General features: G+C 38.0%; 1 protein-coding gene and 1 pseudogene across 2 annotated transcripts; one reads left to right on the forward strand and one right to left on the reverse strand.

The window, feature by feature from the left end:
* Positions 1-36,684: 36,684 nt before the first annotated feature.
* LOC147913436 (uncharacterized) lies at positions 36,685-39,758 on the reverse strand (annotated as a pseudogene). The gene is made up of 4 exons (XR_015548696.1): positions 39,648-39,758; positions 39,254-39,497; positions 37,994-38,836; positions 36,685-37,088 (listed from the first exon to the last, which is right to left on the reverse strand). The product of XR_015548696.1 is annotated as an uncharacterized LOC147913436 (transcript).
* On the forward strand, positions 39,165-48,552 carry ADAMTS1 (ADAM metallopeptidase with thrombospondin type 1 motif 1). The gene is made up of 9 exons (XM_004429526.3): positions 39,165-40,429; positions 42,033-42,379; positions 43,011-43,143; positions 43,530-43,697; positions 44,343-44,629; positions 44,886-45,072; positions 45,163-45,338; positions 46,263-46,438; positions 46,574-48,552. Exons 1-9 carry the CDS (start codon positions 39,757-39,759, stop codon positions 47,271-47,273), a joined length of 2,847 nt encoding a protein of 948 aa, XP_004429583.2. The 5' UTR covers positions 39,165-39,756; the 3' UTR covers positions 47,274-48,552.
* The last annotated feature ends 12,396 nt before the right edge of the window (positions 48,553-60,948 follow it).

A 60,948-nucleotide genomic window follows, 5' to 3' on the forward strand; every position in this document is an offset into this window, starting at 1 on the left:
CTTCCTCCACTTTATACGTGGGACACCTGCCACAGCATGGCTTGATAAGCAGTGTGTAGGTCCGCACCCGGGATCTGAACTTGCGAACCCTGGGCTGCCGAAGTGGAGCCCACGAACCTAACCACTATGCCACAGGGCTGACCCCTACATGTGTCCTTTTATCCCTTTTGCCCTCCCCTCTCCCTGCTTCCTCTCTGGTAGTCACCAATCTATTCTCCGTGTCTACGTGTTTGTTCATTGCTGTTGTTCTTATCTTCCACATATGAGTGAAATCATACAGTATTTGGCTTTCTTCATCTGACTTATTTCACTTCGCATAATACCCTCAAAGTCCAACCATGTTGTTGCAAATGACAAGATATCATCTTTTTTATGGCTGAGTAATATTATATATATATATATATATATATATATATATATATATATATACCACATCTTCTTTATCAATTCATCCATTGATGGGTACTTAGGTTGTTTCCATGTTTTGGCTATTGTGAATGATGCTGCAATGAACATAATAATGAGATATTTTATATTTAGTTTTTAAATTTAGAGGAATTAAAATTAAATTAAATTGAAAATTCGGTTCCTTTATCTCATTAGCTACATTTCAAGTACTCAACGGTCACATATGGCTACTGGCTACTATACTGGACAATGTAGTGCTAGAACCAAAGAACAATGACAGTGTAAGATTTTCTGGAAAACACTCTGAATTTAATGAATACCTACATCTAATGCTTACAGTTAATGAAATTCTTACCCCTCTTTCAGAAGGGGAAATTTTTAAAACATTTACTTGTTGAAAGCTTCTTAATGGCAGATCATCAACGAGGCTACTGCAGAAGCCAAAACAATCATCACTTACTGAAGAGGATTCTGAGTTAAACTGCTTTTATTTAGAATTTTGGCCCTTCTGGAATGTTCCATGACTTCAACTTGACCTTGACACTCAGTTTCCAGATGGGCTGTCATATATTAATGATGGTCTCATTGTGGCATGAATAAATGATGAATCTATGAGAAGAATTTAAAGAGTTCTAAATAGTTTTGATGTAAGTATCAGAGTGAAAAATCTGGAGTAAACTTCTCAGACTCGAAATAAGAACCATTGGCATTATCCCACCCAAATCAACACATAGCAACATAGGAAACATAAATTCTGAAAATAAGGCAAGATTTTAAAACTTGCTTTTGGTAACATATTATAATTCCTTCTGCCACTCCCCCTACTACCCCTGACAAAAAAAAAAAAGAAAGAGAATCATACAAAGTCAACTTATTTCATACTAGAGTAAAATTGGATTTGACAAACTTTGTTGTAGTTGGGAATTTATTCTTCTATTATAAGCTCAAGGACATCTACTATGCATGAAAAATTATCTGGAAATATAATCATGAGGGCAATGCAATTTTGTAGGCATTTCTCAAGGAATAAAATTTTTGATTTTGGTAGATAGTTCAAAATGGCCTCAGGTCCAGTAACTTCCACTTCAAACCCCTCCTGAAGCAATCCCAGAAATGCACAGAAAGCCATACAATTCTGCTTCCAATAGTAGTCTGAATGAATGCAGTTCTAGGAATTTCTCCAATTATCACACATGTTTCATTGTCCTCAATAAATGACAGCCTGAAAGGAAAGTAGAGATGGCTAAGGAAATACTAAAATAAATCCTTGTAAAAATTTGACCAAGAGGATTTACCAGGTTTCATCATCAACATGCCATTTTATATTTCACATCAGAAGGTACCTTGATTGCCATTTATGAGACAATATTTCAACATTCACCTCAATCATACCCTCCCTCCCAGAGTGAAATGAGAGTTCATCAGACAAATAGGGATCTATCTTGAAATCCGTTCCACCTCCTTCTACCTTCTCATCTCATCTGTTCTACAAAAAATAGTCCATGCTAGACAAGACCTAGTCCAAAGTGGTTTAACCCTGCTATAACTGTATTCCCCATGGAATCGGTTGGAATAGCAGCATTATGAAAATCAATGAAAGTTTCTTCTTAGGATAGCTTGGTGGTATCAAGACCATTAAATCAGTGTTCATTAGACCCGTCAGCTCTTTGTTAGTGATATATACATAAAATACAGACATATGTACATATACAGGCATATTTTGTTTTACTGCACTTCGCAGACATTGTGTTTTTCTGCAAGACCCTCCACCAGCAGAAAAGATTACAATTCGCTGAAGGCTCAGATGAGGGTTGGCATTTTTTAGCAATAAAAATTTTAGCAATAGTATTTTTTAATTAAGATATATACATTGTTTTTTTAGACAGAATGCTATTGCATATTTAATAGACTACAGTCTAATGTAAACAAAACTTTTATATGCACTACGAAATGAAAAAATTTGTATGACTCACTTCATTGTAATATTAGCTTTATTGTGGTGGTCTGGGATCAAACCAGCAATATCTCTGAAGTATGCCTGTATGCATATACGTATACATCATATATCATCATACATATATATATCTATGCACACACTCATAACTCTCTCCAGAGGATCAAATGGAAAAGCAACTGATAAAGTGAAATTTCCAGATTCTTCTACATCAGCTAGTATATATAGTTATAGCTCTGCAAAAGGCCACTTGTTTGCAACTTGTAGATAGGAGCTGATTCTATGGTTGAGAGCTGGCATTCCAATCCAGGTGGTCTGGCACATATCCTTGACCACATCCTTGACTACAATAGTAACACAAAAATTCATCTTTGAAAAGAATTTAAGAGGTTGTCTAGTCCAACTCACAAACCAATATTTAATGTCTTCAATATCACCCCAGACAGTGTATTAATTCTCCTAGCAGTAAGGATAAGAAAACATTTCTGAAGCAAAAGGAATATGTGACGTCTTTTTCTCATGTGACAAATTAAAATAGTTTCAAGTTACTCCTTAGGCAGCTTTGCCATCTGATTTCCAAATTTTGAAGAATCATCCCTTCCCATCTGCTGTCCATATCATCTTTTCTACCTAGAGAAAGAAAAAATCACACCCACAAGAAGTAAAATAATCAATGTAAATAAATGAACTATAATTCATTATTTATTTTCTAGGACATCTCTCTAGCTTGGGAAAAGAAATGAAAAACTGAAAAGTCCTAGAGTAAGTTACAACTTCAACTGTATAGATTTACTAAGCCAGTCTATCACACGTTTAATACTCACAATAACAGAAGTACATTTCTCACAGAAAATGCTAATTAGGTTTTCAAAAAGCACTTTTCACCCATCATTTGTAATGTTTCATCTCTATTTGACCCACCAAAGGAATGTGGGCTTTCTCAAGGCTGAGCTCTTCTTTGTTTGCAGAAAAAGAGAAATTGTTGTTATCTAAAAAGAAACGTATTAGAAATGAAAGAAAATAGAAACATCATCAAAATTGTAGTTTCAAAAACAGACCAGCTTTAAATCCTTCCATAGTTTTCAGAATCAATCATAAAAGCAGCTCCTTTAATTTGTTTTCTCAAAAAAGATGGGGTAGGAAGTCTTCACAGTGATCTCTAAGCAAAACTTCTTCCCACATTTACGTCAACATGCTCCTCAGTGATTTGACTGTGTAGCACTAGGACCGTCTGGCATACTAAACAAAGCCATATTGGCACAGGTATCTCCCCAGCTCTGGAGTGATTAGACGTGGAAGAAATATCAACATCTACCAAGCCCAATGGAAGTAAATTTAAACTCTCTTCTACCACCAAACAAACAACCACAGCCACATCTTAAAAGCCACCGTCAAGATGACTGATTTGGGCCCCACAGCCCTGAAGTGGCTTCTTCCATATCTTAGTCCTGTAATTAGTGGCGGGTGTTCCCTCTGGACACTCAAGAGTTAGAGATTTAGCTTGAATGTTGTTCTGAAGTTGATCCAAATAAGGCTGAATTTTTCTTCTGTGTGTGTTCCTCCCTTTTCTCACATGTTTTCTTTCCCACCCTGCATTCAGATTTCTCCTGCAAAATCTATATAATATTTCCTTCCAAGTCTAGAATTTCTTATCGTGTCTCGTTAGTTAAGTGCTTACATCCTACTATTTTTAAAATGTCTGTTTTACGTTCCAGAAGCTAAATAATAGATTAGATTTTTTTGTCAAAGAGAGTAGCTAAATTGAGGAAGATCTAAGTTTCTTTTATCCAGAAAATGAATTTCTCAAGCCCATAATTGATAAAGCTTCATTTTTGTTTTTAAGAGTTTTGCTAAACAGAAAACAATAAAAGCTAAAATCGCCTCGAGGTGGACATTTGTAATTATTTGGCTGGCTAGCATCATCTTTTTTCTCTTCCTAAGAGCATCATGATTTCCAAATGTTTGAGGAATTACTCTCTTCCCTTCTTGTGGGACTATAATAAGGGGTCCAACCGTCTCCTAGCTAAGCAGTGGAGAGGTGACTCAAGATAGGCAATAATTCAGAACTCTCTGGAATTTGAATCTTGAGCAGAAAGACAAAGGGACTGAAAGTTGTTGTGGTTTATCCATTTTTACGTGGCTTCCTAACCTGATCTTTCATGTTATGGGACACTTCCTGTGGTTCTTGCTCAGTTCTCTGCATGTGCTTTTCTTCCTGACTATTTCAAAGCCTGTTTCTCCAGACTTTCTGTCAAGTCTGAGAACTTTCAACAACTCGCCACAATTCTCTTTGGTTCACGTTAGTCAGAGTCAGTTTCTGTTGCATGCAATCAAAGAATCCGAACTGATAGCCAATTGATTTTTTTTTTAATTTTTTGTTTATTGCAGTAACATTGGTTTATAACATTGTAAAAATTTCAGGTGTACATCATTACACTTCTATTTCTGCATAGATTACATCATGTTCACCACCAAAATACTAATTACAACCCATCACCACACACATGTGCTGAATTATCTCTTTCGCCCTCCTCCCTCCCCCCTTCCCCTCTGGTAACCACCAATCCAATCTCTGTCCCTAAGTGTTTGTTTATTGTTGTTATTATCTACTACTTAATGAAGGAAATCATATAGTATTTGACCTTCTCCCTCTGACTTATTTCACTTTGCATTATACCCTCAATGCCCATGCATGTTGTCACAAATGGCCAATTGAGACCTGTCAGTTATTCTTAGATGGATAACACCATATCCTGGTTGATTACAATTCAATGACGATAATGGATCACATTTTGTGTCATCAGCACTGTTCTTGGTGCTGGAAAAATTATTTTAAAAAAGGAAGACATGGACTTACTCTCAAAGGGTTTACTGTATAATTAAGATTAATCCACACGGGACAATTACTGTTCCCAGGCATACAAAGAACTCAGAAGGAATGCATTCACAATCCAAGCAATGACTTTTCTTGTCACCCACCTAGTTTCCCAAGCCTGAACCTGTAATTCATCTTTCACTGCTCTCTCTTCCTCATCCCACACATCTAATTAGTCACAATTCATTCACTGAGAAAATATTTATTAGCAAACCATATTGATTGTACTTATTTTACACCTCTTACTTCTTTCCTTCGACAAAGCTTCTCCTTTAATTCAGCCCCCATGATGCATGTCTCACCTAACTGCAGCGACTTACTAACTGGCCGCTCTGCCCCCGTCTTTATTCCTTTTGACCTATTCTCCTCTAAGAAGACAGAATCTTCTTCCTAACGTACAAATCTGATCATATTGTTCACCTCCTGAGGCTTGCCAACATCCTAGGAAGAGCTCTAAATGCCTTAGCGTGGTATTCACAGTCCTTCAAGGCACTTGAAAACTCTTCTAGAACAAAGCGAGCTGTAACTAAACAAACAATTGAAAAGGCTCGGTCTATCTTGATCTGGCTCTTGCTTATCTCTCCAGCTTCATCTCTCATCACTCTGTGCTACAAGCGTATTGAGCTACTCACAGGTCCTCCCAGCGCCATCATTTCATCTCCTGGCCTGTGCACCAGCTGCTCCTCTGCCAGAATGCACTTTCTGCTCCCGGCCCTCATTTCACTTGACAAACTCCTACTCTCCCACCCTCCAGGCCGAAGGCAGCTACTCCTCCTTCACATGGCCACAGTAGTCACTCTGTGCATACCTCCTACACAAAATGCATCGCTCTAATATAATTTTCTCCTCCTTTGTATGCCTTCCTTTCTAGAAGGCAGGTTCTGTACTTTGAGTTTGAAACTCTGATTCATCTTTGTATTCTCGTGCTTAGTAGCACACCTAGCACATGAAAACATTCAATACATGCTCTACTGACTGACTGAATACACGTAAAATATTTTCATAAATAATGCGTACAGTATCTTTTATACAGACCTAAATAACAGAGAAGACCTGGCTAGAATACATGTTAAGGCATTCTATTTGTAAACACAGGAAACACCTTTATACCAAGACATTGTAGAGTTTCAGGGCTCTCTAAAGATGCCAACCCTGAATTGTAACAAATTTATTACAACAGCAAACAAATAAACTTTCTAGATTTATGTAAAGTTTCTACTGACTCAATCGATCTATAAACTCTTATAGAAATATGGAAAAAACTATAGATGTCCATAAAGCTCTGAATTTTGTGGGACAATTCATATATTAATGCATCAAGCATACTTGGAAGTATAAGCCAGTCCAACAGAACTGGTTTTATAGAAGAATAAGAATGAATTAAGCCAGTCCATTACAGCCAGAGAAGAAACTTGCAACATTTTTTTGACAATACTCTCTGAATAAATGAATTCAGACAAGAATAATGGAAAGCTGTATAAGAAACCAGAGGATGACTGGGCTATTATGGAAGATATTCTCCCAAGATGGAGTCAAATGGAATAAAAGTTGTAAACACGTGAACATGATTTCATAGGCATTTGTTACCAAAAACAGGCAACATGCATATGGTAAAGAGCATGATATGCTGGTCACAAAAGACACTTAATATAGTCCTTTAAGAACTTGTCTTCTGTCTTCTACCATCAACAGGTCTCAGCCATCAGCCCTTTGCCTATCCCTCTCTATATATTGTCCCTCAGCAAGGTGATTTTCTCTTTCTGTAATTAGAATCTTAGGGCATTAATTACCACCACTTAGCATTAATCCCAAATCTGTAACTCTTGTTCTCACTGCTAATTAAGTTTCAGTTCTTTATATACAGTCCAGTGAGCTTGCCCTTATCTCAAACAAAATTTATTTGAGTGAATCAATTATCTTCAACCTAATATTAGTCCTGTTTTCATTATCTGTTTCTGCAGAGATACTGCCAATTTTCCAATACCATGTCATCCTCAACTCCTTTTTTATCCTTTATATCTAGTCTGTCTGTCTGCCTCTCTCTCTCTGCCATCACTGAATGCTCCAGGATGTCAATCAGTATAGTTATAAAATATTCATCACATGCCAAATTTTTCTGATACTAGCTAATAAGGTGGAACATTATCTTATCTAGATATTGTGAGCATCACTGCCAACATCATGTTCCTGACCTATTGCCTACTGCTTCCAATTTGGCATTCCACTCCCCATCTTCTTCAAAGACATCACAGATTCTCAGTTTTCTCAATGCTTCCAATTTGGCATTCCACTCCCCATCTTCTTCAAAGACATCACAGATTCTCAGTTTTCTCACTCTGGATTCATCATACCTAGATAAATTCATCTTGTCTAACTCTATAACCCAAACTCTGTTCTTTCCAAGCCATTTTTACTGTACCACAAACATTCTCCTTCCCACACCTCTGCTCAGGAGTCCCTGCTTAATATGCCTTAATACCTTTCTCAACTTATCCCAAACTCCATCTTCTAAAGGCTTGCTCTAATCTCACATCCATGAAGATCTGCACAATTCCACCATTAAATTCTTCCTGCTAATATAATAGTATTTCCAGTGAAATATGCAAACCAACTTGGATTCTTTCTACATACAAAAGCTCTGGGTAAACGTATTGGTCAAAATAGGCTAATTTTTGTTGTACTAACAAATGATCCCTGAATGTCAATGACTTAGCAAAAGTTTATTTCTCACTTATGCTATATGTCCCATGTGCATCATCAGGTAGCTGTAATAGACACTCACTCAGGGATCCCAGCAAACAGAGGCTCTAATATTTGGTACTGCATTGTCCTCAGTTGCCATGGCAGGGGACGAGAGAAACTAGAGAACTGTGCAGGGGATTTTCATGACCTGTGATCAGAAGTGACACAATTCATTTCAGCTCACAGGGTCTCATCTAACTGCAAGTGAGCCATAAAATGTAGAGAAACAACAGAATATTTAGCGAGCTTTACTGTTTCCATCACAATAAATTTGAATTGATAATCTCAGCTTAGCTCGTATAACAGGAGAAGGTCTCAACTCAAGCGTTGCAACGTTTCATATTGGAACATTACTACCTGTAGGAAAAAAATTGAAAACTATGACTGCCTCTCCCAGCAGACCCAGCTATGTCTCCTGCTGTCAGAGACCAGATGGAAAGCAGCATGGATAGGAGCATGATCTTAGAGTCTTGAGACCAAGAGCCCAGGCACATTAGGAGCGCCCTGCTCATCACGGATGACAGGCAGCCATTTACTGATTTTTTTTTTTAAATTTTATTTATTTATTTATTTTCCCCCCAAAGCCCCAGTGGACAGTTGTATGTCATAGCTGCACATGCTTCTAGTTGCTGTATGTGGGACGCGGCCTCAGCATGGCCGGAGAAGCAGTGCCTCGGTGCGCACCCGGGATCCGAACCCGGGCCGCCAGCAGTGGAGCGCACGCACTTAACCGCACGGGGCCGGCCCTGCCATTTACTGATGTTAAGCTAAGCTGATCAATAAAGATGGCCTAGAATGTGTTGATGTAATACAGCCAAATTTACCTTGAGCTTCCAGAAAAACACTGAAAGATGGCAAATGTCTTGTTTTGCTATTTCACTGCTTCAAGTGTCTATGTGTTCTCCATAATTACAGGGAATTCTACAATAATAGGCATTGTGTAAGACAAATTTCCCCTGTACTCCTGCACCATATTATCAGGGAATATTCAAGGCTGTTTCATAGTGGGCAAGAACCTCATCATTAGGAAGACCATTTGTGGATGGGTAGGAAATACTTTTCTTTACTCCTGGTCTTTCCTACCATATGAAGAGTATTCCATTGATGGAGACTCTGAGCTTCTCCCGCCCTCTCACTCAGTCCCACACAGCTTATCTAACTGGGTGTGGCCTATCTAACTGGTGAGTTTGGAAAGAGGACCTGGGCAAGAGAATCCAGCATCTTCCTTCTCTTTTTCTCTTGAGAAACAGCTGCCCATAGGTTCTGCTTTACTTCTCTGTGGGCAAGCTCTGTTTTTGTAGGCAGAACCTGCCCAGTCAAGCTCTCCTGTGACAAGGTGAGTAAGGCGATATAAATCCGGGCTTCAGTATTCAGAAGCCCACATGTTCCCAGATGCAAAACACATTCTCCAATTTCAGTTTTAACTGTAACAAGGGTAATTATTTTGTTCTTCATATGTTGACTCATTTATTATATTTCTTAGTTGATAAAAGAATCTGAGTGGGTAGGTGGAGCACAACATATTACATCCCCCAAATAACCTCAAAAGGTAGCATATTGTTTTATACTATTTATTTAAATATATTTGTCAACATTATTTATAATAGGCTTTATTTTGCTATTATTATACTACAGCTATTACTTTAGTATTCAGTAATACTAATACATTTTTGTCAGTTATCAGAATATGTGGCTACTGCTAATTTTTTCATAGAAAATTTTATGAGCAATTTGAAATAAATGTGTCAACATACATGCATTATATTCTTAATCTTCTTGTATCATGGCTTTAATTTACACAAAGATAAAAAAACAGCAAAAAGCAAAAAGTAAAAATCAGATTTAACATAACATTTTCTACTAGCATTTTCTATAACCCATAGACGGGTAATAATGTATTCATTTGGATTCAGATAAGAGCATCTATTCTTTTGAAGATTATGGTAGAAGCACAACTCTAAAGAAAATCAAATTAGCCTACAAATGCCAAAATTTTCTGATGACCAAAAAAAAAATGTCTCTAGTCTTAAAAGCTGGAAGATATTGAATTAAACATTTATGGCTACAATACAAATCAATTTCAAATGCTTTATGTTGGACTGAAAATAGAAGTCGTTCTTCAGCACCTCTACTCCTTAATATTTACAAGTTGCTGAGAAGACAACTTACTCATTTAAACATAAAAGAGACTGAAGTTTATCTACCATAAGTTACATTTACTTGGAGGTCACTAAAAAACTGTCTGTTTTTTAGTGCCACCTTTTGGGTGGTCTTGTTATTACATAACATCAAAATTGAAAAACTCTGGAAATTAAGTGTGTCTGTGTGTGTGTGTGCATGCGTGCATTTTAATTGAATGCTAGTGTATTAAGTTTATGCCCTCAGTTTTTCACATTAAATGTACAGCTTATTGCATAGGAACTTTGTCCACTTATGTTCTGTAATGAAATAGGAGTTGTAAAGTTTCCTTATTAGAGTTTTTGAATGATGAGATTCAGCCCCTGTCCATCTCATCTGTCATATCCTTGTCCCCCAACACAAACCCAGCACTCACATTCATATAAAGTTTGACCTAAATTATGTCTACTCTATGCCTTTTAGGAAAGCTATTTAGAGGAACTGTATCATAAATCGACACGGCCAGAGAGAGCAACTTTTCTGATGCTTCATGGTTTGTGAGTATGGAACTAAAATCAAACTCAGGTCTCATAATTCTAATTCCACGAATTACATGTACCCACTTCAAAGAAAATATTGGCTCTAACAAACATCCTCTGATACTCATATCTTGATGAAGTGGGTTGAACTCCAGGTGAAATGAGAAATCCGCTCTCAAAATTCACAACAAAATAACAGAATTGCCCACTCACATGTGGTATTTTTTAAATTACAGTTCTGAATTTGACCAATAGCAAACATCTCTCTGCTTTAGGTTAGAAATGGAAAACATCATTTACTGTGACCCAGTACCTGCCATTGACTCAGATAAGTCATTCATTAAATAGTTTATTTGGCATATTACCTACCCATTCATCTAGATTCCCAAAGTCCTATTTCTGTAACTAATTAGACTATTGAAAAAATAAGAAACTTAAAAAAATATTAACTTCGTTGACATAGAAAATATTTCACACATTTATAATGTAATTTTCAGCCTTCAGATCAGTAAATACATTATCTCTTTAAGCATGATTTTAGAGATTTTTGTAAAACCATAGTAGTGCACCACTGAAATTTAATGTTCCTTATGCAAGTACCTCTAGCCTAAATCAGATCGTCTCAGGTACTTGGTCAAGTTTACTCTTTCTCTTCTTTGCTGTTGACCCGTTCTGTTTTGTTTTCATTCCAAATTGTGCTACCTTATGTTTTCTTTTACAAATTGTCTTAAATCTTGTTGAGTGTAGTGCCAAAATGTAAGGAGTGAGTTCAATAGAAAATGGATGTAATAGAAGATCTAGTTGATACTTAGGGACCTTTACCCTAGATATATAACTGGACTCTTCTAAAAAAATATATATTTCCCATCAAAGGTGAGTTTATATCTTCTATAAGCAGTTATATGTTCTATATTGCTCAAATAAGAAACATTTATGGGGGCTGGTCTGGTGGCACAAGCAGTTAAGTGCGCGCGCTCTGCTTTGGCAGCCCCAGGTTCGCCAGTTCGGATCCCGGGTGCGCACCGACGCACTGCTTGTCAAGCCGTGCTGTGGCAGCATCCCATATAAAGTAGAGGGAGATGGGCATGGATGTTAGCCCAGGGCCAGTCTTCCTCAGCAAAAAAAGAGGAGGATTGGCAGATGTTAGCTCAGGGCCGATCTTCCTCATGAAAAAAGAAAAAGAAACATTTATGTTATATGACTTCTAATTACAAAATTACATTAAATGTCACCCAATTTTCAGGAAATACAGTTTTTTGTTTGTTTATAGAGAACAACTTGGTGGTTACCAGAGGGAATGAGGGGTGGAGGAGAGGACAAAAGGAGTAAAGGGGACATTTATATGGTGATGCATGGAAACTAGACTTTTGATGGTGAACAGGATGAAGTCTATACAGAAGTCGAAATACAATAGCGTAAACCTGAAATTTATATAATGTTATAAACCAATGTTATCTAAATAAAAAAGTGAAAAAAAAGGAAATACAGTTTTAAATCGTTAGTTCAAAACTATAAATGCATATTCATTATCTTATACTATATAAGTTTAATGATTAAAAAACTCTAGATGAAGACTAGCATTAATCTATAAAATCTATAATATTAAATAATTCACCTAGAAACTACATTTCTGGGTTCTTATGCAATTTCTTCTTGTAAATAAAACATATATTTTAAGAAAATTTAGTATATACATTAATTAAATAGAATAAAATTTTTACTTAAAAATAACACATTATTTTAAAATAAACATTTTATTTTGAATAATTCTAGATTTATAGAAAAGTTGCAAAGAAAATACAAAGTCCCATATACCCTTGCCTCAGATTTCCCCAGTGTTAACCTCCTACATAACCACAGTTTAATTTTCAAAACTAATGAATTAACATTAATACATGGATTAATTAAACTATAAACTTCATTCAGATTTCACCATTTTTTCCAACAATCCTTTTTCTGTTTCAGGATCCAATCCAGGATAACACATTAAATTTTGTTACATTATTTTTAATAAAAACATGTTTACATTTATTTTGGATGAATAAAATAAATATCAGTAATACTATAAATATTATTTGAATTATTATTAAAATATGTAGTATAAGTAAAAATCTATACACTTACTTACCCAGAGGTTTTATAAAACTTACAGAAAAATTAAAAATATGCATGATTTGGGCCCAGCCCAGTGGTGTAGTGGTTAGGTTCGTGTGCTCCACTTCAGCTGCCCAGGGTTTGCAGGTTCAAATCCTGGGCACGGACCTACACACTGCTCATCAAGCCATGCTGTGGCAGCGTCCCACATACAAAAAATAATCTTCCTCACATACACACAGACAAAATGTATGATTTTAGTAACTTTAGTATCTCTAGTGTAATTCTTATTTTCATTTTGCTCTCAGTATTAATGTACATTTAGTTTATTGAATAAGCATAAAATTATATGAAAATATGGAAGTAATGAATTCATATGTGCTCTGAAAATGTGGAATTTTTTTCCATATATTTATTATAGTATTATTTGTGCAGTTTATAAAAAGATATGTTTCCATGACTACAAACTATCTGGGTTAGAAAAAAAGGACTATCTACATTGACAAAGATGATACTCTGAAATATCTGAGAAAGCAGAGAGAGAGAGAGAGAGAGAAAGAGAGAGAGAGAAACTTCAACCATACAAAGCTTGGGTACGTCTGAGGAATTGTGGAGTAGGGTGCTACCTTCCTAAAGATTTTTTGGAAATTGAATTTGGAACCAACTTATACGGGTTTGCTTATTGATGTCACAGAGGGTCTAGCATGCAGGAATTAAGAAGTCATCAATTCATTATACTCAGGAGTAGTCAACTTCACAGCATTATACTGAACAAGGTTTTCAAACCAAAAGATAAGGAAAACTCAGAGGAGACCAAAGGAACAATGCAAATATGGTTAAATAATTAGAGAACATGCTCTTTAAGACATTTACTCTAGAGAAAGAGAGCTAAAATCAATCTTCAATTTTAAGCTTGGCTACTACCCAGAGGATGCAATCACTAGATCTACTGAACCCCAAACAGATGGAATTAATTGTAACAATAGAAAGATGTATGTGAGATAAAGAAAGAAAAAGTCTTCCTGATTTTGGAAGCTATTAAGCTGTTGAAAGTTCAACAGTGTTTTTGTTTTAAGCAAATAAGAAAAATAGTATACGGTATTGCAAGTTTATCATATTCTTGATTTTCTTTAGATTATCACCACATATGCTTGCATCTTTTAATAATATGTCCACTTATGGATGTTTCTAGACTTCATGTAAATAGAATGATACTGCATGTATTCTGCAATATACTTTCATTTGCTCAAAATTATATTTATATAATTAATCCATATTAGATTTTTGCTGTTTTGACAAGACCTTATTTTCTGGTACCACAAGATATTCCAAGCACATCTTATATTTTCCCTGCCTAATCAACCACTTCACCAAGGAGCTCTGGTTCGTTTTATTGCAGAACGGTATTTAGAAATCAAGATCTGGGCTCCAAGTGTGCTCATTGCTTCTGGGTTGTCATTGCTTTTAGATCTTCTCAGCATATATAGTATGAAAATATGTGTAGGTATAGTAACCCATGCACCCACACACATTATATTACATTATATTTATTTCTGTGTCCATTTATCTGTGTGTGTATATATATATTGAAAACATAAGTAAATATGTTGTACAATATAAGAGCTATATATATATATATATGTATACATTATATATATGTATATCACAAGTTCATATGGATATCTCCAATTCCAATCCAATACCACAAGATTCACTTGTCTGTAACTTTTTTCTCAGACAATGAGAAAGAAACTTGTCTCTCATTTTCTACAATATATTTTCTTATTTTTTCAATCATAGTACATACATAAAGTAGTTTCAGAATTACTAACCCATACCTCTATGAGAAACAGACTTACTAATTACAATGCAGTATTTGTGAAAAGCTCTTTTTGCATTTGGCTTTATATTATCCACCCATTCTTTGGGTACAGTTCTATGGGTTTTGAAAAATGCATAAAGTCATGTATCCACCATTATAGTTGTGATACAAAACAGTTTCATCACTCCCAAAATTCTCCCATGCTGCGCCTTTGTTGTCACATCTCCCCTCACTCCTTACTCCTAGTAACTACGGATCTGTTTTCCATCCCTATAATTTTGCTTTTTCCATAATACCATATAAATGGAATCAAGCAATATGTAGTGTTTTGAGTTTAGCTTCTTCTACTCAGCAAAATGTATTTATGATTTATCCATGTTCTGTAAATCAATAGTTCTTTCCTTTGTATTCTAAATAAATATTCCACTTTATGGTTGTACTACAGTCTATCCATTCACTGGTTAAAGGACATCTGAGTTGTTTCTAGGTTTGGACAATTATGAAAAAAGTTGCTATAAACATTCATAGAAAGGCTTTTATGTTAATACAGTTTTTCATTAATCTTGTGAAAATACTGAGGAGTAGGATAGCTAGATCATATGGGAAGTCTATGTTTAACTTTATAAGAATAGAACAGAGGGTTCAGAAATAAATTCACATATAAATGTTCATTTAAATTATGATAACTGTGTTAATGCAATTCAATGGGGAAAGAATGATCTTTTCAATATAATACTGTAGTGGATTAAAGATGGCCACAAATTTATTGACACTTCTTCCATAAAGATGTGGTCAGTATCCCTTCCCTTGAATCTGGGCTTTCTTGTAACTGCTTTTGCCAATGGAGTATGAGGGAAATGACATTATGCCAGTTCTAGACCTGGCCATAAGTGGCCTGGCAGTGGCCTTCCATCTTGGTCTCTTGAAACCATGCGCTGCTATGTAAGAAGTCCAACTACTCTGAGGTCACTATTCTATGAGAATCCCAAGCCACATTAAGAAGCACTAGAAGATGAGACACCATGTGGAGATAAAGACACAGAGGGTGGAGGAGAAGTCAAGGAGCCTGAGCACCAGACATATGAGCGAAGAAGCCATTTTGGAAGTAGATGTTTCAGTCCCAGATGTCCCAGCTGATAACGCAGATGAGAAATGAGCCACATTGCCAAACCCTTCCATAACTTCTTACCAAATAGTTATGATGGGAAAATATAAAATTTGGCCTCTACTTCACCTCACATATCCAAACGTTAATTTGAAATGGATTATGGCTCTAAACGTAAAAGGCAAAATTATAAAATATCTAGAAAAACACTGGAGAAAATCTTTATAACCTAGGATTATGCAAAGTTCCTTAAACCAGATTCAGAAAACTACTAAACATAAAAGAAAAACCTGACAAATTGTACTTCATTAAATTAAAAACTTCTGGTTTCCTAAAGACATTATTTAGAATTTCAAAAGGTTTGCCACAGATTGGGACAAGATATTCACCATACATATATTTGGTTAGAGTTTTTATTGTATATCTTTTTCCAATCTTTATTTTCAACCTATATATATTTTCTGCTTCTTAATTAAGGCATGTCTCATGTAAAGATTATGTAGGTAGTTCTTCTCTATTATTATTTTAATCTGACAATCTTTGTCTTTTAACTGGAATATTTAGTACACTTGCATTTAATGTACCTACTCATATAGTTACTTGCTTTGATTTCTGTTTGTCCCATCCTGCTATTCATTTCTTTATCTGTCCTATCTGCAATTACAATTATAAAGAGAAATGCACATTTCTTAAAAGTAATGCATCTTTTCTCTTTGGCTTTTAAGATTTTCTTTATGTAGTTTTATGACATGTGTAAGTGTGGGTTCATTATATTTATCTTGTTTTGATTTCTCTGATTTTCATGAATATCTGGGTGGATATCTTACATTAGATATTAGAAAACACTGTTTTACTGGGTATCACATGTTTTTCATATTTTGTTTTTCTTTTTCTCATTCTTTCTTATTTTAGTATTTAAGTCTACATAACTTACACTGCTTTGGTTTATAGTTCTCTAACCCTCTCTTCTATGCCTAGGCTTCTGCTAAACTTAATATGTTTCTAATTTCAGATATATTATTTTTCAGTTCTATAATATACATTTTGTTCTTTTGATAGATTCTTTTCCTCTTGTAGAAACTTCTCATTTTTTTCTTTAATTTTTCATATATTTTACTCTATTTACTTAAACATTTTTATTACTGTGATTTTGAAATCTTTCTCTAGCAATCCCAATATCTAGATCATCTGTGGGTCCGATTCTGTTGGTTGTTTATTTTTTTCTCCTGACTCAAAAGCATTTCTTGCTTTTTCGCACATAGTGCAATATATTTTTGTCTGCTAGACATTATATTTAAAAGCAAGTGGCTATTGAAATCAATGCCCCTCAGTGGGGGCATTTCCTTTCCTCTCTAAGGCAGATAGAATGAGGGATTGACTACTTCAATCAAAAATTGATTTTGGTCAGGGCAGGGTTGCAGTTTTTATTTATACTCAGTTCACCTCTAGCTTTACGTATCTCTCCAGAAAGACGTCTGTCACAGGTTTATTGCAAGCTCTCTTTCTAAAAAGTTTTTGGCTTCTAAGCACTTCCATCTCAACCTTCCAGAACTTAAGAATAAGTACCATTCCTAAATTATAACAAAGTTATAACAAAATATTCAAGTTATAACAAAAACTTGTTATACTTTCTTATGAATCCTAATTTTCTAGAAATTACTTTAGGTTTTCTACAATGACAATTATATAATTCCCATATACTTATATTTTTTTATACTCTCCAAAAATAATGTTTATTAAAAATGATGATGGCAGGTACCCTTGATTAGTTCCTATATGGAATATTTCCAACATTTCTCTATTAAGTATAATTTTTGCTGTAGAATTTTTATAGAAACCTTTGACCAGGTCACAAAAGTTCCTTCTACTCTTGGTTTCCTAAGAATTTATTTACAATGAATGGATGCCAAATTTGACTTACTATTTTTCTATATCTTTTGACACAATTGCCAAATTTTCTCCTTCAGATTATTAATGTAGTAAATTACATCATTTGTTTTCTTGTATTAAAACTCTGTTGCATCTCTGAGTTAAACCACCTGTCCAAAAGGTATTTATCTTATTTTTTATACATTGCTCAGTTAGGTTCACTAATGTTTGGCTAAACATTTTGCATCAATGTCACCAGTGAGATGGCCTGAAATTTTCTTCCTCATCCACTCTTTTTGGGGACTTTTGCTATCAAGTTTATGCTGTTCCCACATAATGAGCTGGGATGTTCTCTCTTTTTATATACTCTGAAATCATTTATGTTAACATTGAAGTTGTTGATTGATGCCCTAGAAAAAACTTCCATCTGAGATGATATTCCTTCTTCCTGATATTTTAGGTTTTCCTTAGTGAGAGTCTATTGTAGGCAAATCCTTTCAGGTTTTATCTTAAAATGTCATTATTTTGCTCTCATTCTTGTCATTTTTCTAGTATGCGATTCTGCACTTATAGTTATTTTCTCTTAGTATACTAAATACATCATTTCACTTTCTCCAAGCTTTTATTGTTGCTGTTAAGAAATCATCTCTCAGAATAGCTGTCATTCTTCTGAATGTCTATACTGCTGTCTGGGGGTTTAAATCTTCTATTTAGCTTTTGTCATCTGAATTTTTACTGTTATGTGTAAGTATGAATTTCTTTTATTTTTAAGCTTACTTTGTCTTCCAATTTTTAGCCTGTCTCCTCTATCTTCCATCCTATGGACTCTGTTAATTCTTGGAAATTTCTCCATTATCTCTCTCCAGTTCACAAATTTGCTCTTCGTCTTTGTCTAAGCTACTAGTAAACCCATTTTACTCAGATTTTATGCTCGGTTATTTTTATAGACTCTACTTTTGAAATTTATTTTCAAAGCATTATTTTATATTTCCCCTCCAATAACTCCAATATCTAAGTTTTTGCAGGTTTTGTTCCGGATGTGTTTTTTCTGCTGGCTCTCACTCACCATGGCTTGCTTATTTTGTTTTGTTTTGTTTTGCTTTTGTTTTTACTGTGACCTTATTTTACTGTAGATATTATTTGAGCCCTAAGCTGTGGTGATTTTTGTGAGAGAGGGCTTTTGTCTGGTCCTGCCAGGTCCCAAGGGCACCACTAACCAGGGACTACTTTACACTGAATACTTGTATGTTGAGTATTGAGACCACCCATGAAGTATGAATTCAGTCAGTAAAACTGAAATCAGATGGCTGGTGGTTACAAAGCCTAAAAGAAATTTTTCCATTCCCCTCCATACACTATCAAAGTTGAAGACAGACTATTTTTCTTGTCCTCTCTTGAGAGGTGAATGTGTGGGGTGTGGCGAGATGATTCCCTGGGAAAATGCCATTTTGTATAGACCTGGGGTTTATCTGTGTTCTCCGCTTCCAAACAGTCCGTGAAAACAAACTTTATCCATCCAGAAAATTCCCTCAAGGGGAACTGACTTCTGAGTTTTGTTTCCTTCTGTTGAGTCTTTGACCTCTAAGAATTTCTTACTTTCTTGTCTCTTCAGAGTTGCATTCATAAGGATTTTATTTTTAATAATTCCTCCAACTTTTTTAGTTGTTTTCAGCAGGAGGGGGTCTTGAGGCAACCTAGTTCATAGTACTGCCCGAAACAGAAATAAAAGCTTACTCATTTTTAAATCCTATATTATGAATTAAAATGCCAGCTGTCAGTACCAGTCTTATATTAAAGAGCTCTCCTCTATAAAAATTAAATAGTAACTTAACAATTGTTATTTTAAACTATGAAACATAAAAGAAAACATTAAAAAAATCTGTTTCCAAATAATTCTTCTTTATATAAAAATGCCTTTAAAGAATTATGCTTTCCTGTGAATCCCATCATGGGAAAGCATCCCTTTCATATTAGCGTTAATAATTTTCAGTTCAATTAGACTTGAAATAAACATTTGTTGATTATCTAGAATTTTTAAAAAGTTGAGAGGAGAGATGACAACCCCAATCGTCACTGGGCAACCCTCCAGTGGGAAAATTATATAAGAAACCAAACAATTACCACAACTTGATATAAACGGGCCTAAAAAGAACTATGGATACAGCAACAAAAATAGAAGAAAGGCGCTTGGTATTACCTCAGCCTGTCTCTCTGTATGTGGGGGAGGAACTGGCATCATCTGGCATTCTTTCACCCTGGAGTCTTCATAGCAGCGAATTGAAAGTAAACAAAGTTTTCTCCGGCACGCAAGAGAGTGAAGGATGTTCTAGGATTCAGGAGGGGAAAATAGAATAGGTAAAGGTACAGAGATATAAAGCAGCATTGTGTGTGCAGGAAACAACAAACGTTTTGGTACCATGAGGATTTAAATGGCAAGAAGGGCCTGTGAAAGTTGAGATTGCACATTGTCATGGCCATGGGAAGGAGTGTGAATTTATCTGCTCCATGACTAGGAAGCATTGTTTTAAGTAGCGCAGGGGCGAAACAAATTTGTACAACAGATACGTCATTGATGAAACTTGTAGAGGATGGAATACGTGGAACATGCATATGTATTTTTTCTTTATTCTTTATTGTATTTATTTTTGCATTTCCTAGCATTTTCTAGAGATTTTTTTAATGTATTTCTATAATATTTATTTATCATTTTAATGGAAATATATCACTCTATCACCAGGAAAATTGATTTGTTTTATATATGTATATATCTTCTTTTATGCATGTTTATATAGTTTTATAAAGCATAGAATACAAAATGTTTTGTAGCATTTTTATTAACTTAAAGAGACATCATAAAAACTTACCACGCCTTTAAGTGTTCTTTTCACAGTATTTTTATGCCACGTAGCATTAAATCATATACCTCTATTCTAATTTATTTAAAATTGCTTATACTAGAATTTATTTTTGGTTTTTCACTATTAGTAAAAAAAAAGAAATCACACAGAGAATATCATTATACTAAATGCTTAAGCATACCCTTAAGTATCTCCTTAAATTATATTACTAAAAATGGAATATTTCCAGGTTAAAGGTTAGAAACATGTGGAAAACATTTGCGGCACATTCCCAAATTGACCTCCAAAATGTTCTCCTCATTTTCTCTACTCCAAAGGGTGCAAGAGAGCGCCAATTTCCTGATACTCTCTTCAACATGGGAATGTGATATGAATTTATTTGTTTATTAATGAAGTGGTTTTTTTTACATTTGTTTAGAAGCCAACTATGTTCCTTCTTTGGTGAACTGACTGTTTATATTACTTGAATTTTTCCATCGTGATGTGCAAATTTTAATAATTGTTAAGTGAGCTTTGTACACATGTTAAAGAAAAAATATTGTTCAAACTGGTAAAGAGCAGTAAGGCAGACTTTATTCAGGGGGACCATAGTCATAGCTGGAGGAACCCCAGGGTTTTGCAGTGGAGAGAGAGATCAGGCTCAACTCTGCATACAACAAGGAAAAGTGGGAATTTATAGCCAAGGAGCAGGGTAGGGGGTCAGTGGGTGGAAAATTATTGAGAGGAAATATCAAGGGTAAGGGGAAATTCTGGCTAAACTGACCAACAGGATTCTCTTTGAAGGCTGGCCAGGGTGACCAGACATCACCCCGGGGCTGGTGGAGGTTGAGAAAGCTGATCAGATATTGATGGTGATCAGATATCCAGGATGGGGGATTCTGGCTAAACTGACTTAGCAGGAATCTTGCTAAAATTGGATATTGTAGAGATGAACATGGAAGCCCAAAAGTCAGGGACTAATAAGAAAAGAGTTCAGAGGAGCCTGAGTGAAGTTTGGTCAAGGAGAGAATCTTTGTCACATGTTTTATATATTGTCTCAATTTTGATCAATTTAATTTTTTCATATTTTCTTGACATATGACAATTTTTAATGTTAAATCTTACAGTGGTTTCCTTTTAATAATTTGCTTGCCATTATGCTTAAAAAGACTTTACTTTCCCAGTGATAAAACAGATATACTCAGCTATATGTTTTTCTTCTTTTATTATTTCAGTTTTTAACTTTGTTAAAATTCAACTAGGATCTGTTTGGTATGTAGTAAGAATTAGAGAACTAACTTATTTTTTAAGAATTTAGCAAATGCACTGAAGCAAAATAGTAATCGTTACTACATTGAATCAAAATGTCACTTTTATCATAGACTGATTTTGCAAATAATCCTAAATTGCTCATAGACTTCTGTTTTGTGGCGTGTTTTACTATTCATAAACTAGTTGTTTTAACAATAGTAGCTTTATGACATTTAATGTCTGCCCATTCTCCTTCATTGTTCTTTGTCAAAGATTACTTGTCTATTCTTACCTATTAATTCTTATATAAGAAATCAAAACAATTCTATTATATTACAAAAGGAACATCATTTAACTTCTTCCAAGGGTCAAAGTTTTATTAATTAGTTTTTGTTTATCCACATAGTTAAAAAATAAAAGGGAGCAAAATGCTATAGAGTGGAAATGTGTCTCCCATACATTCTCCCAAATACCGAATTCTCCTCTGCAGAGACAACAAATATTATCTAATTATTGTATATCTTTAAGGTATATTTCATGCATGTACATGAAAACTATAATTTATTTACCTTTCTATCATCTAGGTTTTTTCTCCTCTCTTAAAAAAATATAGATTTCTGGGTGGAAAGGTTTATTTCTTCTTTCAGAGCAGTAAAGTCACTGCTCTATTATCTTCTAGCTTGCATAGTTGCTGATAAGTCTGCTGTCACTTTTATCTTCATTCCTCTCTACATAACATTTCTTTTTCACTACACCCCTGCAAGATTTTCTCTTTATCTTGGTTTGTTTTTTAGCAGTTTAACTGTGATGTGTCTAGGTATTTATTCTTATTTTTATTCTTATTATTTATCACTCAGGATTTTATGACTTTTTTATATCTTTGATTTGTTGTCTTTTATTAATTTGGGGAAATTACTGGCCATTATTTCCTGGTATCTATCTTCTGTTTCCTTCTCTCTTTTCTCTAACTGCAAGTCCAATTACATGTATGTCAACAATTTGAATATTGTCCTACAGATCTTGGATGTTCTGGGGATTTTTGTTTATTTGTTATTTTAAATATTTTCCTCATATTTAAGTTTGAATAATTTCTATTGACCTATCTTCAAGTATATTGACTCTTTCCTCAGCTGTGCCCAGTCTACCAGTAAGTCCATCAAAGGGATTCTTGATATCTGATAACATGTTTTTATTTTAAGCATTTTCATTTTACTCTTTTTGAAAGTTTCCATCTCTCTTCTGATATTACCCATCTGTTCATGCACCATCCACGTTTATTCATAGTTATTTTCAAGTCCTAGATAGTTTTAATAACTATCATTTCTGGGTCTGGTTCTGTTGACTGCTTTACCTCTTGATGATGTTTTTTTCCCTTGCTTTTTGGGGGTGAATTTTAACTTTTCATTGAACAATGGCCATTGTGTGTAAGAGTGGAAACTGAGGTAACTAGGATTTATTCCCAGAAATGGGTACACCTCATCTTTTGTCCAGTCCATTCTATGGGAGATTGAGTCAAGCTAGTTGGTAGTGAAACTGGGTTAGCTTTTCTTACCTTCAGTGCACCACAGATGGCTACCTTGTGCTCACTGTGGTGCCTGGTGTGCCAAAGGGTTTTTCTCAGGTCCTGCTCTATCTTTGAATTTCAGTAGTCCCAGCATGTCTACACCGTAGACGGAGATCTCTCTCCATGCTCTTATTCCTTCTTAAGCAGTGTTCTGTTGTTGCTTGTTATTCACCACGTGCATTCTATTTGGTGTTTCTGTTGTCCAGGCTCAGCCTTTGTCTTAAGCAGTCCCTGTTAGCCTGGGTCTTGGAGATGGAGCTTTCTTAGGGTTCTTGTCCCTCCTTCCACGGCAACAGAAATCTGAGTTGTGTCTGTGTGGGCTGTAGATTGGAGACAGTTTCCTTCTCCTCCTCTACTAGTAACTGAATTCTACTTTGTATAAGTACAGAATCCTGGGTCCCAGGCATTTCCTGCTCCTTCTCAACAGACAGGTAGCTTTTCCTTCTACTCTATCCTCAGTGGCAATCTACCCTTGCCTGGGACCAGGGGTGGAAGGTTTTGTTTCCTTCCCTTCTCAAGGAAAATAGATTTCATTTAATTCCACTCCCAGAATTAGAACATTATTCTTCTCTCCCTCTGGCTTCATATGAGAGATGAGTCCAGGAGATGGTTAGGTTTTGTCCCTGTGAGCCATTAAGGAGGAATGCTCCTAACTTGTGAGTGAGTGCAGAGTCCCCTAGTGCTTGGGCTCCTAGAAATGCTGTTCAACACTTGTCCTTTAAGAATTTATAAAATTTTCAACTGTTTTCTTCTTACTCAATTTTACAGTAGCTAACTCTTCTCTCAGTGTTCTATCAATGGCGAAAACAATGTGTTTTCTCTCTTCTGAGGGGCTTCTTAGACTTTGGAACTCTTAGTCCAAAGTACACTTGTTCCCTTGTGACTGTAGCTCTTTGAACAGTTCAAGGAAAGTTATGCTTTGTTGATTATCCAGATTTTTCTGAGAGTGATGTTGTCTTGCAGCTTTATAGATTCTAAACAAAAGCCAAACTCCTAAGCAAATGTCAAACACTCCTTTGAATTAGTTTTGTCTCTTTGGTTTTCTATACAAGTTTTAAAATCACTTTTCCAGGTTCTCTCTGAAAAATTCTATTAATATTTTATTGTGATATATTCAAGGTATAAGTTATGGGGAATATAAGCTACATGGGAATATTTTTATGATGCTGAGTCTTCTGTGGACAAATGATAAGATATGACATCATTTGATCAAATTATTTTGCATCCCTCAAAAGTTGTTTTAACTTTACTATTTTTAACAACACTCTTGAATATTTTTTGTCATGTTTCTTTCTAGGATTTTAATAAGTTTTTATAGTTGTAAAGGGGGCTTTTCTTACATTATCTTTTTAAACTACTTGTTCTTTATATATGTGAATATTATGACCATGCTAAATTATCTTATGTGGCATAATCGTTTTTACTTGATTTTCTTAGTTTTAAGTAAAATGGCACATTATTGAATGTGAAATATGTTACTTTACATTCCCAATTTTTCTTGTGATTTATTACTCATGCCTAATATCATCAGTTAGTACTTCCAGAAAAATGTTAAATAACATTGGTGATAGTAGAATTATTGCATTGTTATTTTTATTGTTTCCTCATTTAAGAAGATGTTAATGTTTGGGTACATATGCTACATAATATTTTTAAACTATCTTAACTATAGTAGTAAAAGCTTTTATCATTAATAGATATTCTATTTTATCAAATGCTATCTTCTGCATCTAAGGAGCTTGGGACATATGGTTTTTTTCCTCTTAGATCTATTAATAATAATCTATGTTAATAACTCATAATAATGAACTGCCCTTGGTTTTTTGTATTAAAACACCCTTGTTCATGATCTTGTTTATAATCTAAGTAAAACTGGTCTAAATATATTTTTTTCTTTGTGAAAACTTTGTCAAGATTAAGTATTAATTTTAGAAGTTTTTGTAGGAAGAAGTTAGTGCCTTTCATTCTGTTTCCCTGGTTTTGGAAAAGCTTAAACAACATTGGGATTATCAGTTTTGTAAGGATTTGATGTTCTGCAGAGGAGGGGTCCTCTTTAATCACCTTCTTTCATTTCTTTGTGGTAACCAATGTTAGAGTTTTCTATTTCCTCTCTGGTCACTTTTGGTAAATTATATTTTCCATGATTTCACTCAGATTTTCATACATTTTTGCATAAATTTGAGACAATATGTAACTTAATTACTTTTTAATTTCTGTACCTTTGGTTATTTCCTACTCTTATTATTTGTTATTTCACGTGTGCTTCTTTCTCCTTGAGTTTTTTAATGGTATATCTATTTTATTATTTTTTTAAGTGAACCAGATTTTGTATTTATTAGTTCCAATGTGTTTTTTTTCCCATTAACCTCTGCTATAAATGCATTCTTCCTTCTGCTGTCTTTTGGGTTACTTTGTTCATTAACAAAAAAAAAAAAAAAACATCAAATGGAGGCTTACTCACAGATTTCCAGTCATTTTCATAAGTTCTGCTACATAGTCTTTTCATCATCAATGTTTTCTAGATATCCTATAATTACTTTGTATATCGTCTCTGACCCAAAAGTTGTTTAAATTCACTTCCTCTGTTTCATTTCCATATGTTTGAGAATTTACATTATATGGCACCTTAGGAATTTTATTGGAATTGCATCTAATATGTAAATTAATTTAGAAAGTATTTTTAAGATTAAAATATTGAATTATTCGATCCTAGACTATTGCTTTTTAATCTATTATTAACGTTTTATGTCCCTGAATAAAGGCTTATAGGTTTTATTTATGTAGTCTAGCACAGATTTTATACAGTTTAAGCTGTTTATATTTTTGTTGCTGTTGACAATAAAATTTTTCCATTATATTTTATGTTTTGGTTCAGGGGGCAGGATATATAAAAATTCTTATACTTTTGTAATCATTTTGTTACCCTAAACCTAACTTCATAAAACTATCTTGATAATCATAATGTTTTTTTTATTGTCTTGGGTTTTCTAAGTAGTAAGCCATCATATCATATTGTGACTGTCACAATGAAACAGGGATATAATTTACAGAAAATTGTGCACACTACTGGCATAGGATACAATTTACCATAAGAAAATGTCATGACTTATTACACACAGACAGGCGAGTTTAACTGGGCTTTACACTTCTATAACGAGGCCAGCAGCTGATGATACAGCATGACTTGATAAGATTACCCTACAGGTCCTTCGAGAAGTTTCTTTGGCCATTCTCATCAGCAGAGGCTATGGGTGCTACGGTGCCCAGTGTACCCTCCTGCCACCTTTCAACTATCAGAGATTCTGGCTATGCCTGCCTGCCAGCCGCAACTGCTGTTAAAAGTCCCAGAACATTCTTACCAAGATGCTAGTGAAATTAAGGATTAATTTTCCAGAGTAAATGATCCCAGCATACTATATATGTGGAAAACTCAGACTCAAGTTTATATGAAGTCTTTTCCTGAACATATAAATAAAATATAGATTTTTCTCCAACTCTCTTCCACATTCTTCTTTCTAATATTTTTTTCTTAAAAGGCTTTTGCTAGAATTTCCAAAACAATGTTAAACAATAATGCTAATAATAAGTATCTTTGCCTTTATTCTGATGGGACTAACTAGAGCTTTTCAAATGAATTTGATATAGACTGTGTATTTAGTTACTCCTTATCTTGTTAAGAGAGTTTTATTTTGTTTCTAGAGGATAAGAGGATTTCATTTTATTTAAGTTCAAGAATGGATGATCAAACATATTCAAATCCACTTTTAGCATCTATAAAGATTAGTTTATGATTTTTATTTTTATTTCTTGATATGTTGGTTATATTAATAGACATATGTATAAGAAACCATTCTTGTATTCTTGGAATAAAGATAATTCTCATTCCTTTACTATATTTCCCAATTTTTAAGGTGAGATATAAACTAATGAATCAATTTGGCATGATACATTCTATTAAAAAAGATCGTGAAAGACAGATGGTTAATAGTTCTCAAATAGTTTCTCAGAGTGATAATTTACTGTTCTATTGTTGTCACCAATTCCAAGGTCACTTTGACTCTACTACTTTATCTGTCAAGATAGTGTAATTTATATGGCTGTATAACCCCAAATCTCAGGGGCTGAAAACAAGGAGCTTTTCCTTACTTATGCTATATATTCATTACAGTTGGCTGCCCCATTGTCATTATTTCTTTTCGGGGACTGAGGCTGATGGAGCAGCCAGTTAATTCAACATAACCATTGTCATCACAGAGGAAAAGAAAGAGAGCATGGCAAATCACTCAGTGGCTCTGAGAGTTTCCAACTGGAAGTAATACTCTGCTCTCATGCAAGCAAATACTCTGCCTACCAAAGCAAGTCACTCTGCTAACAATTTATTAAAGCAAGTCGCACAGACACGTCTAACTTTGAGTGGGTGGGGAAGTACAATACTAAATGTGCTTAGAAAGAGAACCAGAAATATTTGGTGAACAGCAGTAAAGATTACATAAACCGCCTGTTAGCCTTGGGCAGGTCAACTAACCTTACTAAGCTTCTGATAATAATAGAATATACCACCTAGGGCTGTTTTGAAGAAATAAATAAGCTAATACATGGACAGTCTTTATTGTAGTGCCTGGCAATCAAAAAATTGTCAACATGTGAGTTACCATCATTACCACCACCACTACCATCACCATCATCCCCATCATCATCGTGACTTATATCCAAATCAATTTTATTCAAGTATTATTAAAATATTTTACTTTGGTTTGTCTTGGAATAGCCAGTAGTTTGGATTATTTGTCTCTTTCATTAATCAGAAAAACCTAGATTTGACTATGATTATTTTCTTAATTCTTTTTGATTACTTGGGGACCATTTCGGGCCTGTACATTAATAGGTCTAACTCAGCATCCACCAGACAGTAAATGAGGAAAAAGGAGTCAAGTTGAATAAGTGTTTATTTTAAATGTCACTTTTCAACTCCTCAAAAGATGCATGTTCAACATATAATATATTATTCAAAGTGCCAAATCAGACAATATGCTGAAAATCACGTGTTATCACAATTTGTAAAACCATGATTGAAGGCATATATTGATTTCTCTAATATACGTGTGTATAATAGCCTGCCAGAAATTAGTTATAGGGCAAAAATTAGATTATTTTGCACATGCCAATTTAATTTGTCAATATAAGCATTTTCTTCTAATCTGAGAACAGAATGCAAAGGAATCTATTTTTCTTAGGAAGATAAGATTCTCCTTCTCATAGCTTCACTATTTCATACCACTATTAACCAGAATCATGAAAAAAACTAAGGAAACATGTAAGGATCCCAAAAACCTACTCCTATTACTTATAGCCAATCCTTTAAAAAAGAACGAATAAATCATATATAAAGGAGAAAATGTTAAACATTAAAATATTTAACATTTTTAAGATTCAATTGAAGGCCTGAACCTTCAGGTTTTTTGGGTTTTATTTTTATAATGCCTCAGAGTCATTCTTTACACCAAACAATGTATAACATTTTAGTCTTTTAGTTTTATAGGCATCTGTAATTTTTCTTTTTTCCAAAAAACAAAGAAACATTGATAGAATTCTTAAATGATGCTAAAGAAAAATTTTATAGAAATACAGAAAGCGTTAAACAGTAAAAACTATACATCGGATTTTTTTTTTTTTTTTTTTTTTTTTTGTGAGGAGATCAGCCCTGTGCTAACATCCGCCAATCCTCCTCTTTTTTTTTGCTGAGGAAGACGGCCCTGGGCTAACATCTGTGCCCATCTTCCTCCACTTTATATGGGACGCCGCCACAGCATGGCTTGCCAAGCAGTGCGTTGGTGCGCGCCCGGGATCCGAACCAGCGAACCCCAGGCCGCCGCAGCGGAGCACGCGCACTTAACCGCTTGCGCCACCGGGCCGGACCCTATACATCGGATTTTTGAAGTTAGATTTTAGCATAATTTTCTTTCTCATTTCTTGATACTGCTAAGTGGGGCTAAACTGTAATTCTCAGCAACTAAGTCCTTTCATCTGTGAATATCTGTGAGCCATCATGTAGATTCTGTGTTGTTTCTACACAGAATAATTTATAAAGATAATTTAGTAGAATGTAGAAACTAAGCCATACAGAGTGAAATGTGTTAAGCCAAATGACAAAAATTAAATTGAAAAGTCTCTTCTGGAGCATATGACCCTTTCCATAAGAAAAGAATTTTCCCATATTCTTACCTTCTTAGAAAAGGAACAGAAACAGCAATACTATTCACTTACAAGGTATATCTCTGAAGTTTTAAAATACTGAAAAAAAGAAAATCAGATCAAATAACTCCTCTTGTGTGAAACCCCACCTCGTGCTCTTGGACAAGGTTAATGGCTCCATCTGTATCCCATCCTCTCCACCTTGTCCATATCCCCTGTGTAGCTCTAAGGACACCCAAGAGCAACTATTTAAATACTTGTGTATAAGATACTTAAGAGGAATCATTTATCAATCCTTTAAGACTGAAATTTCAGGGTGCAGAGTAGGCATCATTAGTGCCCTGTACAGTGCCTGACACACAATAGGTGTTCAAGGGTATTGTTCAAGGGTACAAACTTGCAACAAGTAGTAAATAAATCCTAGAGCTCTAATGCATGGTATAGCGAATATAGACAACAATATCATATTCAAATCATCAAACTTGCTAAGAAACTAGAATTTGATTATTCCAGCCACTAAAAAGCAATGATAATTATTAACATAATAGAGGTATTAATTATTGCTACAATGGCAATCATATTACAATATATAAATGTATCAAATTAACATGTACACCTTAAATTTACATAATGTTACATATATTTCAATTTAAAAAACATTAAAAATTTAAAAAGAAGGAACAAAGAAGAGAAGGACAGAAAGGAGGGAGGGAGGGATGAAGGAAAGAGGAAGGGAGGGAAAACAAGTCTGACAACGCCCCAGAGGGAAAGCTTGATACAATTGTTAAAAAGTCTTTTCAGTTGCTAACCAAGGCTCTTTTCCTCCTATTTTTTAATATGGATTTTATGCCTACTGTGAATGACTTGAAGCTTTCAACAGCCACCTACAGTAAATAATATTCCTAAAAATTAACAAGATTTTTGTACTTGTTTTAACTAACAAATTGAGTCAAATGTAAAATGTTAAGAGGGAAAGAAACATATAGCATAATAAAATCCTCAATCTTCAGAAAGAAATGGCTGAAGAGTCATATTATCATCTTAAAGGAGGTTTTTCTCATCGAGCACTCATTTCTATGTGCAAATTAAGTGAACAAAGACATCTGTGATTGGACATAGCCATGGACATTGGACATAGGGCATGGACATTGGATAGGCAAAATCCTAATTTTTTCTTTTTAGTTCTCATGATATGAGATTTCCATTGTTCCTAAAATCACCAAGTCTATTCTTAAACCTCAGGTAAGAATTGCTTTTCATCATGGCAGCCGGACTTAAGACAGGGAATGGGCGATGAACAGTCTCAATTTTCTGTCAAAAGCCATATCCCAGCTACTCAGAAATGACATCTGGATTAGAAGCCTAGTTTGTTAAAATTCTATTCTATTCTCTTAAAAGATTCTATGATTTTGCTTTATACTTTTGGCTTATTCCATGTAATGTCACTAGTTTCCTTTTGTTTTAAATTCCTAATTTTGCAAAACTAGAAATAGATGCTTTCTGTGAGCCCTCTCTCTCACTATAGAATTTCTCATCATTGTACCACACATGTCTCTCCCTTCAGTTGCTGCACAGGTGTTGCAAACAGAGCTCTTGTGTTTAACACGTGTGTTTCTGCAGATCTCTTGTAATGTTCCTTTTGGTTTCACCTGCTCCCTTTTATTTGCTCTCTAATTTCCAATGAGAAGTATATATAGCTTATCCAGTTGCCTTGACTTCAGATGAACGTCAGCTGCTCAGCAAGTCTGAGCAAGTGTCACATTCTTCTTCTAGGTAGAAAAATTCATTTATTCTAATGTCAAGTTTACCATATATTTCTCCTTTCTTAGCTGAAATGTTCTTTTATAAATTTAGGAACAGCTTTTCGGCAAAGCTGTAATATACATGAAATATACGGGTCGGTGTCTGTATACAGTAAGTGCTCAATAAATGTTAGAGATGGTGAGGATGATGTTGGTGAGTTCCAGGAAATATTATATTTACCTACTCAGAGTCCAATATATTTACTTAAATAATAGTTAAAAAGTCATAAAACTGAAGTCTTTATTTTATATTTCCTGCTTTGGTGACACAACATGGAAATTTGGAATCCATTTCTTTTTTCTTCTGTATATAAAATACTTCTATTTCTATTAATGGGGTTCAGGGCAGGCCGCCCCAAGATGTGCCACTCTGGTATGCGGATTATTTAGAGATGAAGACAATAAAGGCTCAGAAGACTCTGAAAGAAACTTTGTGGCTTTGTTCCAATAAAGATTTATTTACAAAAACAGGTGGACACCCCACAGGCTATAGTTTGCCAACCCCTGCTCTGAAGCAACTATCAAAAGCCATCCAACTACACCCTCTTTGTAATTACTCTTTTCCTCATACTAAGTGCCGCTGTTGCTGCATCAACGTGCACCTCATCCCACACTGTCACCTCATCCCACTGCACGAGTCTTCACAACTGTAATGCCACTTCCTGTCATGGGCTATGCCACCCCATTTACCACCTGCAAAGGGATCCTTATCGCTATCTGATCAGTGAGCAGTCCCATCTAAAGGCTCTTCTGATACTCATTGTTTTAGACCCAGTTGAGCCCAGAAAGGAGAACCTGAGAAAAGGGCTTAAGCGGGTAGAGAGGGCAAGGAGTAGGTAAGCAAGTTTAGGAAACAGGAGAGGGGGCTAACAAGAATAAGACAGAGAAGGGGGGAAGCCCAGTGCAGGGGTGCATTATCAAGGTGGTCATTGCTAGGGACAATTGGGGCTCAAGTCTATCAGGACTCTCTGAAGAGACATCTATGATGGGCCTCTATACTGTCTTCCAACAGACAGAAAAGGAACCATTTCCTCCTGGCCCCTATTCTGGTCAAGGGCTGATACATGGCTGTTAGTTAACTCCCCTGACCCGCCTGGTTGCATTTGCAGGATTGTCATTCTGCAGCTTCAAGGAGCCCCGGGTGAGAGAACATTCAAGACACAGGGAGCAGCTGAGAAGCACCGTCAGGTTACACCTGCCCGAAAGTGCTTAGTGCAGCATTGGCCAGAGTAAATGAAGGCCAAGGGGATGTGAAGTGGGCAGCCAGGTCTCCAACACAGGTATTCAGAATAGTCCCCCCATTGGACCGATCAGGTCCTAAAAACAATATGTAACATAGCAAAAAAGTCAAAATCTATATAAAACCCAGCAACTTTAACTTGGAGGCAATTCATAAGCAGATCTCATTAACTGATAACTTCGGAAAGCCATCTTGCATATCCTTTTTCAATCTATTGACTTCCCTTTATTGATCTACGTCATTCCACCACAAATAGCTTCAAACCACACACACCTCGTTCCTCTGCTTTGGTGTCCCACTCAACAATTAAGGTGATCTTACTAAACAGAGAAGGCCACCTGCTTCGTTTATTTAAAAGATGTGTGCCCCACCTCATGCTCATCTCTATTTTAAGTGTTCTAAGGCAACAAGACAAAACTCTTGGTCAGAATCCAGTACCTTCAGTCTCACTGTTGCCTTTGGCATTCCTTCTCTATCACTTTCAAAGCCCCCATAATAATCAGCCCCATTTATCCATTGGCAATTCTACCCCAGTCATATCTCTAAGCCTTGAAACAATGCTTCAAGTCAAGATCTGTTGTTATCTCTTCTTAACACATGAGGAGCCTGGGGCTCGGGGACAAGCGATTCCCTGAAGCCACCAAGTAAGGATGTGGCCGAGTCAGAATGTAGAATTCCATTGTGGATTTGCCTCCCAGCTCCCAGGGTATGGAGTGCAGGGGATAAGAAGGCTTCCCACACTTGGACATGGCCCTGCTTTAGAACAACTTCCAACTCTAATGTTCTCAACAGCCTGTTACTTAGAGGTTGTCTAGGTCCCAGCGTCCCAATGGACATTGCATGAGTATACTAACTAGCCTACCATCAACCGGTGACAGAGAAGCAAATGGGTAGAGAGAGCTCTCTCCTTAGCTTGCAAGATGCCTTGAGAGCCATCTAGGACAAGAAAGCTTTCTGGGTCAGTGTTTCCAGCAGCAAGTACCCTTATCCGTTGACCCCAGTGGGCTGTGCAAGCATAATTTTCTATGGGTGTAACAGAGGAGGAAAATGAAAAAAAAATGTCTGGAAATCAAACTGACGAGCACGGATGTTTGGGAAATGACACTCGTGAGGCAGAGAGGAGTAAATCTCTTGGTTCAAAGATGGACAGACAGAGTTAGGCTAGACAATGTAGTAATGAACGGGGCCACTCAGGAGTGCGTACATCAGCATTAAATTTGAAGGAGGAATGGAATGGGGTGAGAGAGGGCTGCCAGAGAGAGATGAAGTGAAAGGGGGTGGGCAGAAACGGTGTCAAAATGTTAGTTAGATGGTGGGAAAGTGGAAGGGCAAACAAAAAAGAAAAACTGGTCACTGAGAGACCTCCAGCTGCTGTTAGGAAGCACAGCCTTGGACTTGGAAGATACTCAAACGTCAGTGATCCCAAGCTACCCATTCTAATTTCTCTAGTGGATTGCCAAGGAACCACAAAACCTCGTGATCGTCAGTGTTCATCAATAAGATACAAAGGAGCGTTGTAAAGTCATAAATCCATCTATAGGAAGGAAGCCTAGAAATCATCAAATATTGCTCTTCATCGTTGGCAATAATCACTTTAAAAATATCTAGGTAATGGACTTCCAGCCTCTGCTCAAACAACTGTACTGTTGTTTGAGGGGAAAAATAAATAAAAAACCCCCCAAAAATGAAAACAAAAACAAACCAGGGGCTATCTCAATCAGCTAATCAATAAATTGTAAGCTAAGTGGGGGGAAAATTATAAGAGTTTAAAATTTCTTACTCTGTGGTCTCAGGTGCCTCCTGCTGACTAAAACTATCCACTTCCAAGTCTAGTATTTACTAAGCTAATAAATATATAGTGTTAATACTGATTCATTTTAAGTAATAAAGCTTCCCCAATATATGATTTTAAATTCGCGTGACATTTGGAAGTTACTTGTATTTGTGGTAGGTGAACATTTGCAAGTACTCGCTATTAGCAGTGACTTTAAATTTTATCTTTTGTCGCCTCCTGGTGGTAGAACATTTTTCTCACTCGTCTTTTGCACTTGAAGTTCTTTCTTGTTGCTAAGGAAAATCTCTAAACTAGGAAAATCAGTTAACTTTAGCATTGATAGTCAAGCATTAAACTTTAGCACTGATAGTCAAGTATTAATGTATACTAAGCATGCTGTAGGCACTTAATAAATATCTGTTTAATGAATGAACGAGGTTTTAATTTGATTTCGTGGATCGCAATGTCTATCGTCTTTTCGTTTGAATTGCATAAAGCCCTCAAATGTGACGAGTGAAAGTGATCCACAGTATTATATTATCAGAGGTAGATTTTTTTTTTTTAAGTTTAACTGATTTTTGGTTTAAGCTACTAGAGCTACAAGATTAAAAAGTAGTTGCCTAGGGAATTTTATTATTATTTTAACAATATAAATATAGTTAAAATTACAATATTTAAAAAATATTTTCCATGAGACCAAAAGATAAGAGAAAAATTGATTAAAATGTATTAAATAGAATTGAAAAGGTGTAAAACCTTTGCAAATCCCTATTAAGAAAAACTTAGCTCTACATCATTTGTTGTGGACTGGCGCCACCTCGTGGACTGAAAAAGAGGGACTAGAGGCTGTGAATCTTTTAAGGTGGAAATTTTTTATTGCCAGAAAATTCCAATTTAGAATTTAAACGAAATTTAATCATTGGAAACAACAGCAATAACAAGTCTAACAACACACTTACCTACCGAAAAATTAGATCGTTAAAATGCCAAAGGGCATTTGATTAAAAATTATGAGTCAGAGTCATTCTAAGCCCTCAACTGGGCTACACTTAGGCAAGCCACTTAACCGGTTTGAGGCTCAATTCCACATCTGCCAAACAAGGGGAGTGGATTGGAGAAATTATACTTTTCTCGGTTCTTGCAAACGCATGGCTTTAGGGGTCATAGCAATTTTACGTCCAAATGCAATTTACAGTAATTTTTCTGTTTTCAATATTTGTTATATTTCTGAGCCTAGAATCTGCTTAAAATAAATGTTTTCTATTATCTCATTTATGATCAAGTAAAATATCCATTTGTCCAATATTATCTTAGACCATATGTTCTAAAAGGAGCACTAATGTTAAACAGCTTTCCCATTTCCAATTGGTAAATCCTATGGTATGAAAATATAAATAAATAACATTACATGTTTATGAAATATATACATTAATCATTTCTGTAGATGTTTACTCTAGAACAATGCTAATAGCTCCTGTATATTACCAGATTCCCTCATTTCATAGCTACTTGTTGAATACTTAACTTGGTCTACACGTCTTAAGAATTATGAATCGAATATTGTGTCTGTAATATATGAATAAGTGAACCACACAAACCTGTAAGGTATAAGTAAAAATTACTCGTTTATTTCTTTTACTTTAGAATGCACGAAATTTTTTCTTTTCTCTATTAATAGAAGACAAGAATGCTTTTAAAAGATCAAATTGTTAATTGTAAGAATATTTTTATGTCAAATATTTTAACTTTCATTAGATCATCTGTACAAATAAAAATCCTTTAAGGTCTATAACTGAGAACATATCAAGATTTATGTTTATAGAAGCACATATGTGTTCTATAAAAAGAAAATCAGAAATATGGTAGGGGTTAGGACAGGACACGATCTTTTGGGTGCACATCCAAATAAAAAAGCAAACATTTTATAAGGATGTGAGTGTGAAACTTACTTACAAGGACCTACTAGTACATGTCTCTTTTACTAGTGCCATGTACAAATTTTACTCCTTTGGTCTTATTTCTACAGCAAAATATTTTTTCAATTCACGATTTTCTTTATCAATATACATATATATTATATGTATATACTTGTGTGATACCCCAAACACCCAAAGAGTGCTGGTTTAAAAAAAGAAGGAAAAGGTAAGTAGATTATATGTTCTTCTGAGCATGGATGGAGTTTTTCAAGCTTAGTAATTGGCAACTCTTACGTCGATGCCTCTGTTGAAGTGATTTAAAGAGAATCATTTCCCAGAACTACAGGTGCACAACAGATTGGAGTCATTATGCAAAAGAACAGAAATCTGGAGAGAAACCCAGTGAATAAAAAAGTCATGTTCCTGGCCATTCTTCTGCCTTTAGCTCTCTGTTTTTTCAGCTCCATTTGGATATACAACACGAAATACGCAAAAATTTTAATGGATTTGAAGTAAGCCATTCAAGATCAGAAATGTACATCTTGAATTAAACTTCCAATAAGAACACACTGGAGGCAGAAATGGACTAAAGACCAACCTTGCATTAATGTATTTTAGAAGTTAAAGTTCACATAGGGGGTTGACAGACTGGAATGCATTACATGAGTTTTTAGAAAATTACACATTCTCTGCTGGTCTTCTGAATTTCCCATCCTGTCCCAATTCAATGGAATCACATTTACTCTTACTGATCTGTTAAGTGTCTCAGCCTCTGAGCCACCACAAGTATCTGAAATCTCCATCTCAAAGCCAGTCCGAGGCCCCAACTGCTGGTCACCATATATTGTTTCCAGAGCCTTCTTCTAAACAAGAGATCTGAAAATTTATTGATGCCTTTGCCATCATGTTTTCATGATTCCATAGTCAATATCTTGTAAGATGACTTTTCCTCTAATGTCCTCCCAAGTATCAAACTTTTCATCCAGCTAGAGAGAGAGGACAAATGAAATGAAATCATAAAAAATAGAACGTTAAAAAAACTACCTCAACAGAGGAGGGAAATGTTTAAAAAAAGTCTGGAAACCAAACTGAGGAGCAGGGATGTTTGGGAAATGACACTTGTGAAACAGAGAAGAGTAAGTCTCTTGATTCAAAGATGGACAAACTTAGGCTACACAATGTAGTAATGAATGGGGCCACTCATGAGTGTGTATATCAATATTAAATTTGAAGGACAAATGGAATGGGGTGAGAGAGGGCTGCCAAAGAGAGATGGAGTGAAAGGGGGTGGGCAGAAAAGGTGTCAAAATACCAGTTAGATGGTGGGAAAGTGGAAGATAGAAGAAAAGAGAAAAACTAGTGATTGAGATATCTTAAGCTGCTGTTAAAACAGAGGTAATTCCTGGGTTAATCGTTCAGCATTTAACTGTGACAGTGACCCTAGGAAATGAAATTTACATTTAAGAAAGCATCCATCCCTAGCGTGTGGGGAGCAGGGGTTGTTATTAAGCCCTTTCAAGAGTGAAGCGATCTTTGCTTCTGTGTCATCCTTTCTCCTTTGATCTCTCCTAAAGAGTGGAAAGCAAAGTTTTTGTTTTGTTTTTGTTTTTCAAGTAGGCGATCTAGAACTCTGAGAGAAAAGAGGAAGTTGGAAAGTATTCTGAAAGCAAAAGTTGGAAGAGGGACATGTTGGAGGACTTGAAGGGGACGCTTCTGGCCAGGACAGAGCGAAGTTGAGATCTGGGGAGGAGTGAGGAAAAGGCCGAGATAAAACTTGGTGAAAACTGAAGGGCGGGGGCGGCGAGACAGGAGACCGGGTAGGGCAGGGAAGTGGGAGCGCGCGAGTGTGAGGGACAAGGGTCTGCCCCCGGATCGGGGCGGTCGTTCTCACCATTGTCCCGCTGGTTTTCCGCCTCTGGAAGCATTATGAAACATTTCCTTCCTCTGTGTCATTAGCCCCTCCCTCTTTTTCGATGGAAGGGCTGCTCGGCTTTTTCTTAGGGACCTAGAGGTGGAAAGGCTCAGCTTTTCTCGCTTTCAAAACACGGATGCAGCCTTTTCCCTTCCTGGTGGGAAGAGGCGGGAGGGATCGGGAAGGAAGCCGACTTCCTAATTTCCCCACTGCACGCTTTCTAGCCCCAGCGATCCCCCTGCTCCCTGGGTGGAAAAGTGGAGTTCCTTGACCTTTCTGAAAGCCTGGCCTACGTCCTGTAGCTACTATTAGGTAGAAGGCGGCAGACTGGGCAGGAGTTGATTATTTCTCCAAAGAAGAAGAGAGAGCGCAATTCCCTCCCTAGGCTCTAGGGAATTAAACCGCGGTCCAGATCACCTATTCCGGAAGTGTGAACTCGGGTCCCCACCGAGAAGTCCTCTAAGGCGGGGGAAGGGGAGGGTGACGGTGGAAGGAGGAGGAGTGAAGGTCAGTGCAAACGCATTTTAAAATCAAGAGCCTGGCAAGTGTCTCCTGGCCCCCTCGCCCAGGCATGCCTTCTGGGGGGAAGCGCTGGCCCAACCAAGCTTTCCCCGAGAAAAGTGGGGGCGAAGAGAGTGCATCCTGCAGCAAACCGGGACCGTGGCAGGCCAGGGAGATGGAGAGGTGGGGTGGGGTATTTTTCTAGAAAGGGCAGTCCTGGCTCATCTCCCAGATGGGCGAGGAGGGGACTGCGGGGGGGCATGGTGATAGAAGGAGGCGGCGCAGGGACAGCTCCCGGGCAGGGCAGTCTTGGAGAAGCGACTCAGCTCTCCACCCGCACCGTACCTTCTGGGAACTGCAGCCCAGCGCGCGAACTGCGCTCCCGCACCAGAAGGGCAGCGGGAAGGGAAGGTGGTCCGGGAACCCGGCGAGGGGGAAAGGCGCGGTGGAAGGGAGTACTTTCTCCCCGAAGCAGCCCCAGACGTACAAACTGCTGGTCACAGCGCCCCTCCTGCGTCTTCCGCCCCCAGACTGACGAGCCTGTGGCGCGGAGCCAGCGCGGAGGCCGCCCCCTCCCCCGCCCGGGCCCGCGGCGCTGAGCGCGGTTTAGCACCGAGTTTAGGGGGCGGTGTCTTCGGGATGGAAAGGCGGCCAAGAGGGAGGAGGAAGGGGTGGGGGAGGGGAGTTGAGACGTAGAGTGAGACTATAAAAGGGCTGCTCGGGCTGCCCGGTTCTTGCACTCGCTGGAAAGCGGCTCCGAGCCAGCGGCTATTCCAAAGCCAGGGCGTGCAGTAGGAGCGAGAGGACATAGCCCTGCGCAGAACGAGCAGCACCGCGGCCAAGGCAGCGGCCGAAGAGGGGCTCCAGGCACCGATCCTCGCGTTGCCCCCTGCCCTGGAGGCGTCCTAGGGCGCTTCTCGTCCCCGCTTCCCCGCAGCAGCCACCTCGCCAGCGCCTGCTGCGCGGTGCCTCCAACTCTGCGCTAGAAGAAAAACTTCCCGCGTGTCGGCATAACTGCAGCGCCTCCTCCTAAGTGCCCCGCCTGCGGCTGGCTCTGCGCGCACTTGCAAAGAATAATAGTAATTAACTTTAAAAACTCCGAGCGAGGCCAGCGAGGCTCTGCGCTCCCGACCCGAACAATAGCCCCCTCGCTCGGTGCGCTCCGGCGCGCGGTGCCTCCCAGGGCTCGGGTGCAGCAAGCGGTCCCCGCGGAGTTCCGAAGGCGCACGGCAGGCGGCGACATGGGGAACGCGGAGCTGGCGCGGCGGTCTCGGGGCTTGCAGCCTGCGCCCGCGCTGCTGCTGCTCGCGGCGGCCGCAGCACTACTGGTCGTGCCGGCAGTGCGCGGGCGCCCGGCCGAGGAGGACGAGGAGCTGGTGCTGCCAGCACTGGAGCGCGCCCCGGGACACAGGACCACACGCCTGCGTCTGGACGCCTTCGGTCGTGAGCTGCTCCTGGAGCTGCAGCCGGACCGCGGCTTCCTAGCGCCCGGCTTCACGCTCCAGACCGTGGGGCGCAGACCTGGGCCCGATGCGCCGAGTCCAGACCCCGCCGGCGACCTGGCGCACTGCTTCTACTCCGGCACGGTGAACGGCGACCCCAGCTCGGCCGCCGCTCTCAGCCTCTGCGAGGGCGTGCGCGGCGCCTTCTACCTGGAGGGCGAGGAATACTTCATCCAGCCCGCGCCCGCCGCCGCCACAGTGCACCTCGTCCCCGCCGCCGCCGGCGGGGAGCCGCCGGCGCAGCCCCAGGTCCATCTGCTGCGGCGAAGGCGGCGGGGCGGCGGCGGCGCCAAGTGCGGGGTCATGGACGACGAGACCCAGCTCGCGAGGGGCGCGCGGCCGGAGGGCGAGGACGCCGGGGCGCAGTGGCCGCCGCGGGACCGGGCGCCGCAGCGCGCCGGAAAGCCAACAGGTATCAGTCCCAGAAGAGTTGCTTTCCCTTGTCTTTCCATCCATCCACCTCTCCCCTCTTTCTCTGTGCGACGCGACTTAAGAGTAGACTCCTGTTCGCAGGCAGGAGCATAGGTCTGCGGACAGGACGGAGACCGGTGTGGCGGAGCGTGGCTTGAGGTTTGGGTTGGTGAACTAATCAAATCCTGCTAGAACACTTAATTCCATTTGCCCGAATAATGAATGATCACGACAGGACAGACAAATCAACCATTTTCTGCTAAGGCGAAGCATTTGGACCGGGAAGGGAAAGTTGGTAACGCAACTCCTTGCACCTGAGTCGAGTGTGAGCGTGTGCGATTTCTTTCCATCCTGTTAATTTCTTTATAACGATTGTGCATGTGTTCTTTGGTCGAGTTGCAACTTTGCGCTTAGTTTTGTAGCCGCTGCCTGTGCGCGCACCCTGCGCCCAGAGGAGAGCGGAGATGGAAGGCAGAGGAGCGAGGGTGACCTCGGAATGTGCCGCCCGCGAGCCTGCACAGCTGCACTGCGGTCTCTGTTGTCCCTTTCCCCCTTTATGAGGCTAACCCCTGTCGGCTGGCGGCGGCGGGGCCCCTCTGCAGAACCTGCTTGGGAGGTCTTTGCCCGGCTTGCCCCGCCTCCCGGCGCCTCCGCCCGGCCTCCCAGTTTGCGCTCCCTCTCGCGGCCATACTTCTGCTCTCAAGCCCTGCTGAATGTTAGTTACCGCTGATCCTTCTTGCTACGCCTTCCCCTGACTCGGTTGTGTGCAGTGCTTACTGTCCAGTCTTTTTCATTCTCTTCCTTTGGTACCTTTTTTCTTCGTTAACATGCTCACGCGTCTTGTTTGAGAATTCTCCTCTTTTCTCCCGCTACATTTGCTCCTTGAAGCAGTTATGTGCTCACAGCCCAGTTTGGGACTTCCCTGGGGGCTGGGTCTCGGGCAGGAGTCGGAGGGCTCTTTTCTAAATCATCAACGGTGGCTCGAGGCAGGAACTTATTTCCCTGGGGCAGTGAGAGTGGGGCAGTAGGCTGCTGGGCAGAGTGGGTGGTCGTTGTGCCCGGATTTGGCAGGAGCAGTGCCCCCCAGGGACCCCTGGAATGAGAGAGCAGAGCAGTGCAGGCTGAGATTCCTTCGGGCCCGGCCTCTTGGCAGAGGCCCCAGCCCTGCCCTGGGCCTTCCACGTGGAGCTCGATGATCTCATTCAGGATTTGAGTCCCGGCCTGTGAAAGAGTGACTCAGGGCGCTCTGCCTGCTGCCCTTGCTCCAAGTTTTTACTACAGCTGGGTAGGATGATGTGCATACTGCCTTGTTCAGATTGTAGGATTTCATAGAGAACAAAAGAAATCCTGCTCACAAAAAAAAAAAAAGAGAGAGACCTGACCCCCCTCTGAGGAGCACATGGCCTTTCTATTTAAAGTAAAGGAGAAAACTTTAAAAATAACTTTTTCAGTGAAAAGAGATGCAAATATTTTTGTTATTGTTTTTCTGGGCATATTTTTGTTTTATTTGCCTTGACTGTTAGGCTTTCCTTATATATTCTGGGAAGGTAACTATTCTTGGCTAGGCTGCCCCTGAGCAAACTATCTTTCTTGTTTCTTTGCAGGAACTGGAAGCATAAGAAAGAAGCGATTTGTGTCCAGCCCCCGATATGTGGAAACCATGCTCGTGGCCGACCAGTCCATGGCAGAGTTCCATGGCAGTGGTCTGAAGCACTACCTTCTCACCTTGTTCTCCGTGGCAGCCCGGTTATACAAACACCCCAGCATTCGCAATTCCGTGAGCCTGGTGGTGGTGAAGATCCTGGTCATCTACGAGGAACAGAAGGGGCCAGAAGTGACTTCCAATGCTGCTCTTACCCTTCGGAACTTCTGCAACTGGCAAAAGCAACACAACCCACCCAGTGACCGGGATTCGGAGCACTATGACACAGCGATTCTTTTCACCAGACAGGTGAGAGGAATGCAGTACCCGTTACGATAGTGCCCTCTTAGGAGTCAGCTTTGTAACAAACACATGTATATAAGGCATTTCACCAATGTTTTTGCACTTATGTTTTTTTTAATTGGCTAGCATGGTCAATCTTACTTATTTCATCTATAATTTTATTTTGTTTTTTTATTTTTTTTTTCAATTTTTTGTTTATTGCAGTAACATTGGTTTATAACATTATATAAATTTCAGGTGTACATCATTATACTTCTATTTCTGCATAGATTACATCACGTTCACCACCCAAATACTAATTACAACCCATCACCACACACATGTGCCAAATTATCCCTTTCACCCTCCTCCCTCCCCCCTTCCCCTCTGGTAACCACCAATCCAATCTCTGTCTCTATGTGTTTGTTTATTGTTATTATCGTCTATAATTTTAATATCTGGAATTTCACAGTCCTATTGGAATAGCATTAGGAAAAAATCTTGATTAAAGTTATAGGAAGTACTCCTAGAAGAACAGCTCAACAATAATGAATGTAGATGCTCCAAAACATATGTGAAGACACACCTTGCTAGAAAGTTAGATCCTAAGGTTGATGATCTGTCCCTATTAATAAGGATATACCTTTGCTCCTTGTAGGACCTGTGTGGGGCCCAGACATGCGATACTCTTGGGATGGCTGATGTTGGAACTGTATGTGATCCCAGCAGAAGCTGCTCGGTCATAGAAGATGACGGCTTACAGGCTGCCTTCACCACAGCTCATGAATTAGGTGAGTCTGTTTCAGAGTAAGAGTTAAGCCCAATTCATGAATTCAAACTGATAAACAATATATTAATTTAAGAGGGAGAGTCTGCAGGTTATATTGTTATTTTAAGTGCCAGGGCTTCTTAGAAACTGCAGGAAATATTTTCCTACTATTCTAGATATGGTCGTCTTTATTAGAATACAAAATAAGATAGTAGGAGCTGTGGTCATTTGGAAATTTACATGTTTATTGGCACCTTGTGAGAAGCACACTTGTCTCCAAAATAGATTGTTTCTGAAATACGTTTCTTCCTCTGGAAATATCACTTTTGATAAAAAGGCATCCCTGTTAGGGGGAAAAAAAGCCACAAATGACCTATATTTTAATGTGGGTTTTGGATTGCTTCTTAGGTCACGTGTTTAACATGCCACATGATGATGCAAAGCAGTGTGCCAGCATTAATGGTGTCAACCGGGATTCCCACATGATGGCGTCAATGCTCTCCAATTTGGACCGCAGCCAGCCTTGGTCTCCCTGCAGTGCCTACATGATTACGTCATTTCTGGATAATGGTCATGGTAAGACAGTCGAGTTACTCTTTCTAGATTGCATCCAACTTCCCACATGTAGGGTCTTGTTAAACCAACTCTTTCTTTTTTTTCTTTTTATTTCCCTCCTTCAAAATTACTCTCACTGTCAAGATCATACATTTTTTTAATGTATTTATTTATTTTTTGCTGAGGAAGATTCACCCTGAGCTAACTAACATCTGTTGCCAATCTGCCTCTTTTTTTTTTTTTTATGTGAGCCTTCACCACAGCATGACCACTGACAGACGAGTGGTGTGGTTCCGCACCGGGGAACCGAACCCGGGCTGCCAAAGCGGAGTGTACCAAGCTTGAGCCATTAGGCCATCAGGGCTGGCCCAAGATCACAGATTTTTATATCTTATTTCCCAATAAAAGAGTGTTTCTGGCCAAGTAGCTCCCATAGTACATTAATTCAAATTTTTAGCAGAATAATTTCCTGTTATTGGGAATACAGAAATACTCCATTGAGGATACTATCTTAATCTAAATCTCTCCAGCATTTTCCCCAAAAACTCTATAGTTTTCAAATTGCTTTGCTATATATTATCTCTTATGATAAATATTTTCTGAAATTGATCTGCCCTTGGCATGCTTTCATTTATTAGTAATATTGGTTGGCATTTTTCTTTGCAGGCGAATGTTTGATGGACAAGCCCCAGAGCCCCATACAGCTCCCCTCTGATCTCCCTGGGACCTTGTACGATGCCAACCGGCAGTGCCAGTTCACGTTTGGGGAGGAGTCCAAACACTGCCCGGACGCAGCCAGCACGTGCACAACCCTCTGGTGCACGGGCACCTCTGGCGGGTTGCTGGTGTGCCAAACAAAACACTTCCCTTGGGCAGATGGCACCAGCTGTGGAGAAGGGAGATGGTGTGTCAACGGCAAGTGTGTGAACAAGACTGACAAGAAGCATTTTGATGTGAGTTTTTCTACTGCAATGCATGCATACTCCTTTAAAATTCGATATTGAAAGGGACAAAGTGATGCTAAAACATTTGATACCACGTTAAATACTTCTATCTGTATTCTCTGGTGGGATAGATTATCTTGATAATTGATAACAAGGTAGATTACTTTGATAGTTGATTCTTTGTCCCTGATTTTTCTCTTTTACTTCCTAAAAAGGGGTGCTCCGTAGAGAATCCTAACACTGATGATTTGTGTCCCCCATTTAGACTCCTGTTCATGGAAGCTGGGGGCCATGGGGGCCCTGGGGAGACTGTTCGAGAACGTGTGGTGGAGGAGTTCAGTATACAATGAGGGAGTGCGACAACCCAGTGCCCAAGAACGGAGGGAAGTACTGTGAAGGCAAGCGCGTGCGGTACAGATCATGTAACATCGAGGACTGTCCGGATAATAATGGTGAGTAGAAATGTGGTGAAAAAGATGCGCCCACAAATAGACAGTTAAGGGTTGGAGACTGATAACGTCATCATATCCTTCTTTTTCCAGGAAAAACCTTTAGAGAGGAACAATGTGAGGCGCACAATGAGTTTTCAAAAGCTTCCTTTGGGACTGCGCCCGCAGTGGAGTGGACACCCAAGTATGCTGGAGTCTCGCCAAAGGATAGGTGCAAGCTCATCTGTCAAGCCAAAGGCATTGGCTACTTCTTCGTTTTGCAGCCCAAGGTAGTTACTGTTATTTTTACTTTTTGCCTAAGAACCCAGGCATTGGCTTTCAACCTTTTCAGACAACCTGTGAGCACCTTCTTAATTTGTATATTACAGTGTGTTCAGTTTCACATTAGAACTTTTCTTTTAGATCCATTGGTAACTGCCTGCTTTGAGTTTGGTGGTGTTTCAGCTATGAGTGAAGCTTCAATCCAGCACTTATGATTCTTGCAATTGCTTTTATTACTCTTATATGCAAAGAAAAAGCCTTTACTCATGGTTAGATAAATTACGTATTAACACAGCAACCAACCAGAGGTTTTGGAAAATAGCTTAGGCATAGTCCAAAGTACTTGTTACTGGATGACTAGCAGTAGCATGTGCAAATGGACTTATTAAAATGGAAGTCTGAGTATCGATAACTCTTATGTTTGAGGACATATATGGAACTAGTAGAAGCATTGTTTTGCTGTTTTGCTGAGGGGATAAATCTGACTCTGAGGTACAAAATGGAATTGAATTTATTTGAGATTATCATGTGTCATTAGCCCTGTAGGCTTTGAAAATATTCCCCAGTTGCAGATTTAATATTCAACAAGTGATTTATTAAACACCTACTATTGCCAGGTATTATTGTAGACACTGAGGATACAGCAGTGAATGAATCCACAAAACTCTCTGCTTTCATTGAACTTAGCTAGAGGTGAGACAGGCCAATAAATGAATATTCAAAAAATTTATAATTTTTTCAGATGTCTGTACTTGCTATGGAAAAAAGCCAAAGACAAAGGGTAGTGTGTGACATGTATAGAGTACTGTTTTACTTACAATGGTTAGGAAGGCAGAGATGTGATGTTAATAAGGGAAACTTCCATAGTTACCCTAGCATCATCTCTGCCCCTTTTTAGCATGTGACACCAGATACATGTTTTTCTTTTTAAGGTGGTAGACGGTACTCCATGTAGCCCAGATTCCACTTCTGTCTGCGTGCAAGGGCAGTGTGTAAAAGCTGGCTGTGATCGCATCATAGACTCCAAAAAGAAGTTTGATAAATGTGGTATTTGTGGAGGAAATGGATCTACATGCAAGAAAATATCGGGATCAGTTACTAGTGCAAGGTGAGTTTTAAAACGCCATACTCCCAACGCGTTTATCATTTAGATGTAACGCTTTACAGGTATGGTAAAAATTAGATTCTAAATGTACTTAGCCAGTGAATGAGAGATTATGATATCTATTTTTCTTGCCTGCAGACCTGGCTATCATGATATTGTCACAATTCCAACCGGGGCCACAAACATTGAAGTGAAACAACGGAATCAGAGGGGATCCAGAAATAATGGAAGCTATCTTGCCATCAAAGCTGCCGATGGCACATATATCCTGAATGGTGACTTCACTTTGTCCACCTTAGAGCAAGACATTACGTACAAAGGTACTGTCTTGCGGTACAGTGGCTCCTCTGCAGCGTTGGAAAGAATTCGCAGCTTTAGCCCTCTCAAAGAGCCCTTAACCATCCAGGTCCTTACAGTGGGCAATGCCCTTCGGCCGAAAATTAAGTACACATATTTCGTGAAGAAGAAGAAGGAATCTTTCAATGCCATCCCTACTTTCTCAGAATGGGTCATCGAGGAGTGGGGCGAATGTTCCAAGTCATGTGGACAGGGTTGGCAGAGAAGACTGGTAGAGTGCAGAGACATCAACGGGCAGCCTGCTTCAGAGTGCGCGAAGGAGGTCAAGCCAGCCAGCACCAGACCTTGTGCGGACCTGCCTTGCCCCCGCTGGCAGCTGGGGGATTGGTCGCCATGTTCCAAGACTTGTGGGAAGGGTTACAAAAAGAGAACCTTGCAGTGTCTGTCCCACGATGGGGGGGTGTTGTCTCATGAGAGCTGCGATCCTTTAAAGAAACCCAAACATTACATAGACTTTTGCACGATGGCAGAATGCAGTTAAGCAACGTCAGTGTTGAGGGGGAAGTAAAGTGTGGAAGGGCTGATGCACTGAAATCAAGAAGGCTGGAGGAATCCAGTGTACCTTGCCAGTGATCAACAAGGTGTGTTGATGAGGAGTTGTGAGTATAGACGTAGGTAGAAAAGAAGTTAGATCGTCAGGATATCCTGCCAGTTACAAATTTGATAGGGTAGTTAATGAGGATTATTAATCTCTGAGCAATGATATAGCATGATAAAGCCCCAGGGCATCATTATTATTCCTTTTGTTGCATCTGTGACAAGTTCAACAAAGAAATAGGAACAATTGTCAAAATAAGTTTAAGAAATATTACAATCCTTGTTTCCTGGTACTGATTAAATACTTAGTATCATGGGGGTTGGGAAATGAAAAGCAGGAGAAACATGCGATTTTTAGTTTAAGATGTGGTTTATTTTACCTCACTAGCAGTGGAGGGAGAAAGGAGTACGGATAGGATCTTTGACCAGCACGGCTATGGCTACTGTGGTTTCAGAGAACGCCATCTTTCTACCAAGCGTTAAGAATTTGGGATTGTCCAGCGTGAGAGAAATGTTTAACAACATCAAATGACTCCATCTTTACTTTCTTGTGTCTTTATTTGTGAATTCCTTTTGACAAAGAAACAATTCCATGTAATTGTAAAAATGCAGTAAGTCTGCAAGGGGGAAGAGAAGCAGCGATGTATCGGATGCTGGTAAAAAGCTAGAGGAGGCAGGCTGAGGTCAGTACCTCCTACCTTTCTTTCCTCCATGTATAAGCCTGCTTTAGGAATGTGAATGTGAAAAAACAGTTCGTGTCTCAAGAAAGTCAATAACATCACACTAAAAGGATGTAATGCCAGAACAAGAATGGGGTGCCTAGAATGGGGTCCCCAGTGTTTGGGGACATTGAGATCACTTGTCTCACAGTGGGGAGGCTACTGAGGGGTAGCGGGTCCATCCCCAGCAGCTGGTCCAACAGTCATATCCTGGTGAATGTCTGTTCAGCTCTTCTACTATGAAAGAGAATATGACTTTTTCCATATGTATATAGTAAAATATATTACTATAAATTCTATGTACTTTATAAGTATCGATTTGTGTGTTCCTTCTAAGAAGGACTATAGTTTGTAATAAATGCCTATAATAACATATTTATTTTTATACATTTCTTTCTAATGATAAATCTTTTAAGTTATATCGCTTTTGTAAAAGGACATATAAAAATAGAGTATTTATACAATATATGTTACTAGAAATAATAAAAGGACACTTTTTGAATGTGTTGTGTCTATTTTTTTCGAATGAGAATTAATTCCTGGGAAGGAAATCTGAGACATAAATATTGAATTTGAAGACTGAATATTTTCTCAAATTGTTTGGAACTAGGATTTCTTTCTAATGAAATGTATTTTGTGTCCTTGGTGTATGTGATGGCTACAAAGAAAGGAATCTATGGTATCTTTGATGATAGAGAGGTTTGTTACTAATGCAATAATGTATACCAGTGGTTGGCAGACTTTCTGTAGAGAGCCAATATTTTCAGTTTCGTAATAGTATTTTTTTAGTATAACTATTACTAAATACCATCTCTGTCACAACTACTCAACTGTGCTGTTGTAACGTGAAAACAGCTATAGACGATATATAAATAAATGAGCATGGTGGTGTTCTAGTAGAACTATTTACAAAAACAGACAGTGGGCCAGATTTGTTCTGTGGGCATAGTTTGCAGACCTCTGATGTATACCATAAATTAAATGATAAAATATGGGATTCTGGATGCAGTTTGAGTTTGTATCTCTTCCTAAATTATATTATGAAAGTAAAGTTATGTGAAAGTATTTAAGCTACTGAGTGAAAAATGATGCCTTATAAATTACGTTTGGGATAGGCATGCGTGGTGAATCATGCCCTTCGAATGTTCCACTAGCTCTTCAGGAGTACATGAGGTGTTTTGGAGAAACCCTGGAACGCCCAGGCCACCCTGGGTAGCTTTTGTAAGTTACTATATTCTAAATACTAAATGGTACATCAACGACCTTGAAAAGTTCTGACTACTTCCAAAGTAACTATATTTCTCTCAGGAAATAGCTTACTTACTAGAAGACTTGGATTACGTGGTTAACTACAGACATTTCCAGCTTTACATTTTCATCCTTTTTTTCACCTTCCTTAGAATAGTTTTCTCAAGTAGTTGTATATAACATGCTAGTTTCAGATCCAGATGATAATTTCTAATTTGCCCTCAGAATTCAAAGTGTCCTTTCCCTGAGCAACGGAATGTAAGAGTCTCAGGAGTCAGGTGTGTAGGTCAGAGAGTAGAGCAGGAGAGGGGAGAGTCGTGTTAGTTTCTGGTTAAGTTTTTTCCTACCTGCGGGGCCACCAGACCAAAAGGTAAAAGTCAAGTCTTCTCACATTGTGGGAACTAGTCCTGGGCCCATAGACCTTAGTCAAACATAGAATTTGGCCACACAATTCAGCGGCCTGAAGTACTCTGCACCAACAACCTCCACCACAATTACTTCTTTGTCTACATTGGTACAAATCCCCATAGTAAGCGACATGAGGGATTCATACACACACAAGAAATGCCCTTGCCCTCATTACTTCATAAGCTATTTGATAAAATGAGATAACTAAAATGATAACTCATAAAGAAGTCATTTCTGAATCTTGCCTAATTCACCGATGAGTTTTTTCTTTTGAAAGGCTTACATTGATTTATGTAGTAAGCAAGGAGACTGAAATTCAAGACACGAAGAGATAAAAACAGCCTAACGATTTTTCGCCATCCTCTTCATTCTCAGTCCAAAGTAATGCCAAGCCACTTTCTAAGTTGCCACCTTATTTTTCAGCCCTCTGCTGGTGAGATTTTCCTTTTATCAATAAACTGAGCACTTTAAAATACTCTGTTTTGGCTGCAGAGAGAGTTTCATTCAAAACACCCATCCAGTTCTGAGAGCTTGACCAGCCACCAGCTTAAAAGAAGGAGAGTTTTTGTGCTGGCTCATGTTGCAGCTATGAATGATGAGCGGGAATGGTGTTGAGTACTAATTCAAACATCTGATTTTCCAAACACTCAATGGGCACTTTCTTTAGCATTTCGATAACCACCTCGCAAGCGCAAGCACAATTTTTGGATCAGAGCTTTTATACAAAAATTGTTTCCAACTTTTTCTCTTTGTTTAATTTATCTTCTAGAAAAGGCCACTACAGATCTTAATGTGACTTAGAAACAATACACAACAGCCACCATTTGCTAGTCTCGCTGGTTTTCCAAAAGAAAAAAAATTATTAATATAAGAGTTAGGGGTGCTAGACCTATCAAGGAAATTGACCAAAGCTACCCCAGTTTAGAAGTGTAGTCTGTTCTGCCATACACATATTTCTGGGACATGAATGAGTTCATACGACATTGGCAGAAATGGAAACAGTAAAACACGGAAGATGCTTTGGTTCATCAACAGGTTTTCCCAGCTAATAAAGGTTTTGTACCTTCTCTTAAGAACAGCAGGACGTAAAATATACTAACTCGTGAACATAGCAAGTCACGGAGGAATATAGAGCTATACACAATGCCCAATCACCCCACTTGCCTCCGTTTGGTTTCAGTCTTGGAAGTTCCAATGACAGTCTTTGGTCAATCCGCTCTTGTCTCCGTAATTCAGTAGCCTGAACTTTTTCTTACAGCAGCCTTCTGTTAATCACATCGCTTTTATTTAGGAGTAAGTTTCTACAATTACAATACAATTATTTGTTTGGAACCTAGCATTTTTTTTTTTTAGCTCTGGTAACTTCTTTTTCTTTTCAATTACTATTGTTTTATGTTCTGCTGCTCTTAAGAGAAAGTACCAAACATTTACTTGCTGGAATGAGGAGATGGACTGCAATTTTATGTAGAGTAATCCAGGAAGGCTTCTCAATAAGGAGATATTGGGTGGAAACCAAAGGGATGCAGGGAGACAGCTTTCTGAGGGATGAGATTACAATAGAAAGGTGGCTGCTGCAGCTGGGAGTGAGCTGGACTTCTTAGGGGAGACAGCAAGGGGCCAGTGTGGCTAGAGTGGCGAGGAGAGGGGAAGGAGAGGAGGTGAGTGGAGGGCTGAGCCCTTGTCCTGCAAGAGTAGGAAGTATGTTTAGGTTTTGTTCTGAGTGAGACGGGAGCCAGTGGAGGGAACTGAGCAGAAGACACATATGGTTTGACTTAACATTTGAACCTGGAAGGGGCCAGATAAAAGCAAGATAGGAAACTATTGCAATCATTGCAATGAACGACAGTGATGGGCTGAACTAGGGTGATAGGCATGGAGGTGATAAAAAGAGGTTAAATTCTGCAGTCAAGACTGAGATTTGCAGATGGATATAGATGTGAAAAGAAAAAAAAACATCATGGATGATCACGAGAGATTTTGGTTTTTCTGTTTTTTTGGTGTTTTGCGGGGAACGGGGTGTTCTGTGCAACAAGATGTGTACTACATTCTACTTAAAAACCAATGGAAGTTAAAAATACAAGATTTTTACTAACTATTGAAACCAGTTAAATTTATAGCTAAATATAAATAATTGTCGAAAATATGGTTTCAAATTAACTGGAAATACAAAAATAATAGTTAGAAGATATACAGTGAAGAATACTTTAATAACAATAATTCTAGTCTAAAACCAAATGCCATATTGACAAAATCATAAAAGAAGAATAGAAATTTCTTATATTATATTGGAAGTTACCAAAAGATGTAATTTTGGTTTTGAATTTGGTAATTAGATAAATATAGATAAATGATATTTCTTGAAAATAAATACTCAAAAACGTCTCTTCATGGAAAGAGGATATATGTAAAATATAACACATACATAAAAGGATGCAAAGCAAAAAGTAAGGTAACAGAATCCCAACCACATGATCATGACAATACATTGTTTAAACTTTCCTATTAAAAGACAAATAGCTTCAGGATGTGTTTAAAAATAAAATCCAATGACATGATAAATAAAAGGAAACTATCTAAATCAAAATGATGTTTCTTCAAAGAAGTCCAAAGATTTATCAGGCAAACAGTGGGAAGAAAGTAGAAATAGATTATGATATCAGCCAAACAAACAAACACATAGATGCAGAGAAGAGATTGGTGGTCACCAGAGGGGAAAGAGGGTGGGGAGAGGGCGAGAGGAGTAAAGCAGGACCGTGTACAGCGAGGAATGACAACTAGACTTTTGGTAATGAACACGAGCTAGTCTATACAGAAGTCAAATATATAATGATGTACACCTGAAATGTATATAATGTTATAAACCAATGTGACCTCAATAAAAAATAAATAAATACAAAAGGAATTGTTGCAAAATAATGTATTGTGGATTTAAGGTACAATCTACAACAAAATACCTGTCCCAGATGATTGAATATCTATATACCCGTTTAAAATTGTTAAAAATACTAAGGATAACCAACAGGTAAGGACTATTCTATTTCTTTTTAAAACCCCTCTCTAGGTAAGGGCAAACAAAATATGTAAGGAAAAAAACCCACAAAACTTTACAAAAACATAAAACAAGACTTGAATAAAGCAAGAGGCATACAAATTTCCTTGACTCTAAATTGTAAACATTTGTGTGTGTGTGTGTGTGAGAAAGATCAGCCTTGAGCTAACATCCATGCCAATCCTCCTCTTTTTACTGTGCAAGATTAGCCCTGGGCTAACATCTGTGCCCATCTTCCTCCACTTCATATGGGACGCCGCCACGTCATGGCCCAACAAGCATTGTATCCATGGGCGCCCGGGGCTCCAGACCCTGGCCGCCAGCAGCGGCGCGCCCGCACCTAACCGCTGCGCCACAGGGCCAGCCCCCTAAATCGTAAACATTTTATTTTGTCCTAAAATAATAAGTAGATTTAATGAAATTCCAATCATTAGCCATTCATAAATTTTTGGAACTTGACAACACAATTCTAAAGTTCATCTGAAGAAATAAATTTAGTGAAGATGAATAAAGAGAAACACAACTGAAAAACAAGTGTAATGTAAGATACTTGTTCAACCTGATTTGAACATGCACCATAAAATTACAATTAGAAAAAAGTGGTACATGTAGAATTATTGACAAGCATATCTGTGGGTGAGAAAGATAGCTCGGAAATAAACCTTAATTATCATAATCACAAAACATTAATATATGATGAAGTTAGCAACATAGATCTATGAACAAAAAAGGATCATTCCAAACATAGCCTTAAATAAAAAAATAGAAATTTGTTTGCAAAAAAAAATTTCTTAAAGCCCTCTTTCAGACCATTCATCAACTTAAAACCCAGATATAAAAAAACACTGAAATGAAACCTTAAGAAGTATTGCAAATACAGAGAAATATTTATCTGATCTCTGGACGAGGGCAGATGTCTGAACATTCAAACAATGAAAGATATTACAAATGAAAGACAAACACACAAATGGATTGATTTGACTGGGTTAAAAACTTTAAATTTCTGTGTTTCAGAAGAATCCTTTAAAAAATATGAAAAATGTATTTTCATTAAACACAAAAGACAACCAATTTTGCCTCAGAGCTTTCCCACAGGCCGCTGGTTTCACCGCATGCTTCCAACTGGCCACCCAATGAACCACTACTCATCCTTTAGATCTCAAACTAAAGGTCACTTTTCCAGGGAAACCCTTCCTAAGACTCTCAGGCTAGATTATGCTTTCAAAACACTCTGCCATTTCCATTCTTGTCACTTTTCACAGAAATCATATACTCTTCTAACTCACTATTATTTCCCCAGCTCCTAGAACTGTGCCTGTGTGATATTATTTTTATTTAATGAATAACCCTCAAAAATAGTCAAACTATTGGATATAGATATTTCTACTCCTAAGAATCTATGCTAAGTAAATAATCAAAAAGGTTCACAAAGATTTATATATTAGTGTTACATAAATCTGAGTGCAGCCATCAAAGGAGTATATTGAAGACTATTTATGACATAAAACTTGCATCTCAGATAGTAATAATGATGGCCAACATTCCTGGAAGTTCACTATGTGTTTTACATAAATTCACTCAGTTAATACTTCAAAAAAAAACCAACTGTGATGTATATATTATCATTATTCCTATCTTAAAGATAAAGAAATAGGCAAAGAGAAGTTGAACTGCTTGGTTGAGCTGGAGTAGATAGCAAGAGGCCGAGCAAGGATTCCAACTCAAACATCCAACCTGGAGAGCCTGTACCCTCTCCACTATTATGCGTTAAACCACATTATGCTACCAAGCTGTACACACACACACACACACACACACACACACACTCTCACACTCACACTTAACAATGCATATACACAAAAATAACCTAACTGGCTATTTTTATTTTCTTCTTCGTACCTTTATGTATTTTCCAAATTTTCTACCAAAAGCTCAACTCTCTCATAGAAGTTATTTTTAAAGGGTAAGAAAATCCTAAGTAGAGTGGTTTTAATTGTGTGAATTCTTTCTAATCAGTAATTTACAGACACGTTAAACAGTTTCTGTTTTTGTTTAGTTTGCCCCCAATAAGAATTCTTTAAAAAGCTGAAGCATTTTTGCAGTACCATGTCATACAAGAAAGTCAGTTTTGTTGGTATTTGGATGATGATGGCCATTCCAAGCATGGAGGCGGAAGTCAAGAGAGATAAATTGGTCAGTTTATTACTAAGTGACTTCATATTGTAACTTCAGTATATAAATATTTTCCAAAGAGATGTATACTATATGTTACTAACAGTACAAAATCACATTCCAAATTCAAATACTTGAGTTTTCTACCATTTTATATTTTCCTACTTCTCTATCTCTATTTGTCAGCAAAGAGGATGAAGAAACAATAACTCTCTAAGAATTTAGAGTTATTGGCACTTTAATTAAAAAAAACAAATGTGTACCTAGCAACCAGAGGAGATCGCAGAGAATCAAACTCATGGATTCCTATAAGGCATAAAATCCACATAGATTGTGTATTTACGTGTGTGAGTTTCATTGTGTTATTAAGTCCTGTTGTTCCACAGCTGTCCAGGGTGCAAAAGTAGCCAATGATGTCAGCAGTGAGGAAAGGGCTGGGCTTAAGCTTCACACCAACATTCTCAGTTATCTGAGATTATCTATGGAACAAAAGGATCCACCAAAAGCTAAGAGCAAAGGAATAAACTACAATTTTCCCTGTAGACATATGTATAAAGAATAAAGCCAACGTGTGATGATGATATTCCTCTTTATTACAGAAGTTTTGTGAAACTAACTTTCAAAATTGCTTAAATTGTCCTTTTCAGTTGTCCTCATTTTCTTTACGGAAACTGTCAAAGAAGCAAAGAAATTTGTTCCTTTAGCAGTAGAAGAAAGGAGTATCCAAAAAGCACTAACATAGTAACATGTTAAGATGGAATAATGGCCTATAAATACAGTAGTGTTTATTACCTTAAACAACACATCAGTGGAAAGGTCTTATCATCTCATAACCAGGGTAGATATTTCTAAATTGTCTCTTATTTCAAAAACTAAAGCTAGGTACTGAAGTAAAATGATATGTCTGGAATTTTCTTTAAAATTTTATAACAAAAATAGAAAAGACAGGGAGAGATGAAACTAGACCAGCAAAATGATGACAATTGTTAAAGCTGAGTGATGGATAGAGACTCGTTATATTTTGTTCTCTACTTTTGTGTAATTTTTTTCTATAATAAAAGGTAAAAAAAAATAAAATAAATAAAGAGAAGTTGTATTTCTTTAGTCCAAATTTACAAATCTATCTCAGTATTTGGAGTAATTTAAGATATGCCATATATTGGTGTTCTTGTCTACTCTTTCACTTGTTTTGGGGGGAGAATAAATGTATTTAAGGTATACATACTTAAAAAACACAGAAACATTCTCTAAAACAGCTTGGTACAGAGTGCAAGAGGAGATCATGTGGTAACAGAAAGAAAGGAAGAAAGAGAGAGAGAGGAAGGGGGGGAACAAGGGAGGAAGAGAGAAAGACACGCTTTTTATTTGTAGCACTGTAAAATACAGAGCAATTAAATGAGTTTTCTGTTATAATGGGCTGTGAATTTATCACTTTTTCTACAGAGGCCTGATTTAAATATTATCATAGACTATCAAAAAATTCACTATTTTATATTATAGCCTCCTAGAACTTGTATTTTGCACCAAAAGGAAGAAAATTAAGTAGAGAGAATGAAAATGGAAAGTCACTTTTTGCTTGCATTATTCAGAATTCAATCTTAAGGATTAAAAAAAAAAACTAGTATGGGGGCCGGCCCGGTGGCATAGTGGTTACGTTCGAGTGCTCTGCTTTGGCGGCCCTGGACTTGCAGGTTTGGATCCCAGGCGCAGACCTATGCACCTCTTATCAAGCCATGCTGCGGCAGTCGTCCCACGTATAAAGTAGAGGAAGATGGGCACAGATGTTAGCCCAAGGCCAATCTTCCTCAGCAAAAAGAGGAGGATTGACAACAGATGTTAGCTCAGGGCTAACCTTCCTCACCTAACAAAAAAACTATTGTGGCTCCATGAAGTACATACCAAGGGATTTTTAAAATATATATGCATATATATGAAAGAAAAGCTGAGTGAAGAGAAGGGAATTAATATGAAGACCTTCACAGGGAGTCTCAGTTCCCACAGATGAGAGAGTCAGGACTGCTGCTGAAGCAGGAACACAATGGGAGACCCAAATAGAGGCCACATTTGGCAACCTTGAAGTTGCAGATGAAGAAGTTCAGCTGAAAGATTAAATAAATGGGCAAGGATCAGAGAGCTCTGATTTCTGTCTGAAGCTCTTCACCACATGTATTAGATTAGTTGCGTGCAGAATTTTTCTCCTTTTTTCTTCTTTAAAGTGGGCTAAGAATTTACCAGGTCCCTGCTGCATGTTGCACAAAAGCAGAGATGTGCACCAAATAAAGAACACAAGAGCTGAGCAACTGCCTGCAGTAAGGGACATTATACTATTGTTCTGGCTTTTCACTTATTTCAAGTTGGTTTACTCAGTTCTGAATGTTCCAGAACGTTTCACCTTAAGAATTTTCAGCAAAGTTGTTAACAAGAGTAGAATCAACAGGCTTGGCTTTCATTTCCCCTCTCCTCAGAGCTTGCCAGAGGTAATGATAAAAACGGGACTCTTTCCAAAGGATACTTGAGGGGCAAGGGAAGAAGAGTGGGAGCATGAACCATCCATTAGCTTGATAAACAAATTCTGAATAAATGGAAGTTGGCTGGAGGCCTTCATCTCAAACAATAAGGATACACAATCTCGAATGATAGAACTTCAAGTCCAGCAGGGTCCTTTGCTCTTGAAGATCTATAAAGATGACATCTAGTTATCAAAGTACAAGATATTCTAGAATGTTCTCTTTAAAACTAGGCCAATTTCTTTTAGAAGCAGAATATTTATCAGTTAAACCCTGTGTTTCCCTAACTAAAATACTCTTACACTAATACTAATATTCTAATACTCTACATTGTTAATATCCTATAATTAGGCAGTAGTGGTAATAGAATTTCCTTGTGTGGACCTTCAGCATGCCTTTAGATTGGAGCTCTGAATATAGGATACAACTATACGGGATTGCTAAAGACATCACAGAGTATCCTGTTTATCTTTGGTCTATGCTCTCCCTTTTTCCTTTCTTAAAACAAAAGTCATCATTTGCCTACCAAAAGTCATAATAGCATTGCATTGTTTTTCTTTAACTACCATGTGCACGTGAAACATTTAAAAGATTAAAATGTAAACAAAACTGAACACCTGGAAAAGCTTTTGATCCCATGCAGTTGTAAACATGTCTAAAAGCCTCACTTTGGACTACCCCTAAAATTGCAGGCACGGTTAAAACACAGTAATATTCAGTTCTTATGATTGGGAGAAGACAAAAGGTGTAATTTTACAAAAGAAAAAAGAAGCATTATTGACAGTTCAGAATTAGAGAACTGAACATTTATTTCTCTGAGGAACTTTGCCGTCCACAACTGTGGGACTTTAGGGGGAAAAAAGTACCATACCCTTAATTCTTTCTAACATACCTGACTTTGATTATCAATAACTACAAAAAAGATGCAATCTAAAATGTGAAGGTTTGTTCATTATAGAGCATTAGTTACAATAAAGTTGTTTGTCTTCAGACTACTGGATGTTACATTTATCTATATTAAGAACCCAAAAGAGATAGGAGACATATACTGTTAAAATAAATGCTTACTTTTAAGTAATGTTTTGACAGACTGCTGAAGAATCAAATTGTCAGCCCCAAAGGTTTTATGTAGCAAGAAGAGTCCATTATATCTTAACAACATATCCTTAAGAAAAACATCACTTGTTAAGAAGATAGAATCAATTCTTGGCAATATATTTTCCCTTAATCACTTTGAACAAATAATAAAAATGTTTATTTCAGGCCGCTTTTCCCCTAAATATAATTACCCATCCTTCAAGAACAGAAACATCTAGACCACGGGTGGTGAACATGATGCAGTCTATACAGAAACTGAAATATAATAATGTACACCTGAAATTTACACAATGTTAGAAACCAATAGGACCTCAGTAAAATAAAAAAAAATTTTAAAAACCAACTTACAATTTTCTTAAGAAAATGATATTAAGGAAGATAAATCTGCAAGGTGGGCAATTAGATTACCACTCTGCTGATATAACAAATATGGGTAAGAATCAGTAAACATCACCGAGCCCCTGGTTTGTACAAAGCACTGTCCAAGGGACTGAGAAGGAGCCCACAAGAAAGGGAAAAAAAGAAAAGATGAAAGTGTGGAAGAGAGGGAGGGAGGGAGATAGGGAGGGAGAAAGAAAAACAATCTGGCTTTCAGTCTTACAATATAGCTGGAGAAATAAAATGTATACACATGGAAAGTTAATTAACAATACAAAGAAGTGAGTCCATTGAGTTGCATGCAGGCGCGGTGTGAGGTCAGAAGTACAGAAGGGAGAGGTCACCGTAGCTCAAGGAAGATTTCAAAGGAGTGGTAACAGTAAACATGGCGCTTCGGGTTGAATGGAATTGAAATAGGCAGGAGATATTGTCTTAGTCAGTTTGGGCTGCCCTAACGAAATACCATAGACTGGGTGGCTTATAAACAACTGAGATTTATTTCTCACAGTTCTGGAGGCTAGAAATCTGAGATCAGCCAGCATAGTCAGTTGCAGAGGGCCACCTTCATGTTGCGTCCTCATATGGCAGAAAGAGGGCAAGGGCACGCTCTGGGGTTCCTTCTATAAGGGCACTAATCCCATTCCTCAGGGCTCCACTCTCATGACCTAATCACCTCCCAAAGCCTCACCTTCAGATACTGTCACATTGGTGGCTAGGATTTCAACATAGGAATTTTGCAGGGACACAAACATTTGGTCCATTGCAGAGGTGTTCTAGATATTGGGGAAGGAACAGCAGTAGCCAAAGTGGCTGATTTATGTGATCTATTCTTTCCCAGCTCCTCAGAATGACAAGTGGAATGCACAGATAATGCCACCGTTGGACTGGGTAGAGCGAGGAAGAGGGAACCCTTCCAGCATGGAGCAAAGAATAAAGACTGTGTGTAACAGACCCAAAAGGATGCTTCCTGCCTTGCTAGCTTCATCCTAATTCATTCAACTAGATAGGTCAACTTAATTTACTAAAAAGTCAACCTAGAGAAATTATTGAATATTTGGATATTATAAATTTTTAGAAAATAAATCCAAGTTACAGAGGCAAATGATGTGACCTTTGAAGATAAATATGCCAAAATTCACATATGTAATTGACAGCCCCTTCCCCCAAGTCTAATCACTTTGAACTGTGAGCCGTGAGCCCAGAGCAGCAATTGCACCAAAGATTGGAGCTCCTCCTTGGACCAGTCCTCAAAGCCAATTCAGAGAAGGAAACTGTCTCATTGCCTCCCAGCTGTGTTTAGTTTTTGACCAAAAATGGCATCACCCAGCTTAGAGACACACCTTAGTCATCATACTTGGCTGCAAAGGACTTTGACTGTATCCAAAATAAAATCCTCCTTCAAAGAAAGATTTGCCACCACAGGAGATATTCAAAGAATGAGCTGCAGGCTCTAAAGGTAATTCCACTGGATCCATTCCAGAAATATTGAAGCCGTGGCAGCATTACTAGGAAAGGTGTGTGTACTTCCCAAATGACAACCTTAAAAGGGCCAGAGTGCTTTCAAATGTGGGTTTTGGTTCGTCTGTTAAAAAGAATGCAGTCATATTGAGAGGCTGTTTGACATAGCAGCTGAACATGCAAAATCTGGAATCAGACTGCTTGGGTTTGAATCCCATCTCTTCCATTTACTTGCCTTACTCTTAATTTGCCTTACCTCAATTTTCCACCTATAAAATGATAACAGTGACTTACTTCATTCAGTTGGTATAAGAATTCAATTTTGTAATACCTGCAAAGTGTTTAAACCATAGTAAACACTACTAATCTTCACTTGGTGGTAGATATCAAAGTAACAGTTATAGCGTCAGACAGTATTTCCAAGTAAAGATTAATGTGGAGACAGTGAAGTACTTCATGATGTACATCCTCTCTCTTCTCTTGACAAAGATGTTTAAAACCAGCCCTGTTGTGAGTTATGTACAACTCTCTCTGTCATGACTGACTGTATCCTTCTTCTCAAAGAACCATCTGCATTTCTGG

Source organism: Ceratotherium simum, chromosome 27 (genome assembly GCF_057802395.1).
Source record: "Ceratotherium simum simum isolate JZ-2026a chromosome 27, ASM5780239v1, whole genome shotgun sequence".
Taxonomy (NCBI): Eukaryota; Metazoa; Chordata; class Mammalia; order Perissodactyla; family Rhinocerotidae; genus Ceratotherium; species Ceratotherium simum.

Excerpts from the sequence above, each read along its gene's own strand:
- ADAMTS1 (XM_004429526.3), top strand. The coding sequence starts at position 39,757 with ATGGGGAACGCGGAGCTGGCGCGGCGGTCTCGGGGCTTGCAGCCTGCG. Across the intron at positions 40,430-42,032 it reads GCGCGCCGGAAAGCCAACAG|GAACTGGAAGCATAAGAAAG; the intron begins GTATCAGTCCCA and ends GTTTCTTTGCAG. Across the intron at positions 43,144-43,529 it reads CACCACAGCTCATGAATTAG|GTCACGTGTTTAACATGCCA; the intron begins GTGAGTCTGTTT and ends ATTGCTTCTTAG.